The 72,089-nt window shown below is 40.5% G+C and overlaps 2 protein-coding genes across 2 annotated transcripts; both read left to right on the top strand.

Annotated features, from left to right (window-relative positions):
- The first annotated feature begins 1,722 nt into the window (after positions 1–1,722).
- Positions 1,723–8,613, top strand: LOC119252302 (DLA class II histocompatibility antigen, DR-1 beta chain-like). Its single transcript, XM_054698143.1, is given in 5 exon segments — positions 1,723–1,870; positions 2,091–2,184; positions 2,186–2,358; positions 5,726–6,007; positions 7,594–8,613. Coding segments are annotated over 5 exon segments (711 nt in total). The 3' UTR covers positions 7,608–8,613.
- A 33,081-nt stretch (positions 8,614–41,694) lies between these two features.
- LOC119252301 (DLA class II histocompatibility antigen, DR-1 beta chain-like) lies at positions 41,695–70,676 on the top strand. The gene is made up of 5 exons (XM_037519480.2): positions 41,695–41,852; positions 65,790–66,056; positions 67,994–68,275; positions 68,959–69,069; positions 69,853–70,676. Exons 1-5 carry the CDS (start codon positions 41,753–41,755, stop codon positions 69,864–69,866), a joined length of 774 nt encoding a protein of 257 aa, XP_037375377.1. The 5' UTR covers positions 41,695–41,752; the 3' UTR covers positions 69,867–70,676.
- Positions 70,677–72,089: the final 1,413 nt, after the last annotated feature.

The following is a 72,089-nucleotide window of genomic DNA, read 5'->3' as shown; positions in this document are numbered from 1 at the left end:
AATGTATTGAGTACTTATTACGTGATGAGCACTAGGAAGACTTAAATTTTCACACAATAGTATTTCTGTGAGAAATATGCCATCAGTAAATTCATTTTAGAGAAAAATAAGATTCATAGGCATTAGCAACTCACCCAAATGGAAGGAACTTGTGTTTAAATTTAGATTTTCTTTTAGATTTTCCGATTCTAGAGCTTGAACTTCTAACCACCATCAGTGACTAGTGGTTTGATTGAGATGTTTCTAATGTTCATGTAACAGTGTGTGTATTAAGGTTGGGAGGGATGTAAGGGCCATTAGTTTCAATAAATAGGGGAAATACTCATTTTGTATTTATTATTTGAAAAGTTTCATGTGGCTTCACCTTGTGTTGGTCATCACAGGCACATATTGAAGAATGCAAAGAAGTTGCATTAACGTATTAAAGAAGGTATTAAATATTTCTTTGCCCTGAGGTAGTGTTAGCAAGTTCTGCTAGGGCTGCCGAATAAAACACAGGATCTCCAATTAAGCCTGAATTAAACAAACAAAATCCAGATTAAGTGGGCATCCTATGTTTTTATTTGCTAAATCCGGGAACAATAAGTTGGTCACATGGACAAGAACTAACTGGTGTTAGTTAACTAACTATATAAAAGTGCTAATTATACAAGCCACATTGAAGAATAACTTCATACATTTTAATTTTTTAACTGTCCCCTATTTCAAGAATATACTTAGAGAACTTCTGACTATAAAATAGAACTGGGTCAGATCCAGAGTGAACTTCTCTATGCCATCATTTCTAATTGGAGAAATCTGAGAACCCACTCATTTTTTGTAAAATGTGTTTATGAAAATCCCATTTTCTTAGTTTCTTTCTTTCTGAGGGCATTTGACTACAGGAATGAGAGGTCTTCATCTGACCAAGACTGGTAATTTGATGACTATTGGTATTACTGGGAGCAGGAGACAAAGTCGGAAAATCAATTACTTCGGACATTGAATAGGAATAAAATATCCATTTAGTGGACCAGTAGCAAAGAAATTAAGAAAGGAGATGATATGAAAATAAATGGTATGATTGGGTAATTTGTTGTCAAGGCAAACCAATTTAGTTTCTGGAAAACTAGCTCTCTGCTGTAACCCAACATATTCCTCCAAAATACAAACCTCATGTAGGACCAAGAGTTTCAAAAGACATGTTTACAAAAATTTTCTTTAAAAGATTTATTGATTTATTCATTCAAGAACCGGTGTACAGGCCAGATGCGCGGGGCGGGGCGGGGCGGGGCGGGGCGGGGCGGGGCGGGGCGGGGCGGGGCGGGGCGGGGGCGGGGCGGGGCGGGGCATGGGGGACGGGGTGTATGTGTGAAAGGATTCACCAGAGACAGAGCGGGGAACAGAACAGGCAGATTGGCTGAAATACACTGCTGAGGGGAGCAGCGGGCGCCACAGGAGAGGTCTGCTGCGCCATGTGGGACCTTCGCAGGCCGGCCAGGATCAAACCCGCGCTGCAGAGGCTGCGGACAGCTTCACAGCTCAGTGCTCACCGCCTGCGCCACCAGAGAGGCCCTGAAATTCAGACTTTCCTTTGGGCATTTCTCACCCCCATCTGTGTGCTGGGTTTTGTCATCACTTGCACTGAACTTTGAGCTCCGCCAGGGGAGGAGACGTGCATGTTTTTCTCTCCTCTGGACTGGCAGCGGGCAGCACAAGCCCGGCCCGAGGTCAGCCCTAACCATGTGTTTACGGGGTGAGGGGGCATCTTTGAGGGGCCCCGGGGCCCGGGATGGGAGCAGAGAAGGTGGCGGCGCCTGCAGGAGGCTTGGGGGAGCAGGTGGGGTCTTGCCCAGCTGCTCCTGCAGTCGGGAGCCGGCGCGGACACTGGGTGAGATCCCGGAGGCTCACACTGGAGGGATTTCCTCCGCAGGGGAGGCCTCCCAGGCCAAGCAGATGAAGGGTGAACCCCTGGGGTACAGGTAGTGGGGGTGTGGGTGGAGCCAGCCAGGGGTCCCAGTACCGAAGAAAACCCAACCCTTTCATTGGTGGCGCCTCCTCAGTCTCCTTCCAGGAGGCGACCCCGTAACCAGCTTATTTCTGCTCCACAGCGCATTACCTAGAGTACGTTAAATCCGAGTGGCATTTCGCCAATGGGACGCAACGGGCGCGGTTTCTAGAGAGACACATCTACAACCAGGAGGATCTTGCGCTTCGACAGCGACGTGGGGGAGTTCATCGCGGTCACGGAGCTGGAGCGGCCGAGCGCCGAGTACTGGAACGCACAGAAGGACGTCCTGGAGCGGAGGCGGGCCCAGGTTGACGCGTTCTGCAGACACAACTACGGCGTTGGTGAGAGCTTCACAGTGCAGCGGCGAGGTGAGCAAGGCCGGTGGGCTGCCGGCGTGTGTGTGTGTGTGTGTGTGTGTGTGTGTGTGTGTGTGTGTGTGTGTGTGTGTGAGAGACAGAGAGAGAGAGAGAGAGAGAGAGAGAGAGACTGTGTCAGAGACACTGTCCGTGTTGGGTTGTGGGTGTCAGTGTGTAGTGAGGGGTGCACTGTTAGGTGTGGAGGAGCAGAGGATGTGGGGGGGCTGGGATCTGAGGAGGCGAGTGTGGTGAGGTGTGGGGGGTGCAGAAGAGAGGGCCTCGGGTGGGCACTGCGGCAGAGGTCAAGTGGGACATAATGGAGGTGTCAGTGCAAGCGCTGGAGATAGAGAAACCTTGATTGGGTGGGGGGTTAGATACAGAGAAAAGGAACGTGAAAGTGTCCGTAGTTGGAGTGAGGGTTTAGGGAGGTGAGGAATGTAAAATAATTCAGAACTCTTGATGAGGCTGGTCACAGGCTTGTCCCAACCCCTCCTTAATCCTGAAACCAGTAATATAGCCGGCATGTGTTTGTGTGAATAAAATTTCTTTGAGAAAAAAAGTCTCAGACTAATTTTTGAGGAGGGGGGCCGACCTGTGATGCACCTTTAATCTTAGAGGCTCTTTTGTGTCTAAATTTCTTGCTTATATTTTCTTAGTGTATTCACATAGTTGAAGTGATTATGAAATCAGGGTTTTCAGTTATAATTGTTACTTATCACACTGATGTAACTATTTGTACAATGTTGTTGTTTAGGTAGTTACATATTATTTGTTCATAGTTGTGACAATTTACTGCATATTATTCCCACCTTAGATATTCTCAACATTGACCAATACCATTGAAAAATGTCTTTGTTATGTTTCTTTGATTTCGAAGTCTCCTGAACATTTTTCACATATTTTGTTTAATTTTTACTGCTCTAAAATCATCAATTATCTCTGGGGTCCTTGTGTTTTTCTCAGTGATTTTATAGACAATGCAATGATTAACACTTTGCTTATAGGTGATTCAGCATTTTGTCCAGTCTGTGTCTTTTCTTATTCTGTTTATTATTATAGAAAATTAAACATTTTTATTAAATGAAATATAATGCAAAATTGCTAGTCATAAATTACCACCAATCTTAAATCTACCATTAACATATAGTAAAATTGTTTTTCCCTCAGGGTTTCTCATTCCTTCTCTAAAATCATATATATTTTTTAAAGATTTATTTATTTATTTATACAAGCACTGGGTACAGTCAGAAGCACAGGAAGGTGAGAGAATTCACCAGAGCCAGAGCAGGGAGCAGAGCAGGCAGACTGACAAAGTACACTGCTGAGGGAAGCAGCGGGTGGCAGGAGAGGTCTGCGCGCCATGTGGGACCCTCACCCGGCGGCTGTGGATTGAACTGGTGCTGCAGAAGCTGCGGGCAGCTTCGCAACCCAGTGCTCAACCGCTGCGCCACTGGGAGGCCCTAAAATCATATTTTTTGAGCCTGGTAGGGTCAGGGATTGTCTTGGACATTAATCACACATCTCAAAGAGTTCCAGACCCTACCCTGACTCAAATGTCAGCTTGAACGAGAAACACTTGTAAAATTATCACAATTCCAATAATAGAGATGCTTGTTTTGCAAAGGAGTGGTATTGATCTGTAGAAGGTACCATAATATTATTTTAGCTCATCAATTTTTTTGCTTATTTGCCATTTGTTTGCAAAACTATATGAGTTTGGGAGTATAGTTTCATATTCAACATGTGTTCACTTGCTTTCCATCAAAGCTCCAGGGCCAGTACACCATCAGCTTACCCCTCTGCATCCTCCTTCCTCCCACCCATAGTTTTCACAGAGTCTGACAGTTACTTTTGTTGTGTTTTGCCGGTTTGTTTTCTTTGGTTATTTACATTCTACAAATGAGAGAAGCCACCAGTAATTGCCTTTCACTTTCTGACTCATTGCACTTAGCATAGTCGCTCAATGAACTATCCGTTTTGTCCCAAAAGGCACTATTTCATCTTTTAAGTAGCTGAGTATCCATTAAATATATTCCCACAATTTCTTTAACCAGTTGTCTGTCAAAGGGCATTTAGGTTGATTCTATGCCTTGACTATGGTGGATAATGCTGTTATGATCATAAGAGTGTATAAATCTTTTATGTTGTTTTCATACTCTTTGGGTAAATACCTAGCAATGGTATTACTGTGTCTTGTGATAGTTCCATTTTTAATTATTTGAGGAATCTCCATACCAGTTTACATCCTCACCAATAGTGGCTGAGTGTTTCTTTTTCACTATACTCTTGCCTGTAGTGATTACAGTCATCCTTGAAGGATGATGAATTCATGTTGTTCTTGGCATTCAACTCATAAGAGTATGAGACTCACTTTTGTCTACTAAAGCTTCCCAGGGTAAAACCATTTCTGTGGCATTGTGAAGTTTGAGTATAGCATTCCCAAGATTTCACACTTTACATCCCTGTGTATCCTACTGTTGTTCCTCAGCTCATCACACTGCTTTAAATCATATTTTCTCTCCCAGTTAACAAGGGAAATAAATATTTAACTTATATAGAAGACTAAGTTCTGGCCTAAGTTTCGTATATTTTATGTCCGTGTAATTCTCAAACAGTCTTAAGAACCAACATATACTAATTCTCAGCTTCTTTTTACATTTCCCTTCATAAAGAAGAAAACTGAGGCACAGAAGAATTTAAAAACTCTCCCAGGATCAATCAGTAAGAGACAGAACTTGGATTTGAACCCAGGTAGCCTGGATACAAGAATCATGCATGGGCCTCCCCTGGTGGCGCAGCGGTTGAGCGCTGGGCTGCGAAGCTGCCCTCAGCCTCTTCAGCACCGGTTTGATTGCTGGCCACAGGTGAGGGTCCCACAAGGCTTGACAGACCTCTCCTGCCACGCCCGCTGCTCCCCTCAGCAGTGTATTTCCTCAGTCTGGCTGTTCTGTTCCTTACTCGGGCTCTGGTTAATTCTCTCACCCTCCCACGCTTCTGACGGTACCCAGTGCTTGTATGAATGAATGAATGAATGAATGAATGAATAAATAAATATTTTTTTTAAATCATGCAATTAATTAATGCATCCAATGCTTTACAATGTTTATAAATACTCAAATTCAACAATGACTTACTGTTTCTTGCTATGAAAAAAACCTTCAGCATTCCTTCAACATCTCTCAAATCTAATGGACCCCTGCTCTAAGGTTAAAATTAAGCCTCTTGGCACTAATTCCTAATGGGCCATGTGGTCAGCTTTGAGGGAGGTCCACCTAAGACCCTGAGACAGGACCTGAGACTAGTGCCTGGGGGCAGAAAGGCACCAGCCAAGGCCTCTTATTCATCATTCTCACTTATTTCCTCTACATTTCTCCCCTAGTTCAGCCCACAGTGACTGTGTATCCTTCAAAGACCACATCCCTACAGCACCACAGCCTCCTGGTCTGCTCTGTGAATGGTTTCTATCCAAGCCACAATGAAGTCAGGTGGCTCCGGAATGGCCAGGAGGAGGTGGCTGGGGTCGTCTCCACAGGCCTGATCCAGAATGGAGACTGGACCTACCAGACCCTGGTGATGCTTGAAAATGTTCCTCAGAGTGGAGAGGTCTACACCTGCCATGTGGCGCACCCTAGCCTGATGAACCCTATCACAATGGAGTGGAGTGAGAACCTTTTTAATCTGAAAAATTCGTTATCCACCTTGGCGGGGATTTGGCTTATCCTTGAGTCTCAGGTTTCTCCTGTGCCCACACCATATTTTCATTTTTTCTGTCTTCTTTTCTCCTTCAGCACAGGTTTTTGGGTGTAACCCTGTGATAATTTCTGCAAATACCTGTCCTCCCAGTGGAGGCAGTTAGTTAAGCCTGACAAGCAGAAAAGTTTATATTCCCGTGATGTCACAGATCCTGGTCACCTGTTTGCCCTGGACACTAATCTTGCCTTGGCTGGACCTGTACTTCTAGAATGATTGCTTCTGGGTGGTTCTTTGTGATCTGAGAAGAGAAGCCTCTTTTACAATTCCTAATATAAGGGAAGTTGAATAGTCTTTTATTGGCTCTGTCCCCCTTAACAAGCTATTCAACTTCATTGAATCTCAGGTTACTCATTCATCAGATGTTGAAGTACTGGCCTACGTCAAGGCTGTGATAGTTGAATGAGTTCAGGGCTTGAACCTTGTGTCTATGCAGTGTGACTTTTAAATCTCTTTCCAGAAAAGTTCATTTATTCTAGTTCTTTGAAGGCAGTCATCACTTTTTCTCAGAGCTCTTAATCTCAGGGTGTATTAGAAAAGTTGGATATGGGGCAAAAATCACTAAAACTAGCTTCTTTCCTCAGGGGCACAGTCTGAATCTGCACAGAGCAAGATGCTGAGTGGATTTGGGGGCTTTGTTCTGGGTCTGCTCTTCCTTGGGGTGGGGCTGTTCATCCACTTCAGGAATCACAAAGGTAAGGCACCTAGTCGTAGCTGAGAGTCCTCTTAGAGTTTGGTGGAAGAAAAGGATGACTTCACTCAGTTTAGTTTTCTGTACACTAGCAGGCCTGTTTTTCCTCGACTGACCTCAAATTTCCTGAAAATTCAGAAATCAACAGGTCACGATTAGCATGCTTAATTAAATATAAGAGTTTATGACCTATAGAAGTAGGGGAAGGATTAGCATTCATAGAGACCTCAGGGTGAGATCGTGGGACAAATACAAATTTGTGGGAAGTATTACTAAGGCTGATGAAAATATAGTGAATTTATATGCAGACACATCATGGGTCCCTTGCTCTCAGTTTATACTTTTTTTTTCTGGCCTGGCATTATGTGATGCCGGTTGTAATGTCAGAAAAATCTCAGGTTGTTGGTCAGGGCCTGGGAGCATTGTATGTGGGGACAGACTTGTTTCTAATTCTTTTAAGTATATATCATCCCTTCTCTTTCCTGGGATACTCTGGACTTCAGCCAACAGGTAATGCTTTTTAATCCTCTTTTAGAGACATACTCAGTTTCCATAGAATTGATGGTAGACAGTGACAAGACAGAATTAATGAGAAAGACTTTGGATCTAACTATTGAGCTGGCAGTTTACACTCAAGTTTCTCCTGCCATTTAATTAATTAAGCCTGCACTGAAAAATAACTTTGGTTCAAGGTGACAAAAGAATTTCCTCTTTCTTACTGCGGTGTTATAACATGAGGCCATGAGAGAGGAAAGGAAGCTGCTTGTAGAGTAGGTGTAGAAACAAGACTCTCCTTTCTTTTGCAGGAGTGCTGAGCTGAGGTGCAGGTAGTGACCCTCAAGGAACAGCCTCTGCCCCAGCTTCTTCAAAGTATGAAAAGGCCTCCTGCTGGCTTTTATTCCACAGAGAGAATCCCTTCTCAGGATCTGGTCTGCTCCTGATTCAGTGACTTGCAGAAAATGTCCACCCTCTGCCCTGCCCTTGACCTGGAAGTCCCCAATGTTATTGGTTGAAATATCTCATTTTCATTCTTGCCCTGTTCCCTTTGTATTTAACCCTATGGCCTCTTATGCAAATGAACTCACCTTCTGCCAGTACCTCTTTATGTTACAGTGTTTTCCTCAACTAAACATGAAAACATCTGATTTGTGCAACTACAAGGACATTAAGTAGAGAAAAATGGAGGATTATATCATAAGACAGTAATAGTTTTCATTTACATCCCTGAATTTTGACCACATGTGTATCAGGGGGAATTTCCTTGCTTCTGTGGATTTTCTGTAGGTAGGTATTAAGATTCTGAGAGCCAGTTCTAACATGTGGGTGTTTTTCCACATCACCAAGCAATTCTCTGGCACCTTCTAGATGTCTTACAATTCAGCTTCATTTTAACACTGTCTAAATGGAGATAGGTCAGGTTCCACAGGTTAAGGGCTCAGCCTCATTAGACTAACCCCTACCACATGTTCAGAATAGAAAAGGACCCTCACACATTCCCCCAGAGGAACACAATTGCATTTCTGCCACCCTGAGTTCCGCTGGAGCTATTGTCTCTTTTCAAGGATGAGCAAAGTTCTGCCAGGTCTAGGAAGCCTGGGAAGCATCTTTCAACTGCAGTTTGCTCACTTGAAAAGTAGGAGGGAGTGGTAGTTTCATTTAGTCTGAGTGTCTGGGGAGTAATGGGAGCAAGGTATGTGTAATTAAGAAATGAAGAAACATAAAATCCCAACTACTTTACTGCTGCCCAAGGCAGCTCTCCTGCTTTCTGAGGCTGTCTAACCTCCTCTCACAGTGTTCTGTTTTATGGCTTCCCAATAAACTTTGTTGCTGGCTTTATTCTGGTGCTTCATGAAATTTTTTCTTGAAGGACACCAAGGACACTCTGGTGTTGTGTTCCTTAAAATCCTCACTTTGCAGATGCCTAGAGTAATTTAAAAAAGTACCTTGTCTACCAACCTGTGTCCTCATGTCACAAGGGGCATGCTGATGATCACAACAGCTGAAATGGAGAGAAGTTGGTCCAAATTAGCTCTTGGACAGAGTGACTGAAATAATGCAGAGATGACATTTGCTTCATTAAAGTAAATTTGTTAAAAATAAAGTTGAGGAATCACTCTAGATAAATGTAATACTTTTATATAGCTGCAGTAATCAAAACAGATTGGTGTTGGGGCCTCCCCGGTGGCGCAGCGGTTGGGCGCTGGGTTGCGGAGCTGCCCGGCCTCTGTGGTGCCGGTTTGATCCCCGGCTGCTCCCCGGCCATCGGAGGAGGGTCCCACATGGCGTGCAGACCTCTCCTGCCGCCCGCTGCTCCCCTCAGCAGTGTACTTTGGTCCTTCTGCCTGTTCTGCTCCCCGCTCTGACTCTGGTGAGTTCTCTCGCCCTCCCGCACTTCTGACTGTACCCAGTGCTTGTATAAACAAAACAAACAAACAAACAAACAAATAAATAAAACATGCCTCTATAAAAAACAAAACAAAACAAAACAAAAAAAACAGATTGGTGTTATGGAGAGATGGACACATAGACTGATGGAAGAGGATAGAGAATGGAGAAAGAGATCAACACCTCTTACTTTTGACAAAGGTGCAAAGCAATTGGATGGAGAATAGTCTTTTCAAACAGTGATGTTGGAGCAAATGGCTATCCATAAACAAAAAAGAAAAATAAGTGAAAAAGAAAACATAGAAATAAAAGAAGAAATAAAATAGTCAATTCTCATATTTACACAAAAATTCACTCAAAATAGATTGTAAATTTAAATGTAAAATATACAAATTTTAGAGGAGGAAAACTTTGGTACCTATGACTTCGTGAAGAGTTCTTAGACATGACACCAAAAACTTGATTCATAAAAGAAATAGAACAATGCCAAATTTACAAACTTTTAAAATTTAAAACTTTTGTTCAGCAAAATATCCTATTAAGAGACTGAAATGATAAAGTACTCAGAGAGAAAATACTTGAATGTTCCCAAATGTCACAAAGGACATGTATTTAGAATATAGACCAACTCTCAAAATTCTGCACTAAAAATATATCTAATTTTAGGCAAAAGACTTGAGGAGACATTTTACCAAAAAAGATATCCTGATGGCAATATGCATTCTGTATGATGTTCAACATCACTACCCAGTAAGGAAATCCAAATTAAGAACATGATGATAGAGGTCTCCCTGGTGGCCTACGGGTTAAGTCTCAGTGCTATCACCACTACTACCGCTACAACCTGACTTCTATCCCTGGCCAGGGAACTAACCCACATAGCACAGCAGACCTCTTCTGTCTCGCTCACTTCTCCCCTCAGCAGTGTATTTCAGTGAATTCACCTGTTCTGCTTCCCACTCTTTCTCTGGTGAACTGTCTCACCCCCTGCACCTCTGGCCTACACCCCTGCTTTTCTGTGCAAAAAAAAAAAAAAAAAAACATGCAGATACATCCCATTCCTATAAATACTAGCACACACATATAAAACAATCAAAATATAAAATACTGATATGAAAATACTCGTGCCATGCAGAGACACTGGATCTCTCATGCACTGTAAGAAGCAGTTTCTTAAAAAAATGAACAAATACTTGCCACATGACTCAATAATCATATTTCAAGGCATTTATGTTTCATTGCAGCTTTATTTGTAATAATCCAAAACCAAACCAAATGCTTTTCAAGAAATAAACTGTGTGCTTTGTGTCAGTTTCAGCCAATCAATGACTGATGCTGTGGCTTGCTGGTCCTTGTTAAGATCGCAAAATACCCTTCGCCAATAGGCATCAAGAAACTTTGAAAAAGCAGAGCTTTCTTATTTACCAGACTTGGACCTTACACAGTACACCTGGACCACAGTGACGTCCCAGGCAGAGAGAGTGTGAACAGGCCTACAATTTTGCTTTGATTGGGTTGAGGGTGGAGGCCTAGGATTTTCCAAAATCCCTATATTTCCTTGAAATGTACAATTCACTTGCCTTCTCTGCACTAGAAACTGCCACATGACACTGTCTTGAGATAATCCTGTGTTATGGAGACCATCTTGACTGCATATGTACCTGAACCTGATGGAAGCATTTTTTATTTATAAATTTTTTTGAAGATTTATTTATTTATGCATAGATGAACTGGGGTACAGGCCAGAGTCACGGGAGGGTGAGAGGATTCACCAGAGACAGAGTGGGGATCAGAACAGGCAAATGGACTGAAAACACTGCTGAGGGGAGCAGAGGGCGAGACGGGAGAGGTCTGCCGCACCATGTGGGAATCTCCCTGACCAGCCTGCGATCGAACCTACAATGCAGATGCTGTGCAGCTCACCCCCTGCACCACCAGGGAGGCCCTGATGGAGACATTTAAATAAATTTAAGATTCTGACTGCTAGACACAGAGTTCTACTTTTCCATGGTTATCCTAGACAATTGTTGTAGGTCTTCCTGTTTATTAAAACTTCCACTTACCAAGCTGTTGTCAGATTATTTTCAAATTTTTCCTTGCCTTCTGTGTACAGAAGCTCGTTTGTGATCCAAAAATTGGTGAGCAGTCAGAAGATTAGGTAGAGAAACGTGTGTGTGGGAAATCCTGAGTGGCCCATAGACCTCTGCTGGAGACCAGCTCCAGCTGAATGTCGTGTCAGGGGTCGCCAGAAAGGAGAGGACAGCGTCTGCAAAAATCTTATTTAGGGGGGCTGAGTGGAAGTGGAGTTGAGGCAGACACAGACAACTTCTTTCATGCAAGTATCTCCTACTGAGGGTCTCAGCGGGTCTTTATTTATACCTTAAGGTGAGCAGTGAGATCACATCAACATAAGTATTAAAGCAGAACTGCTGCAGGGGGTCTTGTTGCCCCAGCCAGATAGGATACTGACAAGCAGCTAAGAGAGGGGGCCTCACACCATAGGGCTGAAGATCTGACATCCTTTGCTTTTTGTTCTTGGTCATAGAGAGAGAAAAATTTATCAGAAAGTATATTAGGCAATAAATTATATGTATCAGCAGACGGTAAGTAAATAGCACGGAAAATTGTCTGTTTAGAAATTAGTTGTTGGGCAGTTTGGCCCACTTGACAATGGGAGATGGTTTGTTGTGCATGCCTGACAAGCAATCCAGCACAACAGTTGTAGTGGGTCCTTCTTTTGCCTTCTCTTGAAGTTTCTTGGGAAAGTTTTTAAATGAAGCTATTTGAGTTAGGAGTTTCTAAATAGAAAAAATTTCTGATAGCTGAGTAGCAGCCGGTCCCCGGCTGAAGGCCATGAGAATAAGAAAAGTCTTTTCTTGCTTAGGCTTTGGCTGATAGGGATGTACTGGCAGCTATCTACTGTCTTAGGTTATTGTTTAGCTGAAACAATGAGTTCTAGTGTAAGACTTAGTTTTTTATTAACCTTGAAGGTTGCCTTCTTACTGAGAGCACATAGTGGCCAAGAGCCCATGGAAAAAGAGATGCACTGATTGTTTCTGTTTTGTTTCTATGCGCATGATGATGTAATCTCACTGCTTGCAAAAAATGTATAAATAAAGAACCTGTTGAGCCTTTCGGCAGAAGATACTAACACCTCACAAAGTGTCGGTGTCTCCTCATTCCCTTCCCCTCAGCCCCTAAGTTTCAGTCGCTTAACAAGTCGCTGAGGCCATCTCATCCTTTCAGGAACCCCTGACACGACATTTTGCCGGAGGCTGGTCCCCAGCACAGAACAGAGACAATCAATACATGTTTTCTCATGAACATATAGACACTCTCTTGGTCTCATACCAAAAGGCATTTCTTTGGTTACCTTAAGAAAAACATTAGGGACAATTAATTTCCTCGGTACAGCTCATTCTCTAACATGATCAATTATTTAAAACAGCACAACATTAGGTAACAATTAATCATTCTATTGAACTTCCTAGTTTCATAGTGGGCGTGGAAGTCCTGTTCTATATTCTATTACTAAAATCATTCTATCTCCTTAGCACTCAATTAACTTGGCTAATTTATTAATTACTTCAAAGTGACTTAAAGCAACTCATCAAATCTATGTTAGTTCTACTGAAATCTATCTCTTAACTAGAAATACCAAACCTCCACACAGCCTGCGAACTATTGACATTTTGCATACACTAGGAATGTACTGCTGCCGCAAGTATGTACCCCCTGTGTTAGACTACAGTTTCCAAGCACAGCTGGTTCAGGGCAGCTTGTTCTCCATGGTTCTCAGGGCCAAAACATTTCTTTCCTGACTATTCCTTTAGCATTTTTTACTTTCTTTGATAATGATTCAAGTGTAAGAACAATAAATCAATAAGCTTTTAGGTCTGAATTAGGTTTTCATGGGCCAATTAATAACTAACTTACTTCTGCATTAACCAAGAACAAACAGGAGAGCATTAGCAGGCGTTGCCATGGAGACTCCCTAGTTCAGATCTTTTGGGAAGCGCAAGAACTCCCCTCTTCTTGGAAGCACGGGAGCTTCCCCCTATACTCTGGGGAGCACAGGAACTCCCCTCTTCTCGGGAGTGTCCTCCAATGCCCGGACCTTGTCAAGAGACAGCATGGGTAGTGCAGCCTGCTGCAGACCTCTGTGTTTGAGGGGGTGGAAAGCATGTTAATTGTCTCATTTAGAAACCAGTCCCAGTCCAGCCCCTTCTAGAGCAGGGTCACTATGTCCTGTGAACAAGGTGGGAGCTCTGAGACCTCACTGTGCCATCACACATGCACTGTCATTGGTCCTGGGACCTGATTCAGGCCCAGACAGACCCTCCAGGGTGCAGCCAGAGGAGAGCAGGTTTGAGATCAGTTGGTTCCCACCTTCCCAGAGGAAGACACACAGACGAGGAGACTAACTGCCTACAGCAGGGCCAGTCAGGCCTGTGTGAAGTGTGTGTAGGTGACATCCCCTGCAAGAGACCCTCCAAGTTAGTATGAACCTGAGGCCCCCGAGCACACTGGCCTCCCCTCCAGGGATAGCAGGGAGGAGTGGGCATACCCCCAATGACCTCTTTGGTGGGAGGTGCTAGAACGCCCCATGGGGTCCATGGGAGACAGGAGTCTGGAGGCACAAGCTGCTCCAGGGTTTCCTCCATGGGAAGAAGGAGGGGCCAGATCTGTAGCCAGCTCCCTGTCTCTCCAACCGGGAGCCTCTGGTGTCACTGGTGTGGACTGCACCTGGAATGCAGGGGGAACAAAAAGCAGTCCAAGCACCCTTGTGGGAGGTTTTGTCTGAGGATAAAATCCAGGTAAGGAACCTTAGGAAGTGACCTCACCTTTCTGGGATGGTCACCCACAGAACTCAGAACCCTGGCAACCAGGCATCCACATTCTGGACACAGACCTGACCTCGATCACTTGCCTGGAGACCCTGGAGCTGTTAACATGTTTTGTTGTGTGCTCAGGTCCCCAGGCAGTGGCCCAGTAAAGGCTGCCAAAACCCATGTCAGCCTTTCCTTAAACACATCATAGCCTGTGTAGACTTGGAAGGCCAGTAGCCAGCAGTGCCTCAGAGGTACCCAGGGTGGCCCTGGGACTGGTCAGGCAAGGCCACCACTGTCAATACCCCTGGCCAGCGCTATGACCCTGTGTTTGTGCCTGTGTGAGCGAGATGTGTGTGTGCTTATGTGGGGAGGAGCTGGCCCTCCCAGGGGTGTGGGTCATGGTCACACCCAGGACTAGGCTGCAAGTGGGAGCCTAAGGACTGAGCAGCTCCTGATGCCTGAGGTGTATCCACCCTCCAGGTGTGTCTCTTTACTCCCGGGAGGTGTCCTATGTCCAGGGAGGTCGAGATGGCCTGGCAGAGCTTTTTACCTACTCGCCTCCTAGGCCCTGGTGCAGGATCCCTCCCAGGGCTGAAATCTAGCTGAAACCCATAAGCACCCTGGAGATTCAGGCTCAGGTTCATAGGCCCTGGCTGGAGAACCTGGAGCCGGTGAAGGAATAACGTGAGGGTAAGCAGCTATTTGAAGGGGGAGGTGCAGAGTCCCACAGTGCGGAAACCTCAGACCCCACACCCCCACCTGCTGGACTTAGTGGGGAGATGTCTGGGGAGTTACAGGATGGACTTCCCTGAGGGCTCTGGGCTGTGGTCTGTTTGCAAAGACCATGGAAGGCAAGACTGTGGGTGATGGCGTCTGCTCTTGCATCTCCAGCTCCTCCTCAGCATGTAGAGCATCTGACAGGTGAGGAGCCCAGCGAAGTTGCTGATTCAATGTAAACAGACACTGCAGGTCCAGAGGGACTGAAGAGCTATCTCTGGGCATCAGCTGTTCTAGTGGATCAGGGGACCCCAGCATCCCTGCTGGGGGAGCCAGACCTTATCCAGGGTCCTATGGGTGTTCCTGGGGGTTTAGAACTCTCTCCTCTCCTGTGTGGGCAGCCAGACACTCATTAAGATGCTGCAGGAGAACCAGAAGTTATGAGTGAATAGCAACCCTGCTGGGGGAGCCAGGCCCTGGCAGCATCCTGCAGGAAAAAGGAGGGTGCTAAGCTGACAACAACCCTGCAGGGGCAGACAGCCCAAGCTGCTTTCCTGCAGCACAACGTTCGGGTGCTCACTCCTGCCCATCATCCTACTTGTCAACCTTCACAGATAGTTGAACACTCAACACCAGGCCTTCTGAGCCTCTGTCCACACAGCACCCCAGCCGCACCCCTTGGATATCTTCCACCTTGCCTCGACCCACAAAGACCTGGCCCTTTTCTTTTACTTCTCCTTTGGTTCTAAATTTATTTTAAGTTTTCATTTTACTTACTCTATGGTTTCATTTTTCAGTGTGTATATATTAATAAAGTTTCTGTTGACTTCATTTAAATTGTGCACCCCTTGCGCATTATTCCTTCACCATGCGTGCATCCTTTTTACTATCTACTTGTACAAGAGGTACCTCCCCAATGGAAACCCTGTACCCAACCTATTCAGGCCCAAGGCCCTGATCCCTTAATCTGCCTGCCGTCTCTACCTTTTATTCTGGGGTTTCTTATTTAAGAAACTGCATAAATGGTGACTGGATGATCTATCCAGCTATTTTCAGAGGCACTATTCATTGTGGGTTCCAGTTCTATGAAATAGCATTTTTGTTCTTGGAGAGGGAAATCCCAGGTGGATTAAAGACAACATGTAGAAAGGAGGCCTCTGAAGTGAGTCAGGACTCATTCTCTGGGAAGCCTCACTCATTCTCGGGGAAGGCTCAAGTTGTCACAGATTGAGATTTGAGCACTTGTGAAAAAACCTGACCAGGATGTAAAGAGGTAGAATTCCCAGAAAGGTAGAAGAGTAAACAGGAGGATATCATGGTGAGTGACAATGAAATGGATGACATGTCCCATGTTACCCCACCTCTATTAGAAAGGAAAAGTTTAAGTAGCAATTACCCCAAACCTTAGAGAAATATAACCCAACATTCCTTAAAAAATCTCACATTCTTTCTCTTTTCTTTGATATTATAAATGTCATTACACCTTTGAAAAGTAAACACCTTAGTTGATAACAAAAATACTGCTCATAATTGCCTAGAGTTGAAAAACAAAAAGGAGGGGCTTTAAAAAAAAGCACTAGTTGCATATAGAATAAATCCCTTGCCCAAAATCTAGTCCACAGCTTCCATAAGATTATTCATTAAGGGCAAACATAATTCTTAAAAGTCTACTTCACAAATATTAGTAAAAGTCTTAATCATGTGTGTTGGTAACCTAGATTTGTTCTATCTGCCAGAGACACAATTTGGATTCACTTGTTATTTGTCTACTTGCAAGTTTTGTACTTTTGTACCTGGTTCATGACTAACACTTTGCAATGAAAGCTACAAGGTCTGTGACTATGTGTGTGCTTATGTGTGACTACAGGTATATGCTTATCTATATGTAATGTTTTTCCAACATTGGATGTTATTGTCTAATTAATTTGTAAAAGATCTCTATTGAGTTAGTTTATTTTTTATTTTTTTTATAAAGATTTATTTATTTATTTATAAAACCACTGGGTACAGTCGGAGGCGCGGGAGAGGTGAGAGAGTTCACCAGAGCCAGAACGGAGAGTAGAACAGGCAGAGTGACGAAGTACACTGCTGAGGGGAGCAGCGGGCAGCAGGAGAGGTCTGCGCGCCAAGTGACCCTTTCCTGGTGCCTGGGGATCGAACCTGCGCTGCAGAGGCTGCAGGCAGCTTCGCAACACAGTGCTCAATCGCTCGCCACAGGGGAGGCCCTATTGAGTTAGTTTTAAAAAATAAGCTTTAATATCAATAGTGCAATCAAATAAGATGAAAAACTTCATTTGTTAAAAGGACAAGTTCTCTTGGACTATTTGCTCAGCCTCTGATCAGAGATTATGAAATGTTTTTCTCTACCTTTCAGTAAACTGCCTAGAAAACAAAGTTTCTGTTTTATTGATTTCTGTAGTTCATTTTGCCTTTATGAAGTCTTTGGTAAGAAAACTGAATTCTCTCTAGTAAAAGAGCTATGTTTGTTTTGAACTCTGTACCCTTCTGTATTTGCTTTTGAGGCCTTTAACTGTGTATTTAAAGGGTACTTTATTAAAGTCTTCAATTGAGACTGAGTAAATGGATCGGTACTATTTTGCATGATCTATGATCCTATTCAATCAAATGTTTGAAAACTTTTTGATATCTTTGACAAACTTGCCAAAAATCAAATTCTAAATGAACTTGAACTGAATTCGGGATGTTCCAGAGAGTCCCTGGAACACATCAAATAATATGTTCTCTCTCCTTATAAAAGGGAACTATTGGGGATGTCACCAAGATGGTGAAAGAGAACTACTGGGCTTTAATCACAAGAGGAACTACTAAGAATTACCCAGAAATGGGGCACCCTGAGAAGCTTCCACAGCATGTTGTGGAGACTCGAGCACCTCCGGTATCTCTTAGACCAATACATATTACATTAGGAGGGCCCTGAGGAGATCCACACATCAGTGTGATGGACAGTAGGTGAAGAGAGATCTGCGGTGGTATTCACAAATGAACTAGCCTAAAGAGAAATCAGGATAGCAATCCCATCAAAAAGAATTAAGTACCATGGAATAAATTTAACCAAGGATGTGACAGACCACATGCTGAAAACTATGATATTGTTGAAAGAAATAGAAGACACACAGAAATAGAAAGATACTCCATACTGATGGATTAGAAGGGTTAACATCATTAACAGTGCTACAATACCTAAAAAGTCAATGCAATCCTCATCAAAATCCTGATAGCATTATTTACAGAAGTAAAATAAACAAACAAAAGAAATCACAAACTTGATTTGGAATTACAAAAACCCTGGAGAGCATAAACAATCCTGAGAAAGAAAAAGAACAAAAATAGAGGTATCATGCTCCTTGACTTCAAATTATAGTATAAATTGATAGTAATAAAAAAAAACCACTATGGAGAGCTGTGTGGAGATTTCTTGACCTACTAAACATAGAGCTTCCATATGATCCAGCAATTCCACTCCTAGGTATTTACCCAAAGGACACAGAAACATCAATTCCAAAGAGCACCTGCACCCCTATGTTTATAGCAGCACTGTTTATAATAGCTAAGCTTTGGAAACAGTCCAAATGTCCAAAAATACATGACTGGATCAAGAAGATGTGGTACATATACACCATGGAATATTACTCAGCATTCAAAAAAGATAAACACATGCAATTTGCAGCAACATGAATGGTGCTGGAAGGGATCACGGTCAGCGAAATAAGCCAGAAAGAAAAAGAAAAATACCGGATGGTCTCACTCATAGCAGGAATCTAGAAAACTTAAATAAGGGACCAAGAAAATGAATAACTATAAGAAAGTGAAATCAAAATCAACAAAACTATGAACCAGAGACACTCTATGAGGGGTGGGGGGGGGATGGGAGGGATTGGGGTCAAAATAAGGGGGTTGCAATTGTATGGGGAATATAAAAATAAAATTAAAACAAGCAAACAAAAACAACAACAACAAAAAAGCTTAGCATTGGAATAAAATAAACACAGAGAACAATGGAACAAGTTAGGATCCCAGAAATAAATCCACACGTAAATGACAAACAAACCAAGAACATACAATGGAGACAGGAAAGTCTATTCTGTAATTGTTCAGAAACCTGGACAGCCATAAGCAAAAGAATGAAGCTATTGATATACTGCCGTCTAACACCACACACAGAAAGTAATTCAAAACTGGATTAAAGACTTGGATATAGGACCTAAAGCTATAAAACTCATAGAAGTAAACATAAGTAATATGGTCCTTAACATCGGCCTTAGAGATCACATAAGTATTCAAGAAACTATGAAATTCTTAAAACCTGATATATCCTGGCATAATGTTATTAGTCATAATTATAGTTATTTTCAGAAGAATGTCACAGAAAAAAAGAAATTCTCTTGCCCATTGAATTATAATGAACAGGTCTTTAACATGATCATTTTGAATTGTTTTGTCATTTATAGTTAGTATTTTACTGGATGATTTTGCAAAAGTGTTTCTGCAAAGGTACTTCACCTTCAAAGAGGTATGAAGAAAGACTGACAAGGACAAGTTTCTGATAACTGAGATCAGTTTGCCTTCATGTGGGAGGGACAATGGACCTTTCAAGCTCTTCCCAAAGCTGCCTGCACAGCCTACTATGAGCCATGTGATGGGAGCCTGGGGTCTGCTGCTGTTCTCCTTCTCACATCATTGAAATTGGCCCATTACATGATGATACAATGTTACATATGTGAAAATTTGCCTCTGCTAGAGGATGTTCTGCAGACTTGCAAGGGACAGGATAGGAAGTAAACCTGTAGAAAATTCCAGGCTGAGGCCCCATGTTAAGTTTTTGGGTGTCACATGATCAGGTAAGATGTGTTGTCCCAAAAGCTGCAATTGATGAGCTAAGCCGATTAAGCTCCTAAGAATGTGAAAGAAGTGTCAGTTGTTTAAAGGATTTTGGAGTTTTTGAAGACTTTTTCTCTACTTCACTCCATGTCTTTACACTTTATACTGTCTGGTAAAGAAAGAGGACCTGTGGAATTGGGAATCAGAGTAGCAAACAGCCTTTGAGAAGCAAAAATATGAGTGAAGCAACTTAAAGCTCTGAGCATCTGCCAGCAGGGCTGTAATTTGAGTTAAATGTACCTGTGGTTTTGAAATTATGGATTGGACACTGTTCAGAGGCAACAGGAAGAGAAAGTGACCCAGGATTCTGAACCCAGTTCTGGAAGGGGATGAAAACCCACTGTACCTCCTTAGAGCAATAGCTCCTATCAGTGTTCACAATGCTACTTCAGGTAGATCCTCTCACCAAAGAACAAACTGAAGCAGCCAGTGGCTAAACTCTGAGTGGTTTGCCTGGTGATCACTCATGAATTCTCACTGTTAATTAAGCCTTGCACCAACAAATGTGCTATCCTAAAAGGATTAACCGTATGGCCTAGATGGTGGGAAACTGAGGGCTGAATGAGTGAATAAGTTTTTGGGTGTCACATGACCCATCTGGGGTCAGGGTATGTGGAAAGACAATTGGGTTCACAGTAAGAAACAGAGGCAGTCCTCACTGTCTTCCAAGGCTTGGCTTTAAGCCACGGACACTCTGGTAATTAGGAGGTGCTGCACTAGCTCAGGCCTGAGTCCTGACAACTGACCCCTCAGGACATACAGCAGGTTAAGTGCACAGAAGCGGGCACTGTGGCACCCAGGTGGGGTGGTGTATTGTCACAGACGTAGGATTGCCCTTGAGATGATTAATAGAGTAAGAGCTTGTTCTATGTCTCAAGGTGACTGTCAAAGGGATCTGGGGCCATCCACCAGAATTCCCAACTGGTCAGGAATTGGCAATTTGATTATATTGGTCTCCTCCCTCCAAGTAAGGATTCTAAATATGCATCAGTTGTGTGGACACTCACCTGCACTGTCTGAGTTTTCTCCTGTCACCACGCAAACCAGGCTGCCACAATTAGGGGATTTAAAAACTGATCACAATATAAATCTACCTAGTCAACTAGATAGTGATGGGGATGTGTGAGGGTGTCACATTTCAAAGATTATGATATACAAAACTGGGCAAAAGAATATGATAATAAATAGAAGTTTTATTGCGACTATAACCTGTAAGCATGAGGACTGGACAAACAAGGAAAAGATTATTTCTTTTTAAAGATTATTTATTTATTTATTTATACAAGAACTGGGGTACAGGTCAGAAGCATGGGAGGACGAGAGAATTTACCAGAGCCAGAGCAGGGAGCAGAATAGGCAGACAGACCAAAGACGCTGCTGAGGGGAGCAGTGGGCAAGGCAGGAGAGGTCTGTGCGCCATATGAGGCTTTCCCTGGCCGGCGGGGAATTGAACTGGTGCTGCAGAGTCTGCGAACAGCTTCACAGCACTGCGCTCAACCACTGCGCCACCAGGGAGGCCCAAGAAAAGATTATTAACGTAGCAGATTTACTAACAGGGAAACATCTTGATGGGTGGACTAAAGTATTGTCCTAGACCTTAATACATTTGAATGATCAACCAGCAGGATCTGTTGCCCCATATGCCAGAATGGGGATCCTTAGTGAGACAACAATATTAGAAAGTGGAGAGCCCCCAATCTCACTGTGAGTCAATGTGCTATGCTTCTGAGAACACCAAGCTCCATCATAGCTGGGAAAGAAATTCTCCACTGGAATTTGTGATGGCCTTCCTGTGGGGATGGGTGAGGTTCTCCACACCCCTGATGAGGGAGACCTACTTAGACCTCCTTGGGATCTCATTGTCCTGCTGCAAGTTGAACCTGTTGAAACTCATTAGACCTGCAATGGAACACATTCCACTGAAGGTGTTGTAGAAATCCTGGCATTTTACCCAGGCAGAGAAAGAACAAGCGGTGCTTCAGGAATGGGGTGGTCAGGAGAAGCTTTATTACTCATGTGGTTTAAAGACAGACCAGCTTGACTGGCTACCAGCCTCTTTTGAAATGCAACTTTGCTTAGATAGGAGTGCTGAGGCCCTGGCCATGAATCTTTTTTATTATATTTTTAAAGATTTATTTATTTATGCACACAAGAGCTGGATATAGGCCAGAGGTGTGTGTGGGGGGGTTGGGGTGGGTGAGAGGATTCAGCAGAGACAGAGTGGGGACAGAACGGGCAGACTGATTGAAGCACACTGCTGAGGGGAGCAGTGGGCAAGTCAGGAGAGGTCTGCGGCACCATGTGGATTGCACCCTGGCCTTCTGGGAGACATCGAACTCGTGCTGCAGAGGCTGCGGACAGCTTCATAGGTTGCGTCTCAAACCCTTTCACCACCAGGGAGGCCCTGGCCATGAATCGTTAAAAGGAAAGATTTGTAGGTAAACAAACTTGTTAATTATGCCTGCATTGGCGTGTTCATTGCACCTGGGCTGGAAGTTCTCCTAAGATCTTTATTATATCCATTTGCTAAATAATATATTTTCTCATCAAATAGTGGTGTTGATGCCTAGCTCAAGTAGGGGTCCCTGTCTGGCATATCCACCCTCACCCCCAGTCCATCTCATTCTTGATGATGTTGCCCCCCAGCTCCCCAGCCACCATGCGTGGTGTGCTGACCCAAATCCTAAAGCTGCCCATCTCCTGCTCACAGGCAGGTGGCATGTGCAGTTTTCCACTGGTGCCATCATTTGACTGCTGGCTATGTCTCCCCCATTGCCTGGAGAATGTTACAACACATAAAATTCATCCAACAAATAAGTGATCACTGCCAAAGCCTGTCTTTACTGAACACTGAAATGTCTCTAATGAGAAGCTGTTCATACAAAACTTGCCCACAGATGTTTAGAGACACTTTATTCATAATTGTAGCAACCTGGAAACAAACAAACTATCATTCAATAGGTGACTGGACAAATTGAGTATATTTCTACAATGAAGATTGTTCAGTGATAGAAATAAACTATTAAGCCATGAAAGATATGGAGAAACTAAGAATATCTTAGACTGTATAAACTCCATACCATATGATTTCAACTATATGGTATTTAGGAAAAGGAAAACTACAGAGACAATAAAAAGACAATGGGCTGCCAGGGGTTCAGGAAGAGCAAGGGAGAAATGACTAGGTGGAGCACAGAGAATTTTTAGGTCAGTGAATTATTCTGTATGATACTGTAATGCGAGATAGATGGCATTTACGCAATTGTCAAAACTCATAGACCTGTGTAGTACAGCATGAACCCCAATCTAAATTAAGAAAAGTAATGAATAATAATAATTTACTATTGGTTAATCAATTATGGCAAATGTCCCACATGAATGAAAATAATAGGACTACATGTAAGGCAGGGGGGTTTAGGAGGTATGTGGGAAGTCTACTTTCTGCATATTTTTTCTGTAAATTTAAAATAGACTTTGTCATTGAGAGCAATTTTGTAAGTATCTTTTTTACTTGGGAAGATATAGATATGCTTTTTTCCTTCTATACAGTTTGAATTCTAGTTTGTATACCTATTTATTTTATAAAAAGAAAACTGGAAAATGTAAATGAAACACCTGTGGCTATTCAGTTTTCTGAACAGTGTTTCAATTCTTTGAATCATAGGTACAGGGCCTCCCCTGGTCGCACAGTGGTTGAACGCTGGGCTGCGAAGCTGCCCACAGCCTCTGCAGGGCCGGTTCCATCCCCTGCAGCTGGCAAGGGTCCCACATGGTGAGACAGACCTCTCCTGCAGCTCCTGCTACTCCCCTCTGCAGTGTATTTCTTTGTCAGTCTGCCTGTTCTGCTCCCAGCTCAGGCTCTGGTGAATTCTCTCACTCTCCCGTGCTTCTGACTGTACCCAGTGCTTGAATAAATAATTAAAAAAAAAATCATAGGTACAGACTTGGTATTTATTAGCAAGTCTAATAATATTATTAAATGGTAAACTGAGGTGCATTAAGAATTTCGAGAATTTATTTGAACAACAATTGACTCAAATCAGACAGTGTCAAACTGAAAGTGGTTAAGAGCATTCTGTCAACAGAAGCTAGGAAAGGTTTTCACAGCAAAGATGGAGTGTGGCAAGGCAAAGAAATAATTTGATTGATTGTAATTTAATTTGTTGTCCTACTGGGAAAATCCTAGCTGGCATCTCATGATTGTTCTAAATTTTGTTCTTTGGAATCTGAGTGCATTTACAGGAACTGACTTTGTCTTAGGCTTGTGTTGCTTCTGTAGGCTACTAAGGCATTAAAGCCACTTCAGTCTAGTGACCACTTTGCTTATTTACTTAACAATTCCTCGGTCTTGGTCATTCATGAGAGGGTTGGTACAGAAACTCTGGCCTTTTACCCAGGCAGAGGAAGAACAAGGGGAATGGTGAGGTCAGGAAAAGCTATATTACTTATGCATGAGGTCTCAGACCTGGGTTGCCTTGTAAGGTCTGAGCCTCGGTTTAAAAACAAAGGGTTCCTTTTATTCATAACTGTCTTCATATTTGTTACATCGATAACTTCGTTTTTCAGCAAGCACATGCATTTGCTGCAAAGTCCCCAGACAAGGGGAGGGGCAGGTAACGGTGGAAAGATACAAGCATTCAGGGACGGCCTTGGGGAGCAGACCAGCTTGGCCAGCTACCACCCACTTGAAATGTTACTGTGTTTAGATAAATTTAATCATAAGGCCCTCTAAGGAAAGATTTGTTAAGTGAGCAAACTTGTTAATTACAATTGCATTGGAATGTTAACTGCACCAGGCCTAAGACCCTTTCACAGGGAGCTTTAATAATTATTTGCTCAGTGGTTCACTTTCAGGGTGACCAAATTTTGGTATTAGCATCACTCAGTTACTATCTGGTTTAAATTCTTATTTCTCTGTAAAACTCACAGGTTATGATGTCAGGTTCTTGGACATCCTGCACTATTTCATTGCTTACTTTGTTTCTACAAGTGAGACCAGGGAGACTATAGTGATGAGTATCAAAAGGATTATACCAAGAGAAAGAAATAAACTCCTTAGACAAGGCCCTTGAGACCCAAGCCACTTGGTATCAAAAATATAAAAGAATTTATCTAAAGAGGCATTAACTGTTTTAGTAAGTGGCTTCTTTGTAATTTCTTGTACTTCAGCTTTTACAGTTATAGAGGTCTTGATGCAGGTACAGCAGGAGGTATTTGCTCTGATACAGTCTCCTTATTCAGTCAACAAGTAATCTACCTCAATTATATCATCTAAAACCAACTTATCAGATCAAAATTCTCATCATGCCAAAGAGCATGTTTTAGGGTGGCATATTCTGCAGATTGTGCTTACTTTGCTCTCCTAGATTTTCAATATCCGTTTGTGGATATTTTTAGGAAAAAAGAATTATCACTTTTACAATATCAATACCCCTAAGCAAGACATCTAATTAATTTTGTGCCTTTTTCTTTAATTCTTATAATTATTCAATATGCCAAATATTAGCATCGCTATTTTCATGAAAGACTGAATGGAGTTTCAGAGATTTTAGTGAATATATAGCTGATAAGTAATAGAGCCAAAATGATGTTCAAGTTGATATAGGGCAGCAAGAGGCACTAAAACTGGCCAAGAACACTGCCCAAATAGTTTATCTGTCACTGCCTGAATTCTTCACTGGTGCACACAATTTCAAGACTGCTCAGGTTCAGAGAATAATATGGGATTTATTTAACAAACTAGGGAAAAAGAAAGAGTTATTGAGGCCCAAAACGGCCCTATACCTCACCTGAAGCAGTGTCCAGTATTTTTAAAGTCCTAAACACTAACACTCCAAAGATGGCGTCTTCCAGCCACTGAGGACTCAGAGCTCCTCTCCTGAAGAATAGGCCACACTCCCAAGATCTTCCCACCACTGTGGGAAGATAGGCCACCACTTCCCATCTTCCCACCACTGTGGACTTGAAACATGTGGCAGCCAGACTATAGGCTAGGTTCCAACTCACGAAGTCAACAGAAGACACAACAGGGGATGCTCCCCGAATTGCCAAGATGCCTCATCCCAGCACCAGACAAGCAACACTCAAAACAGCTGCTGAATGACCCTACAAACAGCCATACTCACGCAGCTCAGTGAGGTGCCCGGCTCTGGGCCTTTGCCTTCCCTGCTAGGCTGTAACAGTAGCAAAACTGGGAGCAGTTTCAGGTGCTCGGCTACTTGTAAAGCCTCTGAACTTTTCATCTCTGAGGTTGGCTGCAGGAGGCTCTTTCCCTCCTTCAGAGGTCCATGACAGCCTTCTGGAAGACTGACATGGTGGGGACAAAAATCGCTGAGGCCGGAATCACTGAAAATCTGAAAATGTTGAATCCTGAACACTAAATACTCAAAGGTTGAATCCCAAACACTGAATTTCAGGGCTGTTTCTGCAGTACCTTATATTTCTTTTTTCAAGATTTATTTATTTATATAAGAGCTGGGGTACAGGCCAGAGGTGTGGGAGGGTGAGAGAATTCATCAGAGACAGAGCGAGGAGCAGAACAGGTAGATGGACTGAAAACACTGCTGAGGGGAGCAGTGGGCAAGGCAGGAGAGGTCTGCTGTGCCATGCTGGTTTCTCCCTGGCTGGCCGGGAATAGAACTGGTGCTGCAGAGGCTGCAGACAGCTTCACAGCCCTGTGCTCAGCTTCACAGTGCTCTGCACAACCTGCTGGGAGGCTCAATACCTTATGTTTCTTCTTAGAAGAAATGTGATACTTTGTTCACATTTCCCTAGGGCTATCCTATTGCCTTTAGCCCTGCCTCTAACTCTTTCCTTTCTCCTAACTTGTCTCTTAAACCCTGTTGTTGAAATTTTAACCAGAGCAATTGAAAGTGCACAGATGAGAAAACACCAACCAAGAAACACCAACCAGGAAAACACCAACCAACTGAGATTTTGGCTCCTCCCAGACCTTGCACAATTTCAGCTTCATACTTGTTTCCCTGGCAAATAGTCCCCATCTTCAGGTATTTTCCAAACCCTAACATGCTTTTTTTAACTTATCAAGAGACACCTGAATACTCTTAACACATTGGAAATTTTAAAACATTTGTGAGGTGTGAACCAGGAACTTTATATTTTTTTCTTTTTATGCATATAAATTATTTTATTTTATATAATTCTTACATCATTTTTCATTTTTGCAATTAGTCTTTTTCCTGGTCCCTTCTTTAGGTTTTCTAAATTCCTGCTGTGAGTGAGACCATCCGGCATTTTTCTTTTTTTTCTTTCTGGTTTATTTTGCTGAGCATGATCCCTTCCAGCTCCATCCATGTTGCTGCAAATTGCATGCGTTTATCTTTTTGATTGCTGAGTAATATTCCATTGTGTATATGTACCACATCTTCTTGATAGTCATCTACGTTTGGGCATTTGGGTTGTTTCCAAAGCTTAGCTATTGTAAACAGTGCTGCTATAATCATAGGGGTGCAGGTGTCCTTTTAAATTAATGTTTCTGTGTCCTTTGGGTAAATACCTAGGAGTGGAATTGCTGGATCATATGGAAGCTCTATCTTTAGTAAGTTGAGGAATCTCCACACAACTCTCCATAGTGGTTGGACCAGTTTGCACTCCCACCAGCAGTGCAGGAGAGTTCCTTTTTCTACACATCCTTGCCAATGTAAGTTGTTGCTAGTTTTTTTAATATGTGCCATTCTCACTGGTGTAAGAGGGTATCTCATTGTAGTTTTGATCTGTATTTCCCTGATTACCAGTGACGTTGAACATTTTTCATATGCTGCCTGTTGGTCATTTGCATTTCCTCTTTGGAGAAGTTTCTTTTTAGTTCTTCTGCCCATTTTTTCACTGGATTATTTTCTTTGTTCTTTTTTTTTTTGAGTCTCATCAGCTCTTTGTAGATTTTTGTGATCAGTCCTTATTATTAGTGTTGTATGCAAAAATTTACTCCCAGTCTGTGGGGTTTCTCTTTGTTTTGGTAATTGCCTCTTTTGCTGTGCAGAAGTTCTTTGATGTAGTCACAGTTGTTTATCTTGGCCTTCACTATCACTGCTTTAGGTGATGTGTATGTAAAGATGTCTTTGAGGTGCATGTCATGCAGTCTTTTGCTTATATTTCCTTCTATATTTTATGGTTTGAGGTCTTATGTATGAACCAAGAACTTCAAATGAAGACCAACTATAGGTAAGAAATATATTTTGGTCATACAAATACACACACACGTGTGTGTGTATGTATGTATATATATATATATATATATATATAGAGAGAGAGAGAGAGAGAGAATATATATTATGTAAATTACAATATTGCAATTTGTACCAACAATATTCTTTCTTTTTCTTTTATTTTCTAAAAATGTATTTATTTATTTATTATTTATTTATACAAGCACTGGGTACAGTCAGAAGCGAGGGAGGGCAAGAGAATTCACCAGAGCCAGAGAGGGGAGCAGAGCTGGCAGAAGGACCCAAGTACACTGCTGAGGGGAGCAGCGGGCGGCTGGAGAGGTCTGCACGCCATGTGGGACCCTCCTATGGTGGCCGGGGAGCAGCTGTGGATCGAACCGGCACTGCAGAGGCTGCGGGCAGCTTCGCAACCCAGCACTCAACCGCTGCGCCACTGGGGAGGCCCTACCATCAATATTCTTTTATGGATTTGGAGATAATATTCAGAAATAGATAGTATTTTTTTTAATTTTTAAAATTTTCAAGGATTAATTAATTAATTAATTAATTAATACAAGAACCTGGGTACAGGCCAGATCCAAGGAAGGGTGAGAGGGTTCACCAGAGACAGAGTGGGAAACAGAACAGGCAAACTGCGGAAATACACTGCTGAGGGGAGCAGCGGGCAAGACAGGAGAGGTCTGGGGCACCATGTGGGACCCTTGCTGGCTGGCCGGATTGAACCGGTGCTGCAGAGGCTGGGGACCACTTCACAGCGCTGTGCTCAACCACCTGCACCACCAGGAGAGGCCCACAGATAGTATTCTTACCAAGGATATTTTTCCTCTCTCTGATCAGGTCATATAGCAAGCAGATATTTGCTCTCTGTGGATCCTGTGCAGAGACCACTAGATGGCACCCATGGACACAAGGACAGCTGCTGCAGTGGGGCTTGTTGCCCCAGCCAGGTAAGTTACTGGCAAGCAGCTAAGAAAAAGGGCCTTACACTGTGGGGCTGAGATCTAACATCCCTTATTGTTCTTGGTTATAAAAAGAGAAGAATTTATTAGAAAGTACATTAGGCAATAAATTATACGTATCAGCATACTGTAAGTAAACGGCACGGAAAATTATCTGTTTAGAAATTAGTTATTAAACAATTTGGCCCACTTGACAATGGGAGACAATTTATTGAACATGCTTGACGAGCAATCCAGCACAACAATTATAGTAGGTCCTTCTTTTGCCTTCTCTTGAAGTTTCTTGGGAAAGTTTTTAAATGAAGCTATTTAAGTTAAGGAGTTTCTAGGTAGAAAAAGTTCTGATAGCTGAGTAGCAGCCGGTCCCCAGCTGAAGGCCATGCAAATAAGGAAAGTCTTTTCTTGCTTAGGCTTTAGCTGATAGGGGGGCTTTAGCTGATGGTGGCTATCAACTGTCTTAGGTTATTGTTTAGCTGAAACAACGAGTTCTAGTGTAAGGTTTAGTTTTTTGTTAACCTTGAAGGTTGCCTTCTTGCTGAGAGCGCGTAGTGGCCAAAAGTCTATGGAAAAAGGGATGCACTGATTGTTTCTGCTTTGTTTCTATGCACATGATGATGTAATCTCACTGCTTGCTAAAAAATATAAATAAAGAATCTGCTGAGCCCCTCAGTAGAAGATACTTGCACCTCACCAAGTGTCAGTGTCTCCTCATTACCTCGTCCCCTTCCCCTCAGCCCCTTAATGTGTCACCTAGGCCATCTCATCCTTTCAGGAACCCCTGACACGACATTTTGCCGGAGGCTGGTCCCTGGCAGACAGCAACCTGCTTCCTAGTGGAACTCAAGGCACCTCTGTACAAAGGTGATGGGGGCACCAAGATGTTTGAAGTAAAATTTTAAAGAATATTTTCATTGAACTATTTGAAAACTATATCAGACTGCAGTTCTGGAAGGTTTCTGAGTTTTTACTTGGATGTAAATTTCAAATTTGAAGGCCCAATATAAAGAGGATTGTCATGTCAGTCTGTGCTCCATGATAGTATCTTGGATCATGCCAACATTCTTGATTTCATTGTTGCACAAATTTACATAGTCACAGTCTTCAACATTTCTTCCCTGTGGAGAGCTTGAGCATATTTCTTCATTTTCTCAGGAAGTCCTGTATTTAGATTTCATAGGTGATACTGTAACAGCGATCTGTCATATGTATGCCAAAGATTCCTTCATGCCACAAATTTCACAACATTTCATGGCCTACTTGACCAATTCTTGAGCTTATCTAGAATTTTACAACTCATTTAGCAGTCTGAGTGTTCATCCTGGTAGTGACTCTGTCTTTCACTAATAGAGAGGCTAAAGACAAGTGTCCTTAGAAGCCTAGCTAGGTAAACAGTCGAGGGAATAACCTATATTAGGGCACAAAAAGAGTTTGCTTCTGATAGTCTAAGTCACATGACTATAAGTGGTGACTGCCTTCCTGATTTCAAAGACAGATTGACCAACTGCTTTATATTTCAATAGATGGCACAAACAATTACTTACACCACTCATTTTCATTATTCCTTTGTGTTTCTTATAATTTAGAAATTGTAGAAGCAATAAGGTTTACTCAATTCTGAAGAAGTTTAAATTTTCTAAGTCTCATGTTACCTTCCACTGTGGTTGTTAAGCATTTTTCTTGTGGTTAATAACATAGTCATGGTTTAGATTGATCAACTGGCCAGACTGCTCTTAAAGGGTTATCTTTAAATAGGGTTACAAATCTGAACTATAAAGACTAATAAAATATTTTTTGCACCCAGATCACCCTACCTTAGCCATTGGATGTGTATTGGCACCATGTTTTATTCCTTTGTCTTACTTGTGTAAACTATGGAATGAATATATGACCAAAATTGTAATGCTAGAAAGAATTAGTATGGATCCAGTGTTCTCAGAATTGCTCTACAATATTGAAAGAGTTGGTTTGTTTGACAGGCATACCATGGAGGAAAAGATGCCAGGATAAAGGGAGCAGCTCATTCTCCCCGTTGGGGGGAAAACTTAATAGTAAGTTTACTTTTTTAGTGTAGAAATTTGTTTATCTATAAGGATGGACTATTAACAAAAAATGCTAAAATATTTTATTATTTATTTGGAATAAAACAGGCAATATTCTGGCATAGATGGTTGAAGTAAAATTTTAAAGAAATTTTAAAGAAATTTTGTGGAATCATTGGGCAGCTGTTAGTGGAAAGTCAAAGTAAATTTTTGAAAAATAACCTGGTCATATTTGTATTGAATAAAGAGGTAAATACTTTGACACAGCATGATTTATACAAAGTTTACGTTAGAGAAAGAAAATGAAATGTCTTCCTACATATAATATTAATGACTAAGCCTAGAAGATTTTTTTCTTTTCTTGTTTTAATTTCTGTATAGCCAACATTGTTATTTTTCTTTTTTAAAAATGCTGTATTAAAATTTATAAAACACAGAAAAATTGAGTCAACGAATGATTTTCACAAAATGAAGAAGCCTTGCTAAATGATTTAATGTTATGGTGTAAAGACTGTTTCAATCTAAAGTTCCTCGTAGAGGACATTGTTGAGACATCCCTGGAGAGGATCCTATCAACCCTTCAGGGTGCATTAATATGACCTGCAAGTGCCAGTTTTTTGTTGAGGATACATGGCTTCACATATTAAGAAGAAATTGGATTTATTTATCCATTTCTCACTATTAATCTTTTTATTTTTCTTAGATAAAGGGAAGAAGGATCCTTTTTTCACTTGAAGTCCACAATTTTCTGAAAAGTACAGGGAATATTCTGTAGTTTTATAGTTTTGGACAAGTGATAGACACTGGCTTTTTGATAACTTGGATTCCGTTTCTCCCAGATAAACTGGGAATCCTATTCTGTGAGAATTGGTAGGACTCAGGAAATCTGCAATGCTACAAACTTCAAACTGCCTGTTGTTCAAAAAAAATGATTGTTTATGATTTCACTTGTTTGTTTCCAAGAGTGTTGCAATTTATTTTCCATGAAAATAAACCTATGGTCTCCTGCATCAAGAGCAGCAGAGTAGCACTTCTGCAAGCATAACCACTTTCTTCTGGAAATTGGTATAATTGCCTTTTTCATTAAGAAAGGAGACCTTTTTTGATACCTCTTGAGCAGGATTGCTCCTCCTCTTGATTTCAGTGAAGTTCAGCTTCAAGATCACCTACAGGACTGATGTTTTGGTGAACAGTTGCTACCTTATTTTAACATGGACTGTCCTTATATTGAATTCATATTGACAAAAAGGGTGAGATGTATAATACCTAAGGTAGTACTTTTTTGTCACTCTTAAATGTATACAACATATAGAATATATGTCACAGTTGTGACATCAATTAAAAATAAATTCTTTAAAATTTCTTTAAAAATAAATTTGTATGACTTGTACATTGTATATCAAATTTATATGAATGCGTTTTCATGGTGCTCTCTTCAGCTATAGGTCAGTATATTTTGATTTAAGATTACGTTTCTTTGCCATTCTTTCCCCCCTATAATCTAGTAGGAATCTTAGTTTGTCTTTCCAGATTATCATATGTCATAACTAGTTAATCCTGAGTAAATTATGACTTTTTGTCTGTCAGATTAAATGTGATGTTCTCCTGGTTGCAAATGTGCTACTGCTAATGGTTCTGAATATCACTGGGAACTCAGACCTAATTTCCTCCCAAACCCAGGGAAAATACTGACTTCTTCACCCTCTACAAGAAAGTTTGAGCTTCCCACATTAATGAAAATACGTTTTCCAAAGTAAATGGGAAAAAATTTCTATTTTATTCTAGTTGTTTAAATTTGCATTAAAATAAGCTGAAAATTTGAAATAATGATTGAGAACAATAGATTGGATTTGGAATCTTGAGGCCACTGTTATTTTTAATAAGAAGGAAACTTCTGTGGGAACTATAATGTCATTACATAAGACAAATGTAAATTTTGCTATTTCCAGTGAGGGCAATTAATGATAGTGATATGGGGAATCTTGTGAAGAATCTAGAATAAAGCCCTGTTTTCATTAAAAGTGGTCATAGATATGCATATTCTTTAATGAAAATGATAGTTTTAATATATTATACACTATTATCATAAGAAATTGAACATGAGATGATATGACATAAAGGCTCAGTTTGTGAGGTTTGGAACCACATTTAACTTGGTCCAGTTTGGAACCATTTACTAGCTTTGCATTCTTGGTAAAGTTGCTAAACCTTCACCATTTTGCTCTCTCCATCTGTAGGATAAAGAGAATACTTATTTCACTGAGATGATGTATGTGAGAATTAAATAAAATTAATGTATAAAAAGTCCTTGTAGGGCCTCTCAGGTGCCACAAGAAGTTAAGACACAACCTGTGAAGCTATACACAGCCATTGCAGCACGAGTTCAATCCCAGAGCAGAGAGCTACTAAACACATGGTGCAACAGACGTCTCCTGACTTGCCTGTTGCTCCCCTCAGCAGTGTATTTCAGTTAATCAGCCTGTTCTGCTCCCTACTCTGTCTAGTGAATCCTTTCATTCCCCACATCTCTGGCCTTTACCCCAGTTCTTCTATGCATAAATAAATAAATCTTTTTTTAAAAAAAGTCCTTGTATAGTTTTGGAAACAGAGTAAAATGTTAAAATATGATTCAATAAATTTTAGCTATTTTTATTCCAGAATAATGAGAATTTGTCACGAGGCTATTCAAGCACACAAAGGACAGCTTATCACTGTGGCTGAGTGTGAATAAATGCAGTAATTCAGATATGTCATTATTCTTTGAAATTGATTCTGAATCTCAGACATTACATTCATGTTAAATTAAGATGTAATAATTATCTAAAAGGAAAATTATTTTATTATATCAAAGGGTACAATTTATAGTTTTCCCACAAGTGTTATATTTCCTGAACAATAATATTTCACAAAGTCTTCTTATCATTTGCGTTAGGACAACGTGAGAGAATAATAAAGAAGTATATCTCTACTAAAATAAGCAAATCATAATGAGGAGTAGAAGTAGGAACCACTTCACATAAAATATTAATTATTTTAAAGCAAAGTTTTGTCAAAAACTGGCCCTGAGTCCTTCTTCTATATCCTGGCTGCCTGCTTGCTTTGATTTGGAAACCTGGTAACTGATCACATTGCAGTTTGGTTAAGTGCTAGACACAGGCAATTTCAGGACCCATCTCTCCACATAATTGCCTCCTTGAAGTCCCTTACTCTATGTGTATTTTCGAGGGGCCACTAAACTCAGTGACAACTCAGGAAAAAAAATCTGAAACATCTTTCCACTCAGGTTAAATTAGTGATTAAATTTTAATTTCCTTTATCTATTCAGAGACATTCCTATCTGTAAGGAGACACAGATTATACTACCCAATCAACAGCTAGACCTCTGCCAGATCATCAGTTACTAGGTGAGCCAGCCTCTTGGGCTGTCCACAGAGTCAAAGCTTTTTCCAGGGTTGAAATAGCTGACAGATTGAAGGGTATTATTTACAATTAAGTAATCTGTACAAATCTAAAATTGTTCACTAAACATCAGATTAGAGGTATTCTAACTTGCAATCACCTTTCTTCCATCACCTAAACTCCTAAACTTGCTGACATGAACATTATCAAAGCTGCTCTGTCTTCAAGTGAGAGAAAGGAATGTTCCTAAAAGGCTCAAATTTGTGTGCACATCACTGATCAACACAGAGCTGGTTCACAATAGAGACCCGATTAATATGGTTCAATTATTTCCATGAATAATTTCTCAGTTCCTTTGTCTCTTTCCTCACCTTCTGGAATGCCTAAAACTCTTACATTTCCTCTCTTCATGGAGTCTGATAATTGTCCAAGAGTATCCTCATACTGCTGGGTTTGCACTTCTCTCTCCTTTTCTCTTTTGGCTCTTTTTATTTCTATATCTTTGAGAGTACTGATCTGTTCTTCCATTTCATTGATTCTGTTTTCACAACTTTTCCCAGAGTTCTTTATCTCCTCTAGTAATGTTTTAATCTCCTGTTTTTCTTTTCTTTCCTTTCTTAAGGTCTCAATTTCATTCTTCACTTCAGTGATTATTTGTTTCAAATCATTTTTTTTTCATTTTCTTTCTGCTTTTTAATCATGATGATCACAAATTCTCTATCTGATAGGCCGAGAAGTTCTTCCATGTCATTCATGAGCTCTGGTGACTGTATTTCTTTTTGTGGTGTGTCTTCCTGTGGTCTTGCTTGGCTACTTGTATTTTTTCTTCTCCCTGTCATTGCTTTCAAATTAGTTCTATGCGCTGTGACATTGTGCTACTGATGTTGGCAGGCATCCCTTTGGAGTGCTCCTTTAGGGGTGTCAGAAACTGCTTACCAGACTGAGACCAGCACTGTTAGGCCAAAACACCAGGGTGTTGATGCTGTGTTGCTGGACACTGTCCCTTACAGTTCCCTCCCTCTGTATTTACTTAGTTCCAACAGGGAATCAGCTAGTTGGCGATTTTGTTCTGGTCAGGACATGGTGCCAGAGACCCGTACTTGCTGACCTGTGCTTTTTCCTAGTGATTCTCTGAGAAATGGAGGGTCGGGGCCGAGGGGAGCACCGCAACACAGGGGCACTTATTCAAGCTGGGTGCTGTGTCTGCCCCATGTTCACCTGGTGCTGTGCCCGCAGTTGCAGTTGTATGGATCCTGTGCCCTGAATTCTGCACTCTAGGTCTCAATTCCAGGGCTATTGGATCCACAACACTGGCTGTCACCCTGTTTAGTGCCCACCGCTATGGCACGACCCACAATCCGGATTCTGCTCCTGGCTCTCAGTTCCAGAATGGGGTCTTGCTCCACGCCTTTTTTTCCTCCTTACCCCTGTTTGCATGGCACACTCTCTCTCAGAGCCTGAGGGTGTTTTTGGGATCCCTGGTTTCCACCTATCAGGATGTTGGTGACTCTTTTCCTGGTCACTAGGTGGCACCAGAGATCTTTTCTAGTTTCCTTCCAGAACAGTTTTTTCCCTGTGGATTTGGGGGAACAGAGTGGGAGTGGCGTAGAGTGCCTCAATGGTGTGGGGGTGTTGTGTCTACCCTGGGCTCCACCGCTGTGGGAATCCCACACCCCGAATTTCGTGCCCCTGGTCTCAGTTCCAAAACCTTCAGATCCAGGACATGGGCTGTAGCCAAGTTCAGTGTCCGCAGAAATGGTGCCTTTTGCACCTCACCCTCATGTCAGGGTGCCTGGTTTCTGATTACTCAGTGAGGAACATTCCCCTCAAGGAAGGTTCCTGCATGTCTCCCTGCAAGCCTAGGTCTCAGGCACAGGGACCTTGGCAGCTGCGATCCACAATCCTCATATGCTTTTCCAGAGCACTGCTTTTCTGCACAAGCTTACTGGCTGGGCCTTGGGTATTTGTAGATCTCTGAATGGTTGTTATCCTCCAATAGTGCCCAGAGCCATTCACTCACCTCCATTGCAATTACTGAATGGTTCTCCACAGTTCCAGTTCACAGGTTGCAAGGCCTGAAATAGTTCCTTTCCTCTAACAGTCACGCTTGATATGTAGTTTATTCTTGTTGGTTATTTTTGTTGTTTTTTTCTCTTCTCTGTTGGTCTGAAAGTGCTGATTTTGTGGGTGGGGGAAGGTAGCAGAGTTCAGAGCTTTCCTCCCTTCTTGTCCTTTTTTATGGCAACTTTCTTCTTTGGGCAGTTTGCCAGAGTTGCCTGTTTATATTCTGTGTCCCAGTTTCGCAGTGACTTCCTGCTTTTCCTCCCTATTTACTTTTTTTGTTTTATGCTTTAGAAGACACTCACTTTAGCTTTTTAGTTACACATAGACTGAAGGTAAAGGGATAGACAATAATTCAAGCAAATGGTGACTGAAGCAAAGCAGTTATAGCAATTCTTGTTGAATTAAACAATGGTAACCTATTTACTTTTTTTAATGAGAGGATATACTCACAGTGTTTTCCTGCCGCCATGTTGATCTTCCCAAGCATGAATAAGGAGATGAATACAGACATGCAAGAAGCCAGAACTCCCAATTACCACAATGAAAAGAAAACTACAGCAAGACACCTAAGAGTAAAGCTTGCAAGAGTCAAAGACAAAGAAAAAATAATGAAACTGGCAAGGGGGAAGAAACAGATAACTTCTAAGGGAAAACCAGTCAGGTTAACTTTAGACATCTCAGAAGAAACATTACAGGCAAGAAGAGAATGATGTAACATGTTCAGCAAACTTCAAGACAGGGAAAGCTAACCAAGAATATTATACCCTGCAAAGCTCTCTTTCCTCTACAAAGAAAAATATGGACCTTTTCAGTCAAACAGAAACTCCAGAAATTCATTACAAGTAAACCTCCACTCCAAAAAATTCTACAAAAAGTCCTAAAGCTAAAACCAGCAGAGGAATGAACAAGATAAACAGAATAAAGCAAGAAATAAAATCACGGAAAAGACAAACAAAATGGCAAACACAGATGCCAACATATCAATGTTAACTCTAAATGTAAATGGATTAAACTCAACAATAAAAAGACACAGAGTAGCAGGCTGGATTAAAAAACAAAATCCAACCTTCTGCTGTCTCCAGGAAACATATTTAACCACAAAAGATAAACAAAGACTGAAAGTAAAAGGTTGGAAAACAGTCCTACAAGCAAATGGACCAAAAAAGAAGTCAGGAACAGCCACACTTATATCAGATGAAATAGACTTCAAATGTAAAAAGGTAAAAGGAGACATAGACGGACACTACATTATGATCAAGGGGACAATACATCAGGAAGATATAACACTCATCAACATATACTTACCATATAAATGGGCACCAAAATATATTAGACAATTATTATCAGCTCTGAAAACAGACATTAAAGAAAATACATATATAGTGGGAGACTTCAACACCCCACTCTCACCAATGGACAGATCAATGAGACAAAAAACAAACAAAGACACTAGAGCCCTAAATAAAGACATAGAACTCATGGACTTAACAGACATCTACAGGACACTGCACCCAATAAAATCTGAGTACACATTCTTCTATGGTGCACATGGATCATTTTCGAGAATCGATCACATGCTGGGCCACAAGAAAAACATCAACAGATACAGGTGGATCAAAATCATTCCAACTACCTTCTCTGATCATAAAGGAATAAAGCTAAAAATAAGTCATGAAAAGAAAACAAGAAACCCTCCCACTTCATGGAGATTGAAATCCACACTACTGGAAGACCACTGGACTAATGAGGAGATCAAAGAAGAAATTAAATGATACTTTGAGTTGAACGATAAGGAGGACATCACTTTCCAGAATGTATGGGATGCAGCAAAAGCAGTAATAAGAGGAAATATATAGCAATACAGGCTCACATCAATGAAAAAGAAAGAACTCAAAGAAACAACCTAATCTCACATCTCAAAGAGCTAGAAAAAGAACAACAAAAGAACCCTAAAACCAGTAGAAGAAAGGAAATAATAAAAATCAAAGCAAAAATAAATGAATTGGAAATTAAAATAACAATCCAAAAGATCAATGAAACCAAAAGTTTGTTCTTTAAAACAATAAACAAAATAGACAAATCTCTAGCCAAGCTCACAAAGTAGAAATGGGAGAAAACACATATAAATAGGATTATAAATGAAAGAGGAAAAATCATAACAGACTCAGTAGAAATCAAAAGAATAATCAGAGATTACTATGAACAGTTATATGCAAACAAATTCAACAAACTGGAGACATGGACAAATTCCTAGAATGATATAATCATCCAAAGGTGGGCAAAGAAGAAACAGAACAACTGAACAGACCAATTACAAGCAGTGAAATTGAGGCAGTAATCAAAGAACTGCCCAAAAACAAAAGCCTGGGCCCAGACGGCTTCACAAATGAATTCTACCAAATGTTCAGCAGTGAACTAGTGCCTTTCCTACACAAACTCTTTCAAAAAATTGAAAAAGAAGGAATACTACCAAATATGTTCTGCGAAGTCAACATTACACTAATAACAAAACACAACAAAGACAGCACAAAAGAAGAAAATTACAGGCCAATCTTCCTAATGAACACGGATGCAAAAATCCTCAACAAAATCCTTGCTAACAGAATCCAACAATGCATCAAAGGGCTAGTACACCACGATCAAGTGGGATTCATCCCAGGGCACAAGGATGGTTCAAAATACAAAAATCAATCTTTGTAATCCAATACATCAACAAAAAGAAAAATAAAAACCGTATGATCATATCAATAGATGCAGAGAAAGCATTCAACAAAGTCCAAGATCCATTTATGATGAAGGCCCTTGAAATTCTTGGGATAGAAGGAACATATCTTAACATGATAAAAGCCATTTATGACAAACCACTGCCAACATTATTCTCAATGGCGAAAAGCTGAAGGCCATTCCCTTCAGATCAGGAACAATGCAAGGTTGTCCTCTCTCACCACTGCTCTTCAATATAATACTGGAGGTCCTAGCCAGGGCAATAAGACAAGAGAATGACATACAAGGAATCCAAATAGGGAAAGAAGAAGTAAAACTATCACTATTTGCAGGCAATATGATAAAATCCATAGAGAACCCTAAAAATTCCACAGAAAAACTACTCAAAATAATCAACCAGTTCAGTAAAGTAGCTGGATACAAAATCAACATGCAAAAATCAGTAGCCTTCCTATATACAAACAACCAATGAGAAGAAGAACTCAAGAAAACCATTCCTTTATAATTGAAACCAAACAAAGAAAACTATAAAACACTGTTAAAAGAAATTGAAGAATATACAGATTCAATGCTATTCCAATAAAAATCCCAAGGACATTCTTCAAAGAAATAGAACAAATACTGATGAAATTCATATGGATCCACAAAAAAACACGAATAGCCAAAGCCCTGCTGATGAAAACAAAGGAGATAGGAGGTATCACACCTCCAAACTTCAGCTCTACTACAAAGCCATAATAATTAAAACAGTCTGGTATTGGAACAAAAACAGACACACAGTCCAATGGAACTGAATAGGGAGCCCAGAAATAAAACCACACTTATATGAACAACTAATCTTTGACAAAGGAGCAAAGAATATTTAATGGAACATGGACAGTTTGTTCAATAAATGGTGCTGGGAAAAGGACCTCCACATGCAAAAAAAATGAAACTAGACTATTACCTCTCACCATGCACAAAAATCAACTCAAAATGGATCAAAGAACTGTACATAAGACCTGAAACCATAAAATATATAGAAGAAAATATAGGTAAAACACTATAAGACGTACATCTCAGAAACATCTTTAAAGACTCCTCACCCAAAGCAGTGATAGTGAAGGCAAAGATAAACACCTGGGATTACATCAAACTGAAAAGCTTTTTTTTTTTTTTTAAAGATTTATTTTTATTTATTTATTTATACAAGCACTGGGTACAGTCAGAAGTGCGGGAGGGTGAGAGAATTCACCAGAGCCAGAGCGGGGAGCAGAGCAGGCAGAAGGACCAAAGTACACTGCTGAGGGGAGCAGCGGGCGGAAGGAGAGGTCTGCGCGCCATGTGGGACCCTCCTCTGGTGGCCGGGGAGCAGCCGGGGATTGAATCAGCGCTGCAGGAGCTGTGGGCAGCTTCGCAACCACTGTGCCACCGGGGAAGCCCAACTGAAAAGCTTTTGTACAGCCAAAGAGACATTAACCAAAACAGAGAGAAATACCCCAATGACTGGGAAAAAAATCTTTGTGCTCCACTCAACTGATAAGGGACTGATCACAAAGATATACAAAGAACTCACAGGGCTCAGCAAAAACAAAATAAACAATCTAGTCAAGAAATGGGCAGAAACTCAAAAGACATTTCTCCAAAGAGGAAATGCAAATGGCCAACAGGAATATGAAAAAATGTTCAACATCCCTTACCATCAGGGAAATGCAAATCAAAACCACACTGAGATACCACTTTATACCAGTTATAATGGCACTTATCAAAAAAACAAGCAACAAAAATAAATGTTGGCAAGGATGCGCTGAAAAAGGAATTCTCCTACATTACTGGTGGGAGTGCAAATTAGTGCAACCACTGCGGAAAGCTGTGTGGAGTTTCCTCAGTCTACCAAAAATGGAGCTACCATATGATCTGGCAATTCCACTACTAGGGATCGGTTCAAAGGGCACGGAAACAGTGATTCAAAAGAGCACCTCTACAACTATGTTTATTGCAGCACTATTTACAATAGGTAAAACCTGGAAACAACCCAAATTCCCAAAAATAGATGACTGGATCAAGAAGATGTGGTATATATACACAATGGAATATTATTCAGCAATCAAAAAAGATAATCTCATGCCATTCGCAGCAATGTGGATGGAGCTAGAAGGAATTACACTCAGTGAAATAAGCCAGAAGGAAAAAGAAAAATATCAGATGATTTCACTTACAGCAGGAATATAGGGAACCAAATAAGATATCAGTGTAAAACACATATAATGACGGTACAAAACACAAGACAGCAAAAACAGACAATTATAAACCAGAGACATACTGCAGGGGAGGAGGGTGGGAGGCATCAGAGGAGAGAGTGGTGAGCACAGGGGACTGTGGTGATGGTGCACGGGTGCCTTTGGGAAGGAAATTCTATGGAGACTCAATCTGAGGGGATGGGAGGAAGCAAATATTGTTTAAAATATGCAAAAAATGATAAATGTTAAAATAAAAAAATGAAATGGTTCGATTGAACTGGATCAGATTTTTAAATTACTAAATTAATCCTTTTAATGCAGGAAATTCTAAGTTTTAGAATAGCACCTTCAAACTGAATCGCTGACCAGCAACTGCTGATATTATTCATCTCTGATGCTGATTGGTTCTCAACACTCAGCACCCAATTCAGGAACAAAGATTTCTTGGTTGGTATTATTTGTGAAGTGGTGAAGGAGAGTCCTAGTCTACACTGAGAGAGACTTGCCTGCTCCTCTGCACCCTGTCCTCGCTTGTTCTCAGCATGGCGTGTCTGTGCTTCCCAGGAGGCTTCTGGATGGCAGCTTTGACAGTGATGCTGATGGTGCTGAGCCCTCCTCTGGTTTGGGCCAGGGATGTTCCAGGTAAGTGCACACTCAAGCTGGTGGGCTATTGTGAGTGGGGGAAGGAAGGGCATTAGCTTTGTCACTATGTTCAGACTGTGTACCTTAGAAAATTGTGATGTTTTCTTTAGTGAACATCTATCTTAACATATGGGTACTCAGTTCCTTCCAGAACAAAAAGAACCTGATTCTGGCCCTCTCTACAAGACATGTATAAAGTACATCCTTATATTTAGACCATTTCCTCTCAATGGTCTTCAGCCTTGCATTCCATTCCCCCAGAAAAATGATTTCATCAATCTTAGAAATAATGATGTTAAAATAATTTACATATAGAAATTCCTTTTATTATGTTGAGAGTGGCAGAAAAAGAGAAATTTTCTCTGAAAAGTTAATAGGGAATGAAAATAATTACTAAAATTTCTCCTAGTTATGCTAAGCAAAACAAATCAGAAGGAGAAAGCAATACCAGATGGTTTTATTTATATGTGAAATGTAGAAAACAAAGCATCAGACAAAACCCAACTAATAATAAACCCTAGAAATCAGATTGTAGAACTAAGACTACTAGACTGGAATGGGGAGGGAGGTAACAAAGTCAGGGGCATGATTGACTGTGGTACCTTGATGTTGGATGTGGTGAAGTGACATGCATCTGGGGAGGTGTGATCTTATGTTTCTGATCACAAACAGTGTTGTAAAGCAATGAGAGAGAGAGAGAGAGAGAGAGAGAGAGAGAGAGAGAGAGAGAGAGAGAGAGAGAGAGAGAGAGAGAGAGAGAAAAGAAAAAGAAAGAAAGAAAGAAAGAAAGAAAGAAAGAAAGAAAGAAAGAAAGAAAGAAAGAAAGAAAGAAAAAGAAAGAAAGAAAGAAAGAAAGAAAGAAGAAAGAAGAAGGAAGGAAGGAAGGAAGGAAGGAAGGAAGGAAGGAAGGAAGGAAGGAAGGAAGGAAGGAAGGAAGGAAGGAAGGAAGGAAGAAGGAAAGAAAGAAGGAAAGAAAGAAGGAAAGAAAGAAAGAACGAATCTCTTCTACAAGATCCTGTGTTTTAGCCTCAATAGGATCTGTGATCCTGGTGCCTTTCTCTAATATGTCAGGATGTATCAAGGGGTTTCTCACATTACCTCCTTTCTAATTCTCCCTGGACCCCAATGTTTGTAAACCAGATCCCAGTATTAGAGGTTCTCTGAAAGAAGTTGGAATTCCTGTTTCATCTTTTTTCCTGTAGAAAGCGCCTTAGACTTGAAGCAGATAGCCTTAGTACTTGGGATGATCCTGTAGGTCAGGAGCATCTAGGGGGTGTTCTTTCTGCCATAAAAAAACTTAAAACATCTTCTGAAGACGTCACACATGTTGGTGTTCATTATGAACCTTTTTTGAATCTTTCTATAATGTTAATTTCTCTTACATCTCTCCATTCTTTGGCCTGCACCCACAGGAAAGAATTCAACCAGCAATGGATAAATCATATAAAAAATTTTTTTTTTTTTGGTGGGACTCTCGCCGGCGGCCAGGGATCGAACTGGCACTGCAAAGGCTGCAGGCAGCATCGCAGCCCTGCGCTCAACCGCTGCGCCACCAGGCGAGGTCCTATGAAATTGTTTTTAAACAAAAAATAGTAAAATATTACCAATAACATTTGGTTCAAATTGTACACCCTGAGCAGTGGAGCAGAGTGTTAAAGCTGTTTACATTCCATGGAACTGAAAGCCAATAATAGGTTAATCAAGGAACTCATTGATCTACTGATGTTGACCCTAAATTTCATAGTTTCATTCATCATTCTCTCTATTTTCATCAATTAGTCATATTTGTTTACCTCTGCTTCCCATTCTTCCTTGTTCTTTTCCCAGTTATGTCATCATCGATACTGAAAATCCCCAAAGTTGGTATAGACCCTAAGTACTACAACAGATTCATGGAATGAAATAAAAATTTTCCATTTTTCTTAAAATCATCTTCTTACCTGTGAATGTTTCTTTTTATTTATTTATTTATTTTTTTAATATTAAATTTTATTTTTATATTCCCCCATACAATTGCAAACGCCCCATTCTGACCCCAATTCTTCCCCTCCCGCCCCCACGCCCCAAAAAGTGTCTCTGGTTCATAGTTTTTTGTTGATTTTGATTTTCACTTTCTTATATTCATTTTCCTGGTCCCTTATTTAAGTTCTCTAGATTCCTGCTATGAGTGAGACCATCCGGTATTTTTCTTTTTCTTTTTGGCTTATTTCGCTGAGCATGATCCCTTCCAGCGCCATCCATGTTGCAGCAAATTGCATGTGTTTATCTTTTTTGAATGCTGAGTAATATTCCATGGTATATATGTACCACATCTTCTTGATCCAGTCATCTATTTTTGGGCATTTGGGTTGTTTCCAAAGCTTAGCTATTGTAAACAGTGCTGCTATAAACATAGGGGTGCAGGTGCTCTTTGGAATTGATGTTTCTGTGTCCTTTGGGTAAATACCTAGGAGTGGAATTGCTGGATCATATGGAAGCTCTATGTTTAGTAGGTCCAGAAATCTCCACACAGCTCTCCATAATGGTTGGACCAGTTTGCACTCCCACCAACAGTGCAGAAGAGTTCCTTTTTCTCCACATCCTCGCCAACATTTGTTGTTGCTAGTTTTTTTAATATGTGCCATTCTCACTGGTGTGAGATGGTATCTCATGGTAGTTTTGATTTGCATTTCCCTGATTACAAGTGATGTTGAACATTTTTTCATATGTCTGTTGGCCATTTGCATTTCCTCTTCAGAGAAGTTTCTTTTTAGCTCTTCTGCCCATTTTTTGACTGGATTATTTTCTTTGTTGTTGCTGAGTCTCATCAGCTCTTTGCAGATTTTTGTGATCAGTCCTTTATCATTAGTGTTGGGTGCAAAATGTTCTCCCAGACTTCAAACTATACTACAAAGCCATAATCATCAAAACTGCATGGTATTGGAACAAGAACAGACATACAGACCAATGGAATCGAATAGAAAATCCAGAAATAAACCCACAGATTTATGGTCAACTAATCTTTGACAAAGGAGCAAAGACTATGCATTGGAGCAAAGAAAGTTTGTTCAATAAATGGTGCTGGGAAAACTGGGTCGCTACATGCAAAAGAATGAAGCTTGACCACTACCTCACACCATACACAAAAATCAACTCAAAATGGATTAAAGAACTAGACATAAGACCTGAAACCATAAAATACATAGAAGGAAATATAGGCAAAACACTACGGGATTTGCACATCAAAGACATCTTTACAGACACATCACCCAAAGCAGTGATAGTGAAGGCGAAGATAAACAGCTGGGACTACATCAAATTAAAGAGCTTCTGCACAGCAAAAGAGACAATAACAAAAACAAAGAGAAACCCCACCAACTGGGAGAACATTTTTACCTGTGAATGTTTCTTACAGCTAGTAGGAAAAGAAAGAGAAATGTTGTCTCAGTATTTCAGATGAAGAAGAAGTTATTTAACATGCCATCAGAACTGAGCTCCCTGCTCTCCAGGATCCCCACAGTGTTCAAACCCCGAAACCTTGAGCAATTCCAATAAACTGGGCCCTGTTCTAGGCTCAGAGAATTCTATTTGGATAAGATAGAACTTATTAAGCAATAGCTTAATAAATATTTAATGAAGGAAAATATTTCTGAGAAAATAGGTGCTCTGAAAAAAAAAATGAGGTTTCTAGACAAATTGAATTTGCCTCATATCAGTGAAAGTGGTTTGGGAACTTTCCCTGAGAAAGTAACATTTTGTTGCGACAAGAAAGATGAGAAGAAGCCAGTCAGTCATATGAAGATCTAAGGAGCAATCAATATTCCAGAGAGAGAAAATAGGGGAAAGGCCAAAGTTGGGAAGATGTTTGTTGTGTTTAAGACACAGAAAAGAGGCTAAAATGTCTGAAGAGTAGCAAATAGACTGGGCTTAGAGGAGGCTGGAGAGGAATTCACCTGACGGTCATGGTATGAAATTTGAATTTTATTTAAATAAACATGATGTAAGTACTGTAGTACTCATATACTGTCATTCCTTTACAGTGAATGTCTTATCTATAAACACATGTTCTAATTTTTTTGAGGTGATATGATATTAAAATTTTCATTTTCTTAAAATAAGGAACAAAAAGTAAACCTGAAAGTTCAGTAATTTTATTTATTATTATTTTTTTATTTTTTACATCATTGTTCATTTTTAAACAACATTTGCTTCCTCCACCCACTCCCCCACCCAGGTGTACTCCCTATAGAGTGAAAAGAGATTTAACAAATGTTTTCATTATACTCAGTAAAACTAAGTTTTATAAGGGATTTGGGTGACCATTTAAATAAGGATAACTGGATTAGCCTTTCTGGAAAAGAACTCTCAAGAGAAGTTTAGGTATTAATATTTAAAGCAAATGTTTCTTTGCTGACATAGATTGTTAATTACTCTTTTTCTGTTGAATACCAAAGCTTTCTTTTTAAGTAAATACCTAGAATAAAAGTAGAAACGTCCAACAATGTAATTTTAAGGCACATAACTCATTTGAACCCATTAGCCTCCCAGAGGCAAAAGACACAAAGACAAATACAGTTACAGAGATTTCTTGATTTTCATTTAAAATTTTTGCTATTTGTACTAATTTTAAGAAAAAGTTATTTTACCAACATTTGTGAAGACACCAAGAACTTTTTTTTATTTTTAATTTTTTTTACTTTTATATATTTTTATATCATTCTTCATTTTTGTACAATGTATGCTTTCTTTTTTTAATTTTATTTTTATATTCCCCATACAGTTACAACCCCCTTATTTTGATGCCAAGCCTTCCTTTCCCCACGCCCCACCCACCATAGAGTGTCTCTGGTTTATAGTTGTTAATCGATTTTGATATTTTCTTTCTTATAGTTATTCTTTTTCCTGGTCCCTTATTTAAGTTTTCTAGATTCCTGCTATGAGTGAGACCATCCGGTATTTTTCTTTTTCTTTCTGGCTCATTTTGCTGAGCATGATCCCTTCCAGTGCCATCCATGTTGCTGCAAATTGCATGTGTTTATCTTTTTGGAATGCTGAGTAATAGTCCATGGTGTATATGTACCACATCTTCTTGATCCAGTCATGCATTTTTGGGCATTTGGGTTGTTTCCAAAGCTTAGCTATTGTAAATAGTGCTGCTATAAACATAGGGGTGCAGGTGCTCTTTGGAATTGATGTTTCTGTGTCCCTTGGGTAAATACCTAGGAGTGGAATTGCTGGATCATATGGAAGCTCTATGTTTAGTAGGTCAAGAAAACTCCACACAACTCTCCATAGTGGTTGGACCAATTTGCACTCCCACCAAAGTGCAGAAGAGTTCCTTTTTCTCCACATCCTTGCCAACATTTGTTGTTGCTAGTTATTTTAATATGTGCCATTCTCACTGGTGTAAGATGGTACTCATTGTAGCTTTGATTTGCATTTCCCTGATTACAAGTGATGTTGAACATTTTTTCACATGCCTGTTGGCCATTTGCATTTCCTCTTCAGAGAAGTTTCTTTTTAGCTCGTCTGCCCATTTTTTGACTGGATTATTTTCTTTGTTTTTGTTGAGTCTCATCAGCTCTTTGTAGATTTTTGTGATCAGTCCTTTATCATTAGTGTTGTGTGAAAAAATGTTCTCCCAGTCGGTGGGGTTTCTCTTTGATGTAGTCGTTTTAATTTGATGTAGTCCCAGCTGTTGATCTTTGCCTTCACTATCACTGCTTTGGGTGATGTGTCTGTAAAGATGTCTTTGATGTGCATATCATGTAGTGTTTCGCCTATATATCCTTGTAAGTATTTTATGGTTACAGGTCTTATGAATAGTTTCTTTAATCCATTTTGAGTTGGTTTTGTGCATGGTGTTAGGTAGTGGTCAAGCTTCATTCTTTTGCCTGAGGCAAACCAGTTTCCCAGCACCATTTACTGAACACTTTCTTTGCTCCAATGCATATTCTTTGCTCCTTTGTCAAAGATTAGTTGACCATAAATCTGTGGGTTTATTTCTGGATTTTCTATTTGATTCCATTGGTCTGTGTGTCTGTTCTTGTTCCAATACCATGCAGTTTGATGATTATGGCTTTGTAGTAGAGTTTGAAGTCTGGGAGTGTGATGACTCCATTCCCTTTTTTTTTCAGGAGAGCTTTGGCTATTCGGGGTTTTTTATGATTCCATATGAATTTCATCAATAATTGTTCTATTTCTTGAAGAATGACATTGAAATTTTGATTGGAATAGCATTGAATCTGTATATTGCTTTTGGTAGGATGGCCATTTTAATAAAGTTTATTCTTCAATCCATGAGCAGGGGATGTCTTTCCATTTCTTTGTGTCTTCTTCTATTTCTTTTAACAGTGTTTTATAGTTTTCTTTGTATAGGTCCTTTACCTCTTTTGTTAGATTATTCCTAAATATTTGATTTTTTTTTGTTTTGATAATAAAAGGGATGGTTTTTTGATTTCTTCTTCTTCAGATTTATTGTTTGTGTATAGGAAGGCTACTGACTTTTTGCGTGTTGATTTTGTATCCTGCCACTTTACTGAACTGATTGATGAGTTGATTAGATTTTCTGTGGAATTTTTGGGGTTCTCTATGTATATTATCATATCATCTGCAAATAGTGATAGTTTGACTTCTTCTTTTCCTATTTGGATTCCTTGGATGTCTTTCTCTTGTCTTATTGCTCTGGCTAGGACTTCTAGTATTATATTGAACAGCAGTGGTAAGAGTGAACATCCTTATCTTGTTCCAGATCTTAATGGAAAAGCTTTCAGCTTTTCACCATTGAGATGATAATGGCTGTTGGCTTGTCATATATGGCCTTTAGATGTTGAGGTGTGTTCCTTGTATCCCAAGGATTTCAAGGGCTTTTATCATGAATGGGTATTGCCCTTTGTCGAAAGCTTTCTCAGCATCTATTGATATTATCATATGGTTTTTATATTTCTTTATGTTGATGTGTTGGATAACATTGACTGATTTTCCGATGTTAAAACCATCCTTGTGTCCCTGGCATGAATCCTACTTGGTTGTGGTGAATTATCTTATGGATACATTGTTGGATTCTGATAGCTAAAATTTTATTGAGGATTTTTGCATCAGTGTTCATGAGGGAGATTGGCCTGTAGTTTTCCTTTTTTGTGTTGTCCTTTTCGGTTTTGGTATTAGTGTAATGTGGCTTCATAGAACGTGTTTGTATTGTCCCTTCCTTCTCAATTTTTGGAAGAGTTTGTGAAGGATAGGCACTAATTCGTCTCTGAATGTTTGGTAGAATTCATTTGGAAATCCATCAGGTCCTGGGCTTTTGTTTTGGGGAGGTTTTTGATAACCATTTCAAATTCGCTGCTTGTAATTGGTCTGTTTAGGTGTTCTATTTCTTCTTTATCTAGCTTTGGGTGATTGTAGAGTTGTAGGAATTTGTCTATCTCCTCCAGATTGTTGAACTTGTTTCCATATAACTGTTCATAGTAGTTACTGATTATTCTTTTGATTTCTGCTGTGTATGTTGTAATTTCTCCTCTTTCATTGATGATCCTGTTTATTTGTGCTTTCTCCCATTTTTCCTTTGTTAGCCTGGCTAGGGGTTTGTCTATTTTATTGATTTTTTCGAAGAACCAGCTCTTGGTTTCATTGATTTTTGGATTGTTTTTTTAGTTTCGATTTCATTAATTTCTGCTTTGGTTTTTATTATTTCTATTCTTCTACTGGTTTGGGGTTATTTTGGCTTTCTTTTTCTAGATCTTTGAGCTTCGAGATTAGGTTGTTTCTTTGAGATCTTTCTTGTTTCTTGATGTGAGCCTTTGTTGCTATATATTTTCTTGTTATTACTGCTCTTGCTGCATCCCATACATTTAGGATATTGGTGTCCTCCTTGTCATTCAATTCAAAGAATTTTTTAATTTCTTCTTTGATCTCCTCATTAGTCCAGTCGTCTTCCAGTAGTGTGGTTTTTAATCTCCATGAGGTAGGAAAGTTCCTTGCCTCTTTTTATGGTTTATTTCTAGTTTGATGCCTTCATGGTCAGAAAAGATGGTTGGTATGATTTCAATCTTGGTGTATCTGTTGATGTTTGTCTTGTGCCCCAGTATGTGATTGATCCTGGAGAATGATCCGTGTGCGCTTGAGAAAAATGTGTACTCCGTTTTTTGGGGGTTTAGTGTTCTATAGATGTCTGTTAAGCCAAAATGCTCTAGGTCCTTATTTAGAGTTTTAGTTTCCTTACTTATTTTTTGTCTTGTTGATCTATCCATTGTTGATAGTGGTGTGTTGAAGTCTCCCACTAAGCATGTGTTTTCTCTGATGTCTGTTTTCAGAGATGACAGCAGTTGTCTTATATATTTTGGTGCTCCTTCGTTTGGTGAGTATATGTTAATGAGTATTATTTCTTCTTGAAGTATTGTCCCCTTGATCATAATGTAGTGACCATTGGGTCTCTTTTTACCTTTTTGAGTTTGAAATCTGTTTTATCTGATATAAGTATAGCTGTTCCTGCTTTTTTTTTTTGGTCCTTTTGCTTGTAGGATTGATTTCCATCCTTTAAATTTGAGTCTACTTTTATCTTTTGTAGCTAAATGTGTTTCCTGGAGACAGCGAAAGGTTGGGTTTTGTTTCTTAATCCAGGCTGCAACTCTGTGTCTTTTTATTGAAGAGTTTAGTCCATTTACATTTAGAGTTGATATTGATATGTTAGTATCTGTATTTGCCATTGTGTTTGTTTTTCCTTTGATTTTATTTATTTATACTTTTAATAACTTTTTTTTTATGGCCTTCTTTCCTTGTTATTCGTCCCTCTGAGGTTCTGGCCTTAGGATTCCTCGTAGTATTTTTTGGAGTGGGGTTTATTAGTAATGAAATTACAGTGTTTCTGGTTGTCTGGGAAGGTCCTTATTCTTTCTTCAAAGAGGAAGGAGAGCTTTGTGGGATAGAGTATTCTTGGTTGGCATCTGTTTTCTTGGAGTCTGTTGACTATGTCCCTCCACTCTCTCCTTGCCCGTAGTGTTTCTTCAGAGAAGTCTGATGTCAGCCTGATTGGTTTTCCTTTGAATGTTATCTGTTTCTTCCCTCTTGTCAGCTTCATTATTTTTTCCTTGTCCTGGATTCTTGGGAGCTTTACCATTATGTGTCTTGCTGTATTTTTCCTTTCGTCGTGGATGTTTGGTGTTCTTCTTGCTTGTTGTATATCAATTTTCAGCTCCTTCTTCACATTTGGGAAGTTCTCTTCAATTATCTCTTTGAATATTTTTCTCTGTTCCTACATCTCTCTCCTCTCCTTCTGGTATTCCTATAGCTCTTATATTTCCTTTCCTCTTGGAGTCAGTTCCCGAAGTCATTCTTCATTCTTTTTCCTTTGTACTTCTCTTTCCTTTTCTGTTTTGGTTCTTTTTATTTCTGTGTCTTCAAGAGTACTTATTCGTTCTTCCATTTCATCTATTCTGCTTTCATTGCTTTTCCCAGAGTTCTTTAGTTCCTCCATTAATTCTTTGATCTCCTGCGTTTCTTTTGCTTCCCCCTTTAGGGACTCAATTTCATTCTTCTGATCATTGTTTTCCTTTATGAGTTCTGTCATTTTTTAATCACGGCAATTTAAAATTCTCTTTCTAGAAGGCTTAGAATTTCTTCCAAGTTACTGTCGTTGCAATCTGGGGGGTGGTTTTCTTTTTGTGGTGTGCTTTTTTCCTAAGGAGTTGTTAGGTTGCGTGTGGTTCTTCTACTCCCTATTGTCTGTTTTCTAATTTGTTGTATGCATTGGGACACTGTGTTGCTGGGACTGGCTGGCATCTTGGGTGAGCTTCTCCACTCCCTTCTGGCTCCTCAGGGAGCCATCTGTCAGTTTCAAGCAGTCTTTACTGAAGAAGGTCCCTGTTCTAAAATGCCGATGTGGGGACACACTCCCCTGTGCGCTTGGTCTGCCCCGGCGGTGGGTTCCCACTCCCCCTCTGGGTTTGCACTGCAGGAGTTCCTGAAAGGATGAGATGGCCTAGGCGACACATTAAGGGCTGAAGGGAAGGGGATGAGGCAGACAAGCACTCTTCTTTTTGGCGCAAGTATCTTCTATGGAGGAGCTCAGCAGGTTCTTTATTATATATTTTTAGCAAGCCATGAGATTACATTATCATGTGCATAGAAACAAAGCAGAAACAATCAGTGCATCCCTTAGACTTTTTGTTGCTATGTGCCTTCTGCAAGAAGGCAAACTTCAAGGTTAATAGATAGAAAACTAAGCCTTACACTAAAACTTATTATTTCAGTTAAACAATTTCCTAAAACAGTTGAGAGCCGTTGGTACACTCCTATCAGCTAAAGCCTAAGCATCAAAAGACTCCTCTATTCATATGGCCTTCAGCCGGAGACCAACTGCTTCTCAGCTATCAGAACTTTTTCTACCTACAAACTCCTTAACAATTAACTTCATTTAAAAGCTTTCCTAAGAAACTTCTAAAAAAGCAAAAGAAGGACTTACTATAATTGTTGTGCTGGATTGCTTGTCAGGCACGTACAATAAATTGTCTCCCATTGTCAAGTGGGCCAAATTGTTTAATAACTAATTTCTAAACAGACATTTTTCTGTGCCAATTACTTAGAGTGTGCTGATACATATAATTTTTTTTGTTGTTACATATTTTTTAAAGATTTATTTATTTATGCATACAAGAACTGGGGTACAGGCCAAGGTGTTAGGGTAAGAGGATCACCAGAGACAGAGTAGGGAGCACAACATGCAGATTGACTGAAATACACTGCTGAGGGGAGCAGCGGGCGAGTCAGGAGAGGTCTGCTGGGGCATGTGGGTCACCTCCCTGGCCGGGGATGGAACTTGTGCTTCAATGGTTGTGGATAGCTTCACAAGCTGTGTCTTAACCCCTTGTACCACCAGGGAGGCCCTGTTGCATATTTTTAATGTGTAAATAATTGTTCAGCACCAAGGAAAAATGGCAGATATATCAGATGCAGCAGGAAATAACCTCACAGATGAGTTAGATCTGGTCCCTGGTTCAAACAGCTTCAATATTATGCAATGAAAATAATCTCATACACATACGTATACACACGCACAAACATGCACACATGCACAAATTCATCTAGAGCAACCCCTTTTAACCTGGCTAATTCCAATTTATCATTCACAACTCCAGTTAAACATTACTTTCTTTTTTTTTTTAAATGATAAATTTTATTTTTATATTCCCCCATACAATTGCAAACGCCCCATTCTGACCCCAATCCTTCCCCTCCCGCCCCCCACACCCCAAAAAGTGTCTCTGGTTCATAGTTTTCTGTTGATTTTGATTTTCACTTTCTTATACTCATTTTCCTGGTCCCTTATTTAAGTTCTCTAGATTCCTGCTATGAGTGAGACCATCCGGTATTTTTCTTTTCTTTTTGGCTTATTTCGCTGAGCATGATCCCTTCCAGCGCCATCCATGTTGCTGCAAATTGCATGTGTTTATCTTTTTTGAATGCTGAGTAATAGTCCATGGTGTATTTGTACCACATCTTCTTGATCCAGTCATCTATTTTTTGGGCATTTGGGGTTGTTTCCAAAGCTTAGCTATTGTAAACAGTGCTGCTATAAACATAGGGGTGCAGGTGCTCTTTGGAATTGATGTTTCTGTGTCCTTTGGGTAAATACCTAGGAGTGGAATTGCTGGATCATATGGAAGCTCTATGTTTAGTAGGTCCAGAAATCTCCACACAGGTCTCCATAATGGTTGGACCAGTTTGCACTCCCACCAACAGTGCAGAAGAGTTCCTTTTTCTCCACACCCTCGCCAACATTTGTTGTTGCTAGTTTTTTAATATGTGCCATTCTCACTGGTGTAAGATGGTATCTCATGGTAGTTTTGATTTGCATTTCCCTGATTACAAGTGATGTTGAACATTTTTTCATATGTCTGTTGGCCATTTGCATTTCCTCTTCAGAGAAGTTTCTTTTTAGCTCTTCTGCCCATTTTTTGACTGGATTATTTTCTTTGTTGTTGCTGAGTCTCATCAGCTCTTTGCAGATTTTTGTGATCAGTCCTTTATCATTAGTGTTGGGTGCAAAAATGTTCTCCCAGTTGGTGGGGTTCTCTTTGTTTTGTTATTTTCTCTTTTGCTGTGCAGAAGCTCTTTAATTTTGATGTAGTCCTAGCTGTTTATCTTTGTCTTCACTATCACTGCTTTGGGTGGTGTGTCTGTAAAGATGTCTTTGATGTGCAGATCCCGTAGTGTTTCACCTATATTTCCTTCTATGCATTTTATGGTTTCAGGTCTTATGTCTAGTTCTTTAATCCATTTTGAGTTGATTTTTGTGTAGGTGAGGTAGTGGTCAAGATTCATTCTTTTGCAGGAAGCGACCCAGTTTTCCCAGCACCATTTATTGAACAAACTTTCTTTGCTCCAATGCATAGTCTTTGCTCCTTTGTCAAAGATTAGTTGACCATAAATCTGTGGGTTTATTTCTGGATTTTCTATTCAATTCCATTGGTCTGTATGTCTGTTCTTGTTCCAATACCATGCAGTTTTGATGTTATGGCTTTGTAGTATAGTTTGAAGTCTGGGAGTGTGATGCCTCCATTTCCTTCTTTTTTTTTCAGTAGAGCTTTGGCTATTCGGGGTTTTTGGTGATTCCATATGAATTTCATCAATAATTGTTCTATTTCTTTGAAGAATGTCATTGAGATTTTGATTGGAATAGCATTGAATCTGTATATTGCTTTTGGTAGGATGGCCATTTAATAATGTTTATTCTTCCAATCCATGAGCAGGGGATGTCTTTCCATTTCTTTGTATCTTCTTCTATTTCTTTTAACAGTGTTTTATAGTTTTCTTTGTATAGGTCCTTACCTCTTTTGTTAGATTTATTCCCAAATATTTGATTTTTTTTGTTTCGATAATAAAAGGGATGGTTTTTTTGATTTCTTCTTCTTCAGATTTATTGTTTGTGTATAGGAAGGCTACTGACTTTTGCGTGTTGATTTTGTATCCTGCCACTTTACTGAATTGATTGATGAGTTGAATTAGTTTTTCTGTGGAGATTTTGGGGTTCTCTATGTATATTATCATATCATCTGCAAATAGTGATAGTTTGACTTCTTCTTTTCCTATTTGGATTCCTTGGATGTCTTTCTCTTGTCTTATTGCTCTGGCTAGGACTTCCAGTATTATATTGAAAAGCAGTGGTGAGAGTGGACATCCTTGTCTTGTTCCAGATCTTAATGGAATTGCTTTCAGCTTTTCACCATTGAGAATGATACTGGCTGTTGGCTTGTCATAGATGGCCTTTATGATGTTGAGGTATGTTCCTTGTATCCCAAGAATTTCAAGGGCTTTTATCATGAATGGGTGTTGCACTTTGTCGAAAGCTTTCTCAGCATCTATTGATATTATCATATGGTTTTTGTATTTCTTTTTGTTGATGTGTTGGATAACGTTGATTGATTTTCAGATGTTAAACCATCCTTGTGCCCCTGGAATGAATCCAACTTGGTCGTGGTGAATTATCTTATGGATACATTGTTGGATTCTGATAGCTAAAATTTTATTGAGGATTTTTGCATCAGTGTTCATTAGGGAGATTGGCCTATAGTTTTCCTTTTTTGTGTTGTCCTTATTTGGTTTTGGTATTAGTGTAATATTGGCTTCATAGAACGTGTTTGGTATTGTCCCTTCCTTCTCAATTTTTGGAAGAGTTTGTGAAGGATAGGCACTAATTCATCTCTGAATGTTTGGTAGAATTCATTTGGAAATCCATCAGGTCCTGGGCTTTTGTTTTTGGGGAGGTTTTTGATTACCATTTCAATTTCGCTGCTTGTAATTGGTCTGTTTAGGTGTTCTATTTCTTCTTTATCTAGCTTTGGGTGATTGTAGAGTTGTAGGAATTTGTCCATCTCTTCTAGATTGTTGAACTTGTTTCCATATAACTGTTCATAGTAGTTACTGATTATTCTTTTGATTTCTGCTGTGTCCGTTGTGATTTCTCCTCTTTCATTGATGATCCTGTTTATTTGTGCTTTCTCCCTTTTTTCCTTTGTGAGCCTGGCTAGGGGTTTGTCTATTTTTTTATTTTTTCAAAGAACCAGCTCTTGGTTCATTGATCTTTTGGATTGTTTTTTTAGTTTCAATTTCATTTATTTCTGCTTTGGTTTTTATTATTTCTTTTCTTCTACTGGTTTTGGGGTTTTTTTGTTGTTCTTTTTCTAGATCTTTGAGCTCCGAGATTAGGTTGTTTGAGTTCTTTCTTGTTTTTTGATGTGAGCTTCTATTGCTATATATTTTCCTCTTATTACTGCTTTTGCTGCATCCCATACATTTAGGATGTTGGTGTCCTCCTTGTCATTCAATTCAAAGAATTTTTTAATTTCTTCTTTGATCTCCTCGTTAGTCCAGTGGTCTTCCAGTAGTGTGGCTTTTAATCTCCATGAGGTAGGATAGTTCCTTGCCTTCTTTTTATGATTTATTTCTAGTTTGATGCCTTCGTGGTCAGAAAAGATGGTTGGTATGATTTCAATCTTGGTGTATATGTTGATGTTTGTCTTGTGCCCCAGTATGTGATCGATCCTGGAGAATGATCCGTGTGCGCTTGAGAAAAATGTGTACTCCGTTTTTTTTTGGGTTTAGTGTTCTATAGATGTCTGTTAAGCCAAATGCTCTAGGTCCTTATTTAGAGCTTTAGTTTCTTTACTTATTTTTTGTCTTGTTGATCTATCCATTGTTGATAGTGGTGTGTTGAAGTCTCCCACTACGTATGTGTTTTCTCTGATCTCTGTTTTCAGAGAGGACAACAGTTGTCTGATATATTTTGGTGCTCTTTTGTTTGGTGAGTATATGTTAATGAGTGTTATTTCTTCTTGAAGTATTGTCCCCTTAATCATAATGTAGTGACCATTGGGGTCTCTTTATTTTTTGAGTTTGAAGTCTGTTTTATCTGATATAAGTATAGCTGTTCCTGCTTTCTTTTTTGGCCCATTTGCTTGTAGGATTGTTTTCCATCCTTTGACTTTGAGCCTATTTTTATCTTTTGTAGCTAAATGTGTTTCCTGGAGACAGCAAAAGGTTGGGTTTTGTTTCTTAATCCAGACTGCAGCTCTGTGTCTTTTTATTGAAGAGTTTAGTCCATTTACATTTAGAGTTAATATTGATATGTTAGCATCTGTATTTGCCATTATGTTTGTCATTCCTTTGATTTTATTTATTTATTCTTTTAATAACTTTTTTTTGGGTCTTCTTTCATTGTTATTCGTCCCTCTGAGGTTCTGGCTTTAGGATTCCTTGTAGTATTTTTTGGAGTGGGGGTTTAGTCTTAATGAAGTTCCGGAGTTTCTCTTTGTCTGGGAAGGTCCATATTCTTTCTTCATGGAGGAAAGAGAGCTTTGCGGGATAGAGTATTCTTGGTTGGCATCTGTTTTCTTGGAGTCTGTTGACTATGTCCCTCCACTCTCTCCTTGCCCGTAGTGTTTCTTCAGAGAAGTCTGATGTCAGCCTGATTGGTTTTCCTTTGAATGTTATCTGTGTCTTCCCTCTTGTCAGCTTCATTATTTTTTCCTTGTCCTGGATTCTTGGGAGCTTTACTATTATGTGTCTTGCTGTGTTTTTCCTTTCGTCGTGGAAGTTTGGTGTTCTTCTTGCTTCTTGTATATCAATTTTCAGCTCCTTCTTTGCATTTGGGAAGTTCTCTTCAATTATATCCATGAATATTTTCTCTGTTCCTACATCTCTCTCCTCTCCTTCTGGAATTCCTATAACTCTTATATTTCCTTTCCTCATGGAGTCAGATAGTTCCCGAAGTCTTTCTTCATTCTTTTTCCTTCGTACTTCTCTTTCCTTTTCTGTTTTGGTTCTTTTATTTCTGTGTCTTCAAGATTACTTATTCGTTCTTCCATTTCATCTATTCTGCTTTCATTGCTTTTCCCAGAGTTCTTTAGTTCCTCCATTAATTCTTTGATCTCCTGCATTTCTTTTACTTCCCTCTTTAGGGACTCAATTTCCTTCTTCTGATCTATCACTTTTTTAATCATGGCAATTTTAAATTCTCTTTCTGGAAGGCTCAGAAGTTCTTCCAAGTTGCTGTCGTTGCAATCTGGGGAGTGGTTTTCTTTTTGTGGTTGCGTCTTCCTGAGGAGTTGTTAGGTTGCGTGTGGTTCTTCTACTCCCTACTGTCTGTTTTCTAATTTGTCGTATGCGTTGGGACACTGTGTTGCTCGGACTGACTGGCATCTTGGGTGAACTTCTCCGCTCCCCTCTGGCTCTTCCAGGAGCCATCTCTGTCTTCTGGGGGAGCTTTCTGCTGGTTTTAGGCAGTTTTTACTGAAGAAATGTCCCTGTTCTAAAATGGCGAAGTGGGATGCAGTCCCTGCGCCTCCGGTTTCAGGCACACTCTTCTGCGCACCCGGTCTGCCCCGGACGTGGGTGCCTGCTCCCTCTGTGGGCTCAGACTGCTGGTCGGAAGGGGCCTGGCGTGGGCTAACTTCCCTTCTGGCCACTGGGTCCTCCAGAAGCCTTCTGCCCTTTTCAAGCAGTCTTAAGAAATTTCCTGTTCTATGGGGTGTTAGTGACTTTTTTTTTTCCTGGTCGCTAGGTGGCGCCAGAGATCTCTCCTATTGTCCTTGGGGGGCTGTTTTTCGCCTCCCCCCACCCCGTGGGACAGGGAACAGAGCGGGAATGGTAGGGTACACCTCAACAGCTTTGGGGTGCTGTGTCTGCCTTGTTCCCCACTGTCGTGGAGAACCCACGCCCCGAATTTTCGTGCCCGGGTCTCAGTTCAAAGCCCTCAGTTCCAGGACGCGGGCTGTAGCCCAGTTCAGTGGTGCGGGAATGGCGCCTTTTGCACCCGCTCCTGTGCCTGGGCGCCTGGTTCCTGCTTACTCAGGGAGGGACCTTCACCTCAGTGAGGACCTCCACGAGTCTCCCCGCAAGCCTAGGTCGCAGGCGCGGGGACCTGGGCAGCCGCGATCCAGGTCTGCACTTGCTTTTCAAGCGCGCCCAGCGCACCGCTTTTCCGCGCAAGCTTACCGGCAGCCCGGGTTGTGTGCGGGTCTCCCGGGGTCTTTGTTCTTCTCTAATGGCGCCCGGAGCCGTTTGCTCACCGCTGCGGCGAATCCTGCAGGGTTTGCCTCAGCTCCCGTTCACGGGGTGTGGTGGCTGCAATAGTTCCTTTCCACTCACAGTCCCGCTTGCTGTGTCGTTTGTTCTTGTTGGTCGTTTTAGTTTGTTGTTTTCCTCCTCTCTGCCGGTTGGAGAGTGCCGCCTCTGTGGGCGGGGGAGGGAGCAGGGTTCTGCGCTTCCCTCCCTTCTAGTCCTCTTTTATGGCCACTTTCTTCTTCGGGTAGTTTGCTGGAGTCACCCGTTTATCTTCCGTGTCCCACTTCTCACTGGGACCTGCCGCTTTTCCTCCCTATTAACTTTTTTAATGGGAGATCTTACTCGCAGCGTCTCCTCGCCGCCATGTTGCTCCGCCCCCTCCTGATACATATAATTTATTGCCTAATGTACTTTCTGAGAAATTTTTCTCTTTTTATGACCAAGAACAAAAAACAAGGATGTTAAATCTTCAGCCCCACAGTGTGAGGCACAAGGAATCTTCAGCCCCACGGTGTGAGGCCCTTTTTCTTAGCTGCTTGCCAGTGTCTTATCTGGCTGGGGCAGCAAGGACCCCTGCAGCAGAGACCAGAGGTAGAGTTTGGCAGAAAAGCAAGAGATTTATTGTCAGGTAAAGAGAAGGACAGGAAGGCAATCTGAGCACAGTGTGATCCCTAAGGAGGTGCCACTGAGGAGGCAAGAAGCAGGTATATACATAGGTATAGTGGACAAGGAGTGGAGGAATTTCAGACCTTTAGTGTCTCTGTGTTGTGTCTCTTGTTGATGGTGAGACCCAAGGAGTCTCCTATGTTACTGGTCTGTTTTCTAGAAAACAGACCAGTAACATTGTTTTGATACTGTGTTATTGTCTTAGTGTTCTGAACATTGAATTTTTACTCCAACCAATTGTTCCTCAGGTAGTTTAATAAATGAACTGGGGACACCTGATCCTGACTGACTGTCTACACTCATTTCTTAACTTCCTCATTCACTGTGAAGCTCTTGAAGGGTTCAGAGTAGAGTCCATTTATATTTATCAAAAAAAATTCTAAACACAATGTGGAAATTGGATTATAAGCATTCACAAGTGGTGAGGGGGACCACTGAGGAGCATGCAGGGAAGACATACTGTGGCTTCATTTTGGGTGGTATGACAAAGACAATAGTAAAAATAAATTGAAGATATTTTTGATATTGTATGACTTGTCAATGAATTAAACAGGCAAGGGAATAGAAAATTAGGGTTATTTCTAAGTTTTTTGTCTAACTTGAATAAACTTGATAGTGCTATTTGTTGAGATAGGGAATATGTGGATGGAAATAAACTGAAGTGGGTGGTTAAGAGTAAAGTTTTGTTTGCTAAGTTTGAAATGTTTTTTTCAATGTTGATGAAAATAGTCACAATCTCAGTTGAATATGAGACTGGAGTTCAGAGGGAAGCCAAAGCTAGAGGTATATACATTGGTGTCATTGACATGTGTATTATGTTAAATTCCAGGGAAGTAGAGGGCATGTAGGGAAAGAGTTTGTATAAAACAAGAAGAGTGCAAGGGTCAAAGCCAGACGATTTGGGGCCAATCACCAAAGCGGACTGGGAAGGGATGCCTGTGATGTTGAGGAAAAACAGGGAGTATGATGCATGGAAGTGAAGGAAAATAGATTTTTTTCAAGGAGGAGAAAGTATCCATGTGAGATGATTATCACTAAATGATGAGTGAAGTGAGAACTGGACAGATAAGGGAGAACTGTACAGTATTGAGTTTGTTAGACTTATATAAGATAGAAACTGGATTGGATGATTTTTTTAAAGATTAATTTATTTATGCATACAAGAACTGTGGTACAGGCCAGAGGTATGTGTGTGTGTGTGGGGGGGAAGTGAGAGGACTTACCAGAGACAAAGTGGGGAACAGAACAGGCAGATTGTGAAATACACTGCTGAGGGGAGCAGCGGGCGAGTCAGGATTGGTCTGCTGTGCCATGTGGGTAGCTCCCTGGCCGGGCATCAAACTCGTGCTGCAGTGGCTGCAGACAGTTTCAGAGATTGTGTTTTAGCCCTTGTACCACCGGGGAGGCCCTGGATTGGACGACTTGAAGAGAGAACAGGAGCTGCAAAAGTGAAGGATAGATTACAGACGACTCTTTGGAGCAGCTGACACCAGGGTAAGACTGTTCCCTGGGATGGGGACATCAGCTGGATTTAAAGTATAAGAATAAATGAGCCTGAAGAGAAGTTGGGAAGAATTGAGAAGGGATGTTCAATCATCAGCAAGGAAGCACTAGAGAGCCCTTGTGTGTAGAGGTTACAGCTTATTAAAAAAAGCTACCAATTTATTATATATAGTCAATGTTTTTCAGTGATCTGGAACACACCAGTTATTGCCCTAGGTGATCAGGATGGAGTGATGACCAAAACACATGAGCTCTCTATCAGCATGAAGAGTCATATTAATCTGTAGTTACTCTATACTAGGCCTCCAAATTTCAGTATGCAATTCCCATAGCTATCTTATCACATAAAAACATGTATATCTATGGAATGTAAAATTTGAAGAGTTAAGTAACTTACCTAGTGTCATATATTTAGTGCTTACATCTAGGTTTTGTGGTCCAAATCTGAGTATACAGTCTATGTCAGCATGTTCCTTTTGTGGTAGGTTCATGTATGCTCCATTATTGTGCAGTAATGTTTCTGCCCTAATGTGTTTGAAATGATAATTAGTGATAAAATTAACAAAAGACAATTTCCACATCATGAAGAAGATATTATTTACTTTTTTTCCCCCAAATCTTTATTTATATAAGAACCAGGGTACAGGCCAGACATGCAGGAGGGTGAGAGGATTCACCAGAGACAGAGCGGGGAACAGAACACGCAGACTGACGAAATACACTGCTAGGGGAGTAGCAGGAGTGACAGGAATGGTCTGCCACACCATGTGGGACCCACCCTGGCTGGCTGGGTTGAAATCAGTGCTGCAGAGGCTGTGGACAGCTTCACAGCAAGCATGGCAATCAAGCGCCTGCTCCACCAGGGGAGGCCCAGATATTATTTACTTTTAGTAGTTAAGGAATGAAAGATCTTGTGAGCTTACATTCACAGGAGTTATAAACACTAAAAATGATAATATATGTATTGAGTACTTATTACATGATCAGCACTAGGAAGATTAAATTTTCACACAATAGTAATTCTGTGAGAAATATGCCATCGGTAAATTCATTTTAGAGAAAAATAAGATTCATAGGCATTAGCAACTCACCCAAATGGAAAGAACTAGTGTTTAAATTCAGATTTTCTGACTCTAGAGCTTGAATTTCTAACCACCATTAGCAATTAGTGTTTTAACTGAGTCTGAATTATTGCTAATGTTTCTGATGTTCAAGTAACAGTGTGTGTATTATGGTTGGGAGGGATGTAAGGACCAACAGTTTCAATAAATAAGGGAAATGCTCATTTTGTATTTATTATTTGAAAAGTTTTCATGTGGCTTCACCTTGTGTTGATTATTATGGGCATGTATTGATTAATGCAAAAAAAAGCCCAAAAATAGATGACTGGATCAAGAAGATGTGGTACATATACACAATGGAATATTACTCAGCAATCAAAAAAGATAAACTCATGCAATTTGCAGCAACATGGATGGAACTGGAAGGGATCATGCTCAGCAAAATAAGCCAGAAAGAAAAAGAAAAATACTGCATGGTCTCGCTCATAGCAGGAATTTAGAAAACCTAAATAAGGGACCAGGAAAAAGACTAATTATAATAAAGTAAAAATCAAAATCAACAAGCAACTATAAACCAAAGACACAATATGGTGGTGGAGAGGGATTAGGGTCAAAATAAGAGGGGGGAAATTGTATGGGGACTATAACCAAGATGAAAATGCATACATTGTGCAAAAATGAAAAATGATGTAAAAATATATAAAATGAAATAAAACAAAAAAATGTATTAAAGAAGATCTTAAATATTACTTTAGTCCAAGATTGTATTAGCAAGTTCTGCTAGGGTTGCCGAATAAAACACAGGATGTCCAATTAAGCCTGAATTAAATGAACAAAATCCAGATTAACTGGGCATCCTATATTTTTATTTGCTAAATCTGGGAACATTAAGTTGGGCACATGGACAAGAACTAACTGGTGTTAATTAATTAACTGCATAAAAAGTGCTAATTATACAAGCCACATTGAAGAATAACTTCACACATGTTAATTTTTTAACTATCCCATGTGTCAAGAATGTACTTAGAGAACTTGTGACTATGAAATAGAACTGGTCTGATCCAGAGTGCACTTCTCTATGCCATCATTTCTAATTGGAGGTCTCTACTGAGAAGTCTGGGAACCCACTCATTTTTTGTAAAATGTGTTTATGAAAATAACATTTTCTTAGTTTCTTCCTTTCTAAGGGGATTTGACTACAGGAATGAGAGGTCTTCATCTGGCCAAGACTGATAATTTGATGACTAGTGGTATTACTGGGAATAGGAGACAAAGTTTGAAAATCAACTGCTTGGGACATTGAATAGGAATAAAATAAAATGTCTCTGTGTGTAGTGGACCAGTAGCAAAGAAATTAAGAAAGGAGATGAGAGTCTCCCTGGTGGCGCAGGGGTTAAAGACAGCAATATCAAGCCATCACCAGCAATTGCAGCACAAGTTTGATCCCTGGCTGGCCAGGGAGAAACCCACATGGTGCAGCAGACCTCTTCTGTCTTGCCCACTGCTCTCCTCAGCAGTGTATTTCAGTACATCTGCCTGTTCTGCTCCCCACTCTCTCTGGTGAATCCTCTCACCCTCACACCTCTGGCTTATAAACAAATCTTTTTTTTTAAAAAAGAAAGGAGATAATATGAAAGATAAATGATGATTTGGTAATTGGTTGGCAAGGCAAACCAATTTAGTTCTCTGCTGGAACCTAACATATTCCTAAAAAATACAAACCTCATGTAAGACCAAGATTTTCAAAAGATACCTTGACAAAAATTTTAATGTTTTAAAATTTTAATGTTCAGCTGCTGCACAATTATTAGTGATTTTTTGTTGTTGTTGCTACAGATTTTTCAGATCAGCAGAGTTCACTCAGTGACAATTCACCACTCCTTTCCCCAGTCCCTGACTCCTAGAACATTTGGCAGTATCTGGAGTCATTTTTGGTCGTTACAATGGAGGTTTCTTCTGACATACAGTGGGTAGAGGCCAGGGATACTGGTAGACAGACATCTTCCAATAGCAAGAACAGCCCTTCTCCCTCCCCACCTCACTGCCAACCACAAAGATTTATCTGGTCCAAAATGCCAAAGTTTTGAGGCTGAAACAGTGGTTTACACTATTGCTTGTAAAAATTCTAGACTCACACTTTGTATATAAACTCTCTAATTCAGATATTCATGGTTTATTTTACCTTGTTTCATGACAAAAAAAAAAAACTGTACAGTTGTACAGATTTACCACTTTCTTATTGAATATAATCAACTCAAGTTCAAAATACTCATTTTTATTTTTTGCCTTATGTAATGTTTTTAAAATTTTCATGAGCTCTTGGCCACCACATCTTTGTTACTTTAATTCTCCTTTATAAATTATCAGTGGTGATGACTGCCACAAGCATTTTTCAATGAAATACTTCAAATTTCTGCCTTAATTCTACTTTCTACACTATTGATATCAGATACATCCATTTATTCATCTCACTTTTAAACAGAGTTATTCTTTAACTCTTTTTATACTTTCACAGTTTAATAAAACAAAAATATAAAATATGAATTTATATTTATATGACATGTATATGTAAATACATGTATAAATGTTATATTTGCATACATTGAAAACACAGAGGCACATAAAACTTACAAGAGCTCTGAGACTTGTGATTCTTTAGGTCAGATTTGCTGAATAAATTTTAAAAATCTGATTTTTAAAAATCTGATTTCTAAACTTTCTGGATTCAGAAATGCAGAAAAGGAATTATAGCCTGTATTGGGATTATGGATTTAATCTCCTTAAAGTTGTCACTGGTTTCCCATTACATATCTATAAAGTCAACCCTCTACCATCACCTAAAACTTTTAAATACCTGGACCTTGGGATTTCTCTGCCTCATTTTTCCTTCTTTTTCCCTCACTCTGCTTCAGCGGACTGTTTTGTTCTGGTTTACTGAAGGTCGTCAGGTCTATCAAGTGTTTCCTCGGGGTATGACCTTTACCTGAAACATGCCTTCTTCCTTCTCTTCCCCAATGTACACACACTTACCTTCCTCTAGCTCACATCCACTGACTACCAGGTCACATCTTGAGTGTCTCCCTTAGGGACCAGTTCTCTGACACGTTAAGATGAGTTATCACACGTTTATTCTATTACTGAAATTGAGACCTTTCTATGGACATTTCTCACCCCCACATGTGTGCTGGGTTTTGTCATCACTTGCACTGAACTTTGAGCTCCGCCAGGGGAGGAGACGTGCATGTTTTTCTCTCCTCTGGACTGGCAGCGGGCAGCACAAGCCCGGCCCGAGGTCAGCCCTAACCATGTGTTTACGGGATGAGGGGGCTTCTTTCAGGGGGCCCCGGGCCCCGGGTGGGAGCAGAGTCGGTGGGGGCGCCTGCAGGAGGAGTGGGGAGGAGGTGGGGTCTTGCCCAGCTGCTCCTGCAGTCGGGAGCGGCGCGGACACTGGTGAGATCCCGAGGCTCACGCTGGAGGGATTTCCTCCCCCGCAGGGGTGGCCTCCCTGGCCAAGCAGATGAAGGGCGAACCCCTGGGGTACAGGTAGTGGGGGTGTGGGTGGAGCCAGCCAGGGGTCCAGTACCGGAGGAAACCCAACCCTTTCGTTGGTGGCGCCTCCTCAGTCTCCTTCCGGGAGGCGACCCGGAACCTGCTTATTTCTGCTCCACAGCGCATTACTTATTCATCACTACATCCGAGTGTCATTTCTCCAACGGGACGCAGCGGGTGCGGTTTCTGGACAGATACTTCTACAACCAGGAGGAGTACGTGCGCTTCGACAGCGACGTGGGGGAGTACCGCGCGGTCACCCCGGTGGGGCGGCCGAGCGCCAAGTACTGGAACGGAAAGGAGTTCCTGGAGCAGACGCGGGCCGCGGTTGACGCGTACTGCAGACACAACTATGGGGTCTTTGAGAGCTTCGCAGTGCAGCGGCGAGGTGAGCAAGGCCTGTGGGCTGCCGGCGGTGTGTGTGTGTGTGTGTGTGTGTGTGTGTGTGTGTGTGTGTGTGTGTGTGAGAGAGAGAGAGAGAGAGAGAGAGAGGGACTGTGAGACAGAGACTGCGAGGACTGTGGTGATTCAGCACTTTGTCTAACCTGTGTCTTTTTTTATTCTATTTATTATTATAGAAATGTAAACATTTTTTATTAAATGGAATATAATGCAAAATTGCTATCATAATTTACCACCAATCTTAAATCTACCATTGTCATATAGTAAAATTGTTTTTCCCTCAGGGTTTTCATTCCTTTTCTAAAATCATAGTTTTTGACCATGGTAATGTCAGGGATTGCCTTGGGCACTAATCACACATATTAAGGGGTCCCATATCCTACCCTGACTCAAATGTCAGCTTGAAAAGAGAAACAGTTGTAAAATTTTCACAACTCCAATAATAGAGATGCTTGTTTTGCAAAGGAGAGGTATTGAACTGTAGAATGTATCATAATATTTTAGTTTTTGCATCAATTTTTTTATTTGTCATTTATTTACAAAACTATGTAAGTTTGGGAGTATATAGTTTCATATTCAACATGTGTTCACTTGCTTTCCATCAAAGCTCTAGGGCCAGTACACCATCAGCTTACCCCTCTGCATCCTCCTTCCTCCCACCCATAGTTTTCACAGAGTCTGACAGTTACTTTTGTTGTGTTTTGCCGGTTTGTTTTCTTTGGTTATTTACATTCTACAGATGAGAGAAGCCATCAGTAATTGCTTTTCACTTTCTGACTTATTTCACTTAGCATAATCACTTAATGAACTATCCATTTTGTCCCAAAAGTCACTATTTCATCTTTTAAATATATGAGTAATCCATTAAATGTATTTCCCGCAATTTCTTTAACCAGTTGTCTGTCAAAGGGCATTTAGGTTGATTCTCTGTCTTGGCTATGGTGGATAATGCTGCAATGATCATAAGAGTGCATTTATCTTTTACATTATTTTCATATTCTTTGGGTAAATACCTAGAGGTGGTATTATTGTGTCTTGTGATAATTCCATTTTTAATTATTTGAGGACTCTCCACACCAGTTTACATCCTCACCAATAGTGGCTGAGTGTTCCTTTTTCACTATACTCTTGCCAATAGTGACTACCATCATCCTTTCAGGATGATGGATTCATGTTGTTCTTGTCATTCAACTCATAGAGTATAAGACTCACTTTTGTCTACTAAAGCTTCCCAGGGTAAAACCATTTCTGTGGCATTGTAAAGTTGGAGTATAGCATTCCCAAGATTTCACACTTTGCATACCTGTGTATCCTGCTGCTTTTCCTCAGCTCATCCCACTGCTTTAAATCGTATTTTCTTTCCCAGTTAACAAGGGCAATAAATAGTTCACTTATATAGAAGACTAAGTTCTGGCCTAAGTTTTATATATTTTAGGTCCACATAATTCTCATATAATCTTAAGAACTTATATATACTAATCCTGAGTTCCTTTTTACATTTCCCTTCATAAAGAAGAAAACTGAGGCACAGAAGAATTTAAAATCTCTCCCAGGATCCATCAGTAAGAGACAATGTGGATTTGAACCCACGCAGCCTGGATACAAGAATCATGCTATTGATTAATGCACCCAATGCTTTACAATGGTTTATAAACACTCAAATTCAACAATGACTCACTGTTTCATGCTACGAAAAAAACTTACAGCATTTCCTCAGCATCTGTCAAATCCCGTGGGCCCTGCTCTAAGGTTAAAGTTAAGCCTCTTGGAATTAATTTCTATTGGGCCATATGGTCAGCTTTGAGGGAGGGCCACCTGAGACCCTGAGACAGGACCTGAGACTAGTGCCTGGGGGCAGAAAGGCACCAACGAAGCCTTCTTATTTCATCATTCTCACTTATTTCCTCCACATTTCTCTCCTAGTTGAGCCCACAGTGACTGTGTATCCTTCAAAGAACCCATCCCTGCAGCACCACAGCCTCCTGGTCTGCTCTGTGAATGGGTTCTATCCAGGCCACATTGAAGTCAGGTGGCTCCGGAATGGCCAGGAGGAGACGGCTGGGATCGTCTCCACAGGCCCGATCCAGAATGGAGACTGGACCTTCCAGACCCTGGTGATTCTTGAAACTGTTCCTCAGAGTGGAGAGGTCTACACCTGCCACGTGGAGCACCCAAGCCTGACCAGCCCTATCACAGTGGAGTGGAGTGAGAGTCTTTTTGATCTGAAAAATTCGTTATCCACCTTGGCGGGGATTTGGCTTATCCTTGAGTCTCAGGTTTCTCCTGTGCCCACACCATATTTTCATTTTTTCTGACTTCTTTTCTCCTTCAGCACAGGTTTTTGGGTGTAACCCTGTGATAATTTCTGCAAATACCTGTCCTCCCAGTGGAGGCAGTTAGTTAAGCCTGACAAGCAGAAAAGTTTATATTCCCGTGATGTCACAGATCCTGGTCACCTGTTTGCCCTGGACACTAATCTTGCCTTGGCTGGACCTGTACTTCTAGAATGATTGCTTCTGGGTGGTTCTTTGTGATCTGAGAAGAGAAGCCTCTTTCATAATGTAGGGACATTCCTAATATAAGGGAAGTTGTATAGTCTTTTATTGGCTCTGTCCCCCTTAACAAGCTATTCAACTTCATTGAATCTCAGGTTCCTCATTCATCAGATGTTGAAGTGCTGCCTACATCAAGGCTGTGATAGTTAAATGAGTTCAATGCTTGAACCTTGTGCTATGCAGTGTGATTTTTAAATCTCTTTTCCAGAAAAGTTCATTTATTCCAGTCCTTTGAAGGCAGTTATCACCTTTTCTCAGAGCTCTCAATCTCAAATGTGTATTAGAAAAGTTGGATATGGGGCAAAAATCACTAAAACTAGCTTCTTTCCTCAGGGGCACAGTCTGAATCTGCACGGAGCAAGATGCTGAGTGGAGCTGGGGCCTTTGTTCTGGGTCTTCTCTTCCTTGGGGTGGGGCTGTTCATCCACTTCAGGAATCCCAAAGGTAAGGAGCCTAGTCATAGCTGAGAGTCCTCTTAGAGTTGTGGGAGAAAAGGATGACTTACTCAGTTTAATTTTCTGTACACTAGCAGGCCTGTTTTTCCTCAACTGACCTCAAATTTCCTGAAAATTCAGAAATCAACAGGTCATGATTAACATGTTTAAACATAAGAGGTTATGACCTATAGAAGCAGGGAAAGGATTAGCATTCACAGAGACCTCATCGGACAAATACAAATTTGTGGGAAGTATTTCTAAGGCTGATGAAAATATAGTGAATTTATATAGACACATCATGGGTCCCTTGCTTTCAGTTTATACTTTCTTCTCTGGCCTGTCATTATGTGATGGGGGTTGTAATGTTAGAAAAATCTCAGGTTGTTGGTCAGGGCCTGGGAGCATTGTATGTGGGGACAGACTTGTTTCTAATTCTTTTAAGTATATATCATCCCTTCTCTTTCCCGGGATACTCTGGACTTCAGCCGACAGGTAATGCTTTTTAATGCTCTTTTAGAGACATATTCAATTTCCATAGAATTGATGGTAGAAAGTGACAAGACAGAAATAATGGGAAAGACTTTGGATCTAACTATTGACCTGGCCAGTTTCCACTCAAGTTTCTTCTTGCTATTTAATTAATTAAGCCTGCACTGCAAAATAACTTTGGTTCAAGGTGACAAAAGAATTTCCTCTTTCTTACTGCAGTGTTATAACCTGAGGCCATGAGAGAGGAAAGGAAGCTGCTGGTAGAGTAGGTGTGGAAACAAAACTCTCCTTTCTTTTGCAGGACTACTGAGCTGATGCCCAAGTAGTGACCCTCAAGGAATAGCCTCTGCCCCAGTATCATCTTCGCAGCATGAAAAGTCCTCCTGCTGGCTTTTATTCCACAGAGAGAGTCCCTTCTCAGGATCTGGTCTGCTTCTGGTTCAGTGACCTCGCAGAAAATGCCCACCCTCAACTCTGCCCTTGACCTGGAAGTCTCCAGTGCTATTGATTGAAATATCTCATAATCATTCTTGCCCAGTTCCCTTTGTATTGAACCCTATGCCCTCTTATGCAAATGAACTCACCTTCTGCCACTATCTCTTTATGTTGCATTATTTTCCTCAACTAAACATGAAATCATCTGCTTTATGCAGCTACAAGGACAGGAAGTAGAGAAAAATGAAGGATTATATCATAAGACAGTAATAGTTTTCATTTATATCCCTGAATTTTGACCACATGTGAATCAAGGGTATTTCCTTGCTTCTGTGGATTTTCTGTGGGTAGTTATTAAAGATTCTAAGCACCAGTTCTAACATGTGGGCATTTTCTGGAAGTCTTATAATTCAGCTTCATTTTAACACTATCTAACTGGAGATAGGTCAGGTCACACAGATTAAGGGCTCAGCCTCATTAGACTAATCCCTACCATCTGTTCAGAATAGAAAAGGGCCCTCACACATACCCCCAGAGGAACACAATTGAATTTCTGTGAAGAGTCTTTTTACCTGTAGTTTACTCACTTGAAAAGTGGAAGGGAGGGAGTAGTTCCATTTAGTCTGAGTGTCTGGGGGAGTAATGGGAGCAAGGTATGTGTAATTAAGAAATTAAAAAAAAAACCATAAAAACCCTGCTTTACTGCTGCTCAGGGCATCTCTCCTGCTTTCTGAGACTGTCTAACCTCCTCTCACAGTGTTCCGTTTTATGGTTTCCCAATAAACTTTGTTTCTTTTTTTCTGGAAAGACACCAAGGACACTCTGGTGTTGTTTTCCTTAAAATCCTCACTTTGCAGATGCCTAGAATAATTTTCAAAAATTGCTATATCTACCAAGCTGTGTTTTCTTGTCACAAGGGGCACGCTGATGATCACAACAGCTGAAATGGAAAGAAATTGGCCCAAATTAGCTCTTGGACAGAGTGACTGAAATAATCTAGAGATGACATTTGCTTCATTAAAGAAAATTTGTTAAAAATAAAGTTGAGGAGGGGACCTCCCCTGGTGGCGCAGCGGTTTAGCGCTGGGCTGCGAGGCTGCCAGGCTGCCCGCAGACTCTGCAGTGCCGGTTCATTCCCCTGCCACCGGCGAGGGTCCCACAAAAAAAATAAAGTTGAGGAATCACTCTAGTTAAATGTAATACTTTTATATAGCTGTAGTAATCAAAACTGGTGTTGTGGAGAGATGGACACATAGATTGATGGAACAGGTAGAGAATTGAGAAACAGATAAATATCTCTTACTTTGACAAGGTGCAAAGCAAGTGGATGGAGAATAAATAGTCTTTTCAAACAGTGATGCTGGAGCGAATGGCTACCCATAAGCAAAAAAGAAAAATAAGCAAAAAAGAAAACATAGAAAGAAAAGAAAGAAAACAGTTCAATCCTCATATTTTACACCAAAATTCACTCAAAATAGATTGTAAATTTCAATGTAAAATATAAAAATTTTAGAGGAGGAAATCTTTGGGACCTATGACTTAGTGAAGAGTTCTTAGTCATGACACCAAATATATAATTCATAAAAGAAATACATCAATGTCAAATTTACAAACTTTATAAAATTTGAAACTTTTGTTTGGCAAAATATCCTAAGAGACTGAAATGATAAAGTACACAGAGAGAAAATGTTGCATGCTCCCAAATGTCACAAAGGACATGTATTTGGAATATAGACCAACTCTCAAAATTCTGCAAAATACTCTCAAAATTCTCTCAAAATACCTAATTTTAGGCAGAAGACTTGAAGAGACATTTTACTGAAAAACATATGCTGATGGCAATATGCATTCTGAATGATGTTCAACATCACTACCCAGTAAGGAAATGCAAATTAGGAACATGCTGATAAAGGTCTGTTGGGAGAGACCCTGCACAGCGAGCCGAAGGGCCTTATCCTGAGTCCCAAAGGTCTGTGAAAACACATGCGTCTTGGAGGAAAACCTCTGAGTGACCGGGTCTGGTGTTTAGTGCCCGGAATGTGACCTGCGTGGAGTCAGGCCTCTAAGTCTCTACAGTCTTAGAATAACAAGAAATAATGAGCG

Source organism: Talpa occidentalis, unplaced genomic scaffold (genome assembly GCF_014898055.3).
Source record: "Talpa occidentalis isolate TD23 unplaced genomic scaffold, MPIMG_talOcc4v2.1 talOcc4.2, whole genome shotgun sequence".
Taxonomy (NCBI): Eukaryota; Metazoa; Chordata; class Mammalia; order Eulipotyphla; family Talpidae; genus Talpa; species Talpa occidentalis.
The sequence above is the reverse complement of the archived record's forward strand: the minus strand, read 5'-3'. Positions and strand labels throughout refer to the sequence as shown.

Bases quoted from the DNA above. Each gene is read 5' to 3' on its own strand.
- LOC119252301 (XM_037519480.2), top strand. From the start codon at position 41,753: ATGGCGTGTCTGTGCTTCCCAGGAGGCTTCTGGATGGCAGCTTTGACA. The intron at 41,853-65,789 runs GTAAGTGCACAC...TCTGCTCCACAG, and splicing joins TTGGGCCAGGGATGTTCCAG to CGCATTACTTATTCATCACT. The intron at 68,276-68,958 runs GTGAGAGTCTTT...TTCTTTCCTCAG, and splicing joins CCCTATCACAGTGGAGTGGA to GGGCACAGTCTGAATCTGCA.